Source organism: Bidens hawaiensis, unplaced genomic scaffold (genome assembly GCF_021521415.1).
Source record: "Bidens hawaiensis isolate Kalapana, Puna unplaced genomic scaffold, B.hawaiensis_p1.1 tig00001575_1, whole genome shotgun sequence".
NCBI classification, from domain to species: Eukaryota; Viridiplantae; Streptophyta; class Magnoliopsida; order Asterales; family Asteraceae; genus Bidens; species Bidens hawaiensis.
In genome coordinates, this window is record NW_027491088.1 from 2,195,500 (window position 1) to 2,259,405 (window position 63,906).

Consider the following 63,906-nt stretch of genomic DNA (forward strand, 5'->3'; position numbering starts at 1 on the left):
ATTAGGAAAAGAAATATCTTGGAAAATCATAAAGACAAAGACTTTGTGTAATGTGTAGTTTGGAATATTATTCATGGTCAAGTAGACTTGGTTTACAAGTTCAACCATGCATGTTTTATGCCATGTGATATAATGACATCAGTTTATCTGATTGATCCTACGTAGCAAGATTTGATCTGCTGAATGACAGGTTGTCAGGTTCAGATATATCATTTTCATAGCTTTGCTATTGGTGGGATTTATTAAATACGATGATGATGAGAAATATATTTTCATCTTTGATTGTTTAATGATGGCCCAAATTAATATTATGAAGGAAGCGTTCAAGAAACTGCCTTCTAGATATTATGATGCAAATAACTATGTGTCTTTCTTTCTTTTCTCACAAGAAATCTCTATAAAATATTAATTTGTATGAATTTATATAATCGATTTGACAAGTCAAGGATTTACTTTTCAACGTGGAATAACTAAGAGCACCTCCAACACAATCGTTATTTGGGGTTTGCTCAAGCCAAAAAGTGTCGACTGTTGAGCGTTGGAGGGTGAGTTTGCTTCACTTGTCTGGATGGAATCAAGTTCTGGTATGCAAATGAGCCGCGTATGACTGGTTATTTGATGTGGCGGTTTAATTTGTGTATGTTTAGCGATGTGGATGTTCTAATACCACATGCACGAGTGCGGATAATAAAGTAAACCCATAGTTGGCATAAACCGTTTACAAGTCTTGTAATTTTAAACGTTTTAAGTTTTTTTCAAGTCTACGTTTTTAGTTTTTTTTCAAAGGTTTTATTTTTTTATTTTTAAAAATTTTTATGTATGAGTCCCTTAGCTTTTAAATAAGTGTTGTTGAAGAAAAGTAAAATAGTAAAAATTTGTTGCCATCTAGGAAGCTCCTTTCCGACCCGTGCATTGAGAAAATAGTGACTTGAATTAGTAAACTTGATTTATATAAAAGTCAAGTGCTATAGTATAGTAGTTAATTAGTTGTGAAAATTAAACAAGATAAATAAACAATAAAAAAATGGTTGGTATATGTTTCTTGCAAGCCAGGTACATGCATGACCACTGTTGAGTGGTTGACAAGATTTGATAAACTTAAGTAGCTGTATGTATATATGCTTTATTAAGTATTAGACGGGTGTCCGCGCGATGCAGCGGGTGTTTAAACCTGTTAATAACGTACAAATATAAGTGTTTATGGTTCGGTTAAAACCTTGAAATCGTTTAAATCGGTCATTGGTTTGACTTCTTTTTTCTTTTTCTTTTTTACTTTCGGTTTGCTGGTCGGTTTCAAAATTTTCAAAACGTAGAGAACGGTTGGTTCGCAGTTTATATCGGCAACCGGCCATATGAAACCAGAAAAGACTATAAATTAACCTAATTGCAGTATGATTCATTTTGTAATCTTTGTTGTTATTATTTAACGTCCTAGATCTTCCATTAATATTATATTTACCATTTATGTGACTAAAATTATCATTTTTTATTTATGATCATCTCAAGTATCATATTATGTTGGTTTTTAGTTAAAATTGACGGTACATTTAAATTATCAATTATTTTAAACTAAATTTATTATTAAAGTTTAAACTGTGAAACCAAACTGGAACCAGGCCGTTAGTAACGATTCAGTTTCAACTTTCAATGGTTGAGTTTGGTTTTGGACGACAACAAATTAGTATTAATGGTTGGACTCACAAGTTTAACTTAAAAACCATCAAAACCGACACTGAACACCCCTATGTAACATATTAATTTATTTAAAATGAAAAAAATTTACAACAATATCATGTCCAAATTAAAGAGAATAAAATGCTCATTTTTATGGTGCAATTTGTTTATAAAAATATTAACGTATGAAAAGGCTATAGTCGTTTAAAAATCATGGGTGGGAAGTTAGTTTACAAGTTAAATTAAAAACATAATATGGTTAAAGATGAGGACCAAACTTGTAAGTTGAATGAATTGTGTTTAAAAGACATGTTTACCCTTACTAACACATGTATCTCATGCTTTAAGTGTGGTAAATTACTTAAAAATGAGTGTCTTAATTTGCCCTTATTTGGTGTATTATATATAGTATAGATTACTAAGATTATTAAAGATTTAGTACTTGGTGTCGGGTCAGTTTCATTAGCAAGCAATGCACATGTTGGCCATTATACAAAGTTGGTAAATAATAAATAGAGTGTGGGGACTGGGGGTGAATTCAGTCTTGTCTATATCTGGATCATGTTTTCAAGTTCTTCATAGGTGGTTATTATAAAACACCGCATTTATCGTTAGTAAAGACGATGATGGAACTTGATTAAAATGGGCAGTATGGTGCCAAAGATCGTAATTCCCTTATTTTAGTAATTATTACTTAATCATAATTAGTAAAAAAAAAAAAGACTATTTATAACTTTTTATATTTTAATAATAATTTAGAACCTAAAGGTTATAGATAATAATATTGTTCCAAGTCTTACGCCTTCTTAACAAGTGAGCTACACGTCACGGCGGGTACATAGATAATAATATTATGGTTGCCCAAAACAGTTCAACACCTCTCAAGTAGGGCTGTTCACGAGCCGAGCCGAACCGAGCGAAGGCTTGCTCGTTGCTTGGCTCGTTTACAACCGAACCGAACCGAACGGATGAAATTCGAACAGAGCGAAAACCGAAACGAGCCAAAATCGAATCGAGCATTTTTCGATCAAACATCGAGCGATTTCAAGCATTATTTATTTATTTTTCACTTCAAAATTTTCAATAAAAAACAAATTCGAAGGTTGTAAATAATATATATTATAAATAAATTAATAGTTTTTAGACAAACGTGTAATATATTGTAAATTTTTATTAAAAATAAGTTTGAAATGAGATAAATTGATCATGTAAACAAACTTCTAGTATTCTAAAACTTTGAAGCGAACAAATAAAACTATAAAATTGACGGAATACGAGAATTTTTAAGGGGTTTAGAAAATTATAAGCTTATATTTATGTGTTTTGTCTATATATTTATATATTTGTTCATATATAATTATATCTATAATAAATTAAAAATATCCGAGCCGAACCGAACTGAGCAGACCTTTGCTCGTTGCTTGGCTCGTTTACAAACCGAACCGAGCAGAGCGGCTCGTTTACAATTGAGCGAAAAAACGAGCGAGCATTTTCCGAGCAATTTCCGAGCGAGCGACGAGCGGTTTGGACGGCCCTACTCTCAAGCCCAGACTTTAGCTATTAAGAATATTGGGCTTTATTCTGGACTCTTTGGATTGGGCCTATCATTTGAACAAATTAATAAAAATGTTGACCATGTAAATTTGCTAACAACCTATTCTGGACTTCTAATATTTGATGACCAAGAGCCTGGTTTGTAACTTTGCATTGCATATTCGTTTTGGGTCAAGATGTCCAAGTATTCTTCTGAAATTACATGTAATCTTCCCAAAAAGATTCTCGGCAATGCCGACATACACGACAAAATGTCAAAATATCTAATCTAGAAGACTAGAGCTACAACTTGGCTGATAACCCCACACCAATTAACTTCTTTGGCAAATTGCCAACATCCTTTCTGAAGAGGTGACATCCAAATAAGCCCAACCCAAAGATGAATAGCCCATAAACAGAAGTATAGCCCATTAAACAAAGAGGCCCAAGCCCAGTCCAGACATTTAAATGAGCGGGAATAATCTGGGTAGAAAAAAAAGGTGATCACTGTGCAAGTCAGACACCACCGCCACACACATGCATGAAGGAGAAAGGAAGAGACCAACATGTAAAAGAGGACCCTCTGTAAGTTCGGCGGTGAAGAGAGAAATCCGTCGGTCAAGGGCACGGTCAAAGAGAAGAAGGGTAAAGAGAGGTTCTCAGAAATCTTATATAAAGAAGCTGAAGCACAAGGATAGGGGGCAGGAAAAAAATAACAAAACTTGTAATAATAATCACTCTGAAATATATCATCCTCCTTGATTGTCTTCTTTACATTCTTTCTAAATTCATAACGATCCATATACGTCATCACGATTCAACTAGGGTCTGAACATTGGCGCCATCCGTGGGACCTTCTTTATTGAAGGTTTTTGCAACTCAAGTCAGAAAGAATGGCTGGTCCTGACTCAGACGGAACACCAGCTACGCTTTTCCGAGGACCAGAAGAAGGAAGTACAATCCTCACGCCGAGAAGTGACGGAAGTACGGTGCAACTAGCCGAAAAGGAGACCAATGAAGATGGGGGGGGGGGCGTGTCAATTGAAGATGTGACCGAAAGAGAGAAGAGCCCTGAGAGGAGAATAGAAGATGGAGAGAATCTCAAAGAGGGGTGGAAGATAACCCCCGAGTTCATCCGAGCACATAGAGACAAGCTCAAGGCATGCCTGGACGAACAAGAGCGAAAAGAGAAACTCATGTCGGTTAAAGCTCGCTTGTTGTTCGAAACCCCTGATGCGGGGAAAGAAGCGATACTCAAGGAAAAAGAGTCGGGAGACCTGCTGGAATCGCTGGTGACCCTTCTGGCCGAGGCCAAGGGAAAGGAAAAAGAACCACCAGGGAGCCTTGATACACCATATCGACCCTCGGATATGTCCGACATGTCGAAGTTCACCAGACGTATCGCAGAAGCGACCTTGCCTCCGAAGCTGCGATACCCCACCAAAGTAGACAAATAAGACGGAACACAAGACCCAGAGGATCACCTGCACGCCTTCAGAGGAGCGGGTATGGTGAGCAGGTGGTCTATGCCCGCGTGGTGCCTCATGTTCCCGCAAACTCTGACCGGGGGGGGGGGGGTATGGTTCGATAGCCTGGAGCCAGGAAGCATTGACAGTTATGAAGAATTAAGAGAAAAGTTCCTGCGAAACTTCAGTTAGCAAAGGAAAGCATTAAAGAATCCCAATGAGATTTTGCACATAAGAAGAAAAGATGACGAAAAGGTGGAGCAATTTATGGAAAGGTACGTCACTGAAAGTATGAACATCAAAGGCGTCCCGGAGGTCATGAAGATTAGCGGTTTCATCAATGGAGTAAGGTTCTCTCAGCTCACGGAGAAATTGGGGGAAGATTTCCCCACCACCTTTGACCAGCTCATGGACCGGGTAAGAGCTTTTGTCAGAGGAAAATATACGGGGACGAAGCTGCGAGAATGGGAAACTAAAAGGGTTGTCCCCAAGGCGAGCAATGGGGGTAAGTTTGGGGGAGTAATGAGTCCCAGCAAGGGAAGGTTCCCTCCCGATAAGGCCCGGTTCTCCCCATACCGACCCCCAGCAACTATTTCCTACTCGCCCTCAGACCGACAAGCGAGGTTCGCGTCTAACGCCCGACCCGAAGGAATCCGATACAGACCGACATATGAGGAGAGACGTCCTCCGACGCCTGGAGACATCCTTTTGGCAGATAAGGCCAAATACCCCGCTAAGGGGGCTAGTCCATTCAAACAAGCATACAAGCCCAACCCGACGGGGTATTGTAACTATCACAAGAGTACGGGACACACCACCGAAAACTGCGTGCAATTGAAGAGGTTGTGGGAAACGACTCTCAAATCGGGACAACTCCCACCGCCTTCCCGGGAATCTCCAGCCCAAGTCAAAGAAGAAGGGGACGAAAAACCCTACGTTGACATGGTTAGGCAAAGGGAAGAGGATGGGGAAGAACATAGGATGAATGCCAAGAGGGGGAGAATGGAACTTTGGGCCGCTCACTCGGCATGGCTGAAAACACCCCTCACTTTCCCTGGAATAGACGAAGGGGAGGCCCGAGAAATGCCACTCAATATATCTGCCAGTATAGCGGGACATCGAATAGCCCGGGTGCATGTGGACGGAGGAAGCGGGGTAGAAGTAATGTACGAGCATTGCTTTGTCTGACTCCAAAGAGAAATCAGAAGCAGGCTGGAGGAAGATGTATGTCCACTGATGGGATTCTCGGGAAAGGTAGTGGAGCCCCTAGGCTCCCTCACGCTACCCCTGACGCTAAGAGATGGGGAAAGAACACGAACGGTAAACCTCAGATTTTTCGTGGTACGGGCCCCACCCTCTAAATACAATGTTATTCTGGGGAGGCCGGGTATAAAAGCTTTACGAGCCTTGCCCCCATCACGCAACAACCTAAACTGAATCTCATACCGGTCAGCTCGTCGTGGCCTTTCCAGAAATGGGGAATAGACCTGGTTGGACCCTTCCCCGAGGGGACGGGAAGAGCGAAGTTCCTAGTGGTTGCCATTGACTATTTCACGAAATGGGTTGAAGCGAAACCCCTCGTGACCATCACAGGGCAGCAAGTAAAAAGGTTTGTCTGGGAAAACATTGTTTGCCGATTCGGATTGCCTCACTCTATAGTCAGCGACAACGGCAAGGAATTCGCTGGGGGCGTGTTCAAAGATTGGTGTGAACAGTTGAGAATCAGAAAAAATATTCACGTCTGTCGCCCATCCCCAGGCAAACGGACAAGTTGAGAGGGCTAACCGGAGCATTGTTGAAGGGATCAAGAATCGCCTGGGCCGGCAGAGAAACTCATGGGTGGATGAATTACCCCATGTCTTGTGGGCTCACCGGACCATGCCAAAGACAAGCAACGGAGAGACCCCTTTCAGCCTAACGTACGGAACAGAAGCTATGATACCCGTAGAGATCGGCCTCCCAACTAGGCGGGTGGTTATGACAGAACAAGATAACGAGCAAGACCTCCGGATAAACTTAAACTTGGCAGAAGAAAGGAGAGAAATGGCAGCTCGGTGGGAGATCGAGTATAAGAAAAAGATGGAGAAGTATTATAATACCCGAGTTAGAGAGGTCAAGTTTAAAGTGGGAGATTTGGTGTTGCGAGAAAATGAGGCGAGCAGACAAGAGGACCAAGGGAAATTAGGTCCCTGATGGGAAGGACCGTACCAAGTTATTTGGGCCGGGGAAAAAGGGTCGTATAAACTGGCATACCACAAGGGGGAAGAGGTTCCACGCAGTTGGAACTTTATGCAACTTAGGAAATATTACGCTTGAACCCAACAAGGGGCCTATGGAGCGCACGATGGTATGGCCCGGATGGTTTTTTGGTAACATCTCTACAACTACGTGGCTCCTAAGAGAACTCGAGCATTTCGAAAATAACCTCTCCGTGAGGGCATCAACACATGGCAACCGGACGATAAAAGTTCTTTTTTGTAACTTTGTGTGTTGTAAAATGACATATTAAGTAATGAATCTTTTCGATAAACACCTTGATATACATGTGTAAGCAATATTTTAACACGTTCTCCCCGTGAGAACATATGAGCTCATAAAACACATCCTTTATGTCACAAAGGACATAAGGAAGGCCTCGCTGATAGGCTCAAAACCGGTTAACCAAGCAAATACAAAAAGCCATACCAAGGGAAAAGAAACCCAGATCATAACATTTCAAAACATAATACCTAATTATCATCAAGTCTTACACTGCCTCAAACGACTACAATATTAAAACAGTTTCAACCTCGGAGAGGTAGACATAAGTTACCAAAATAAAACAGTTCACAAAAGAAGGTAACCATTAAAGAGAAACATAAACCATCACGGGACTGGGGAAGAAGGATCAACCACAGAAGACAATGCTTTGATATCATCAGTCGAAATGTTGGGATCAGCAGACAACTGGTTCAAGATAGGAGGAACGTGAGTATTATAGGCGCTATAGGCTGCCTCCGCTTCAGCCTCTGCAGTACTAGAGTACGAGGGAACAGCAAGTATCGGGATCCCCTGAGCACTATGGTCATACCCATCTTTGAGCCCGTGTTGAAAGCCGAAAGAAAAAAGGGCTCGATTTAGTGTGTCACGAACTTTGTCAGTCTCACGGCAAGAGCGAGCCCTCTCATAGACCATCCCGAAACCTTCTTTCACCATCCACGCACGATCCTCACGAATGGCCTTCACCTTGTCTTGTAACTTTACAACAACCTGCTCCTGTTCAGTTCTAGTGGCCTCAACCTCCCCCTTGAGGGACTCATACTTCGCTTTTTCATGACCGAGAGAAGTTTCCAGCTAAAAAAACAAAGAGAGAGAGAGACAGATTCAGAGTTTGAAAAACCTGGCAAAAAGTAAGAGAAAGAGAAATCAAACATACCCAACGATCTTCTGCTGGTCCCCTGTAATGAAGCATTTTTCGACTCAAGATCGGCTACATGAGCACGGGAGACCGCAAGCTCAGCAGTCAGAGAAGCAATTTCATCCTTCGACACGTTCAAGGCCGTCTCCACACTGGACAACTCCAAGATCCTCTCGTCAGCCAGGACGACCTTTTGACGAAGATCTTGGATTCTTTGCTTGTCTTTCTCAGCAGCACGTTTCAACCTGGCTATTTCCTCTTGGTTCTCACGAAGAATACGATCGGCATCTATCACAGCTTGACGTGTGGCCGTCCCCAGAGCCATAGTCCGATACAAATAAGTGCCAAACTCGCCTACAAGGGAGTTAATAGACAAAGATTGTATGTGGTCATAGTCAGCCGGAGGGACAACTTCAGTCAAATAATCATGAGCCTGTTCGGGAGAATTAATGCAAGACCCTACGACAACATTCCACTTGGGGACGAATATCTCTTGACCATGAGACCTATCGGGACCGAAAGAAGCGGAATCGATAGGAAGATCATCTGACAACTGAACTTGTTTGCCTTTGGGGTCAACTTCGGGTCCTTTGGAGGAACCACCCTCTACACCTTTTTCAGTTTGAGTAACCACAGGAAAAGAGAAATCCCCTTCCAGATCAACAATTTCATGAGACTACACAGGGGCAAGGGAAGAAGTTGAAGATTTGCCCAGATAAGGACGCTTGGCATTCCGGAGCCTCTCTTTCTCGGAAGTGTTGTACTTATACATTAAGGGATTCTTCCTTTTAGGGGTATCTTCGACAATCGGGAGAGGGCCCTCATTAGGGGCAGCCACTTCTAACGATGCTGAGCTGGCCGGAGTACTCACATCCGAGCTGTAAGTTGGGGGCACAGGAAGAGTCACAAACGCGGTAGCTTTCAGAGGACCCTTCTGAAGGGTTTCCATCAGGCTCAATTATGCAAAAACAACACAAAGATGACAATGAGAAACAATAAACAGGCATATGAACAACAATAGCAATAATGCAGGGGAGAGACGCGATGAATGACCCTGGACGGGTTGACGGATCAGACCATATCTGGCTCAACCCAGCCATGTACAGCAAGGGTTTAGGAAAAGTGGCTGCCTCAGTTTTATTTTCAATCAACCGCCTGTACAGGTCTTCTTGGCTTGTAGGAGAGCCTGGAGTGGGATCATTAATAGCAGAGGAAGACAAACGACGACGATTCAGGCCAGGCGCGAAGTTCGGAGAAACGAAAAAAAAGCTATTCTTCCACTCTCGAGGGTAAAACCCAGTGGGCATGTACGAATAACAAGGAGGATTTTTGCTAGCTAGACGCCGTTCAAAGGTGAACCAGTCACCATCACACTTTAGCCGATAAAACCTACGAAACAACGACACCGTGGCCAACCCATCCAAAGCACGACAAGCCATATCGAATGTGTCACCCGTAAAAAACCCAAGGGATGTACTTGAGAAAAGGCCAGACGATAATATTTCAATAAGGCAGTCTGGAAATTAGTAAGAGGATAACGAACGTTGGCAAATTCCAGGTTTTTGGTGTAAATAGTTATGAGATCGGGACGGCTTAAAGCGGTTTCATGTGGTTCAGGAAGAACTGGTGATAGATACACAGGGATGCGATACCGAGAACATAAAATAAGCATCCTTTCTTGAGTAAGTTCAGAAGTGATAACAGACACACCCTCACGACTCATGATAAAGGGAAAATGGAAACTAACTTGGCATAAAGAAAGGTTGGAACGACAGGGAAGGAGATGGAGGGTCACCGGAGAAAGGAAGAAGAAATGCTAAGGGTGAGAAAGTGGGTGAGGGGAAATAATGAAGGAAAGACTGATTTAAATTGATTTGATAGCTTCTTGGGGAATGGTGAGGTTTTTTGCCGCCTAAATGAAGAGGCGAAAAAGAGATTGCAGACCCAAGAGATCGGTTGGCCCAAGAAAAGGAAGCAGGAAGTAAAAGATAACAAGTCCACTAACCTTATCATAAATAATAAGGTCAATGGACTGGGGGACTTAAAGAGATGACATCCAAATAAACCCAGCCCAAAGATGAATAGCCCATAAACAAAAGTATAGCCCATTAAACAAAGAGGCCCAAGCCCAGTCCAGACATTTAAATGAGCGGGAATAATCTGGGTAGAAGAAAAAGGTGATCACTGTGCAAGTCAGACACCACCGCCACACGCATGCATGAATGAGAAAGGAAGAGACCAACAGGTAAAAGAGGACCCTCTGTAAGTTCGGCGGTGAAGAGAGAAATCAGTCGGTCAAGGGCACGGTCAAAGAGAAGAAGGGTAAAGAGTGGTTCTCAGAAATCTTATATAAAGAAGCTGAAGCACAAGGATAGGGGGCAGGAAAAAATAGCAAAACTTGTAATAATAATCACTCTGAAATATATCATCCTCCTTGATTATCTTCTTTACATTCTTTCTAAATTCATAACGATCCATATACGTCATCACGATTCAACTAGGGTCTGAACACTTTCTATACCATTTGGCTTATATTATGTTAACCAACTTTGTGGATGATGTTGGGGCACAAGATAACTTGAAACATCTGTAACATGAGTTCAGATATGAGATTAGGTTTAAAAAAATTTGCATGCATGCGACAAATATGGTATTAGGCAGGGCCGGCTCCGAGAAGGGCAAATTTTTTGGACTTGTGCGGTCCAATAACCCCATCCACTATCTCGGGTAATAGGTATGTCTTTGTTATTATAGACGATTACTCACAATATATGTGGACGTTTTTATTGAAAGGTGAAGCGTTTGAAAGTTTTAAGAGGTTTAAAGCCCTAATCAAGACGAAGGCGGGTTTACCAATGAAAAATCTTCGAACCGATAGGGGAGGAGAATTCACTTCACGTGATTTCAATTGGTTCTGCGATGAAAGTGGAATTATTCGGCATTTAACCGCCCCGTACACACCGCAACAAAATGGCGTGGTAGAAAGTCAAAACATAACTTTAATGGGGATGGTGCAGAGTATTCTAAAAGCAATGCAGGTACCAAATTATATGTGGGGAGAAGCGGTCCGACATTCAACCTTTTTAATCAATCGGGTCCCAACCCGGGCCTTGGTTGATCAAACTCCATATGAACGGTTCAAGAAAAAGAAACCGATTATTGAACACGTTCGAGTATTTGGGTGCATGGCGTATGCTAAAGTTGATAGTGTACATCTAAAGAAACTTGATGATAGGTCAAGACAGCTCGTTTATCTCGGGTCGGAGACTGGTTCAAAAGCATACCGTCTCTTCGATCCGAACACCCGGAAAATTGTTGTTAGTCGAGACGTTGTGTTTGACGAAAACAAAGGGTGGAATTGGGTAAAGAAAGTCGAGAAGAATGACTACGAGCCGGGTATGTTTCTATTGTTTTGGGGGGGGGGGGGTTTGACAATGGAACTGGTCAAATCGAACCCACTATTGAAGAAACGTCTGGAAGCAACCCGGGTAGCCCAAGCTCTGAACCTGCATCGTCGGTTCAACCCGAGTCCAACGACTCAGCCGAACCAAGTCATATAGGGCCTAATTCCTAAACCCGCTCTCAAGTTCAGTCGACGAGTAATGGGTCACAGGTTCATTCAGGTGATAATGAGGCCCAAACGGGTCTAAGACGCTCAACCCGAGTCTCGATTTTACCAAGAAGATTACAAGATTATGTGTTGCATGTTGACTCTGACTATGAGCAATTGCTTCTCACTGCAAGTGGTGAACCGAGTAGCTATTTTGAGGCTAAGTCGAATCAAGAATGGGTTCGTGCTATGAATACCGAGATCGATTCGATAAACAAGAATAAAACATGGAGGTTAGTTGAACTTCCAAAGGGTGCAAAATGTATCGGGTTGAAGTGGGTTTCTAAATCAAACGAAATGCGGATGGAACGATAAATAAGTACAAAGCTCGGTTGGTTGCAAAGGGTTACGTGCAACAACCCGGGATTGACTTTGATGATGTTTTCGCTCCGGTAGCCCGAATCGAGACCGTTCGGCTGCTAATCGCATTGGCTACATCTAACGGGTGGGAAATCCACCATCTTGATGTAAAAACGGCATTTCTACATGGTGAATTGAAAGAAGTTGTGTTCGTTTCTCAACCCGAAGGATACGAGAAAAAAGGCGAGGAGGCAAAAGTTTACAAGTTGTCAAAGGCCTTGTACAGGTTAAGGCAAGCTCCCCGAGCTTGGAACACAAAGCTCGATAACATCCTACGAGACATGAAGTTTCAAAAATGTTCCAATGAACAATCGGTTTACCGAAAGACGGATGGGAAACATTTTTTGATCGTTGCCATGTATGTGGATGATTTATTTGTGACAGGTACAAGCTCGAGTATAATTTTCGATTCCAAAAAGGGTATGGCGACCAAGTTTGAGATGTCGGATCTCGGGAAGTTGACCTACTATCTCGGAATCAAAGTAGTCCAACAAAAGGACGGGATAGTAATTACACAAGAAGGATACGCCAAAAGGATTCTAAAGGAGACCGGTATGCAAAACTGTAATCCGTCTCAAGTCCCGATGGATCATGGTGTGAAATACTCAAAAACCGAGAATGAAGTCGAACTCGATGCAACCGAGTATCGAAAGGTAGTGGGTTGCTTACGGTATTTATTACACACTCGTCCGGATATGACGTACTCTGTTGGTATTGTTAGTCGATATATGCAAAGCCCACGAGAATCTCATGGTATGACAATACGGCACCTATTGAGATATTTGAAGAAAACGACGAGTTACGGGATCAAGTACGGGAAGAACGGGTCCAAAAGACTTGTAGGCTATAATGATAGTAGTCACAACATAGATGAGGATGATGGTAGAAGTACCACGGGGCACGTGTTTTATTACGGGCAATCTCCAATTACATGGTGCTCACAAAAGCAAGCGACAGTTGCACTCTCATCGTGTGAAGCCGAGTACATGGCGGCTTCAGCAGCCGCATGTCAAGCTGTATGGCTTCGAGAGTTGTTGAGCGAGTTGACTGGAGAAGCGTTGCAGAAAGTTGTGTTGAAAGTTGATAACACGTCTGCAATAGCCCTTGTGAAAAATTCGTTTTTTCACAACCGAACAAAGCATATAAAGTCTCGCTTTCATTTTATCCGAGATTGCTACAACGACGGCGAGGTCGATGTTGAGCACATTAGCGGGAAAGAGCAACGGGCTGATATCCTCACTAAAGCACTCGCAAGAATCAAGTTCACAGAGATGCGCGAGTTACTTCGAATTGAAGACCTTTCTAATCCGAATCAGAAATTAGGGGGGTGAATGTTGGATTAATTTCTATTCTGGGTCGCAAGTCGGTGAACCAGGCCTAAGAGGTTTTAACAAGTCGGTTAAAGTCTAAGGGGTATTATGAAACATTCCATATGCTTGGTGGCCAAGTTCACCTTGTTGGCCAAGTTGACCTTGTTGCCCAAGTTCACCTTGGTGGCCAAGTTGAGTGGTAACCACATATTATGCTTGGTGACCAAGTTGGGTTACTAGTATAAATAGATGTAGAAAGTTAGTGTTAGATATAACAACACAACAATCACCACCATCACTACCAAAGTTATTGTAATCAGTTTTTTGAGTTATATTTTCTGGTTATAATATAAGTCGGTTATTTATAAGTTGTGCGTTAATTATCGTTTATCATTCTTGAATCTCTAGTCTAAAAGGTTAAACATGCTAAACCAAATTGTTTTTTATTAGTTCGGCATGTCTAGTAAATTGAAATCTAACTTATTTGGTTGTAAAACTGTCAATCGCTTTATTGATTTTATAAGTTAAAGGTTAAAGATGTTGACACCACTCAAAATGCTAAAATAATAAGGTTTTAGGTTATCATATTTGATTTGGTTATGTTGTGCTAGGGTTGACCTATTAATCTTGTTAATTAACACGGGTGTGCTTCAGTAAACATGTTTAACCCGACCCATCAACCCGTTTAAAATCAGAACATAAAATATACTTCATAAGATCTACCCGCTAACCAGTCTGCGTCCCCTTTAACACAATTTATTACTACCTCTTCACAATCCCAACCCATTTACGATATGTGTAACTTGTCTGGAACTTATATCTATATCCCCCGCCTAGTTAACGTATTTGACTCATTTAGATGAATGAATTACTAGTGTCATGTTCAGGTCACACAAATATAAACATGTCCAGTTTATAATTCTATTATTATTAATCTTGGATCTGGTTTATTGTTTCATGGGGTTTTCCTCTAGTAGATTGCTCGTACCGCTCCCTATAAATTGGTTGCGGCTCCTTGTTCTAGAAAATAAGGCTCTAACAATGTAGTCTGATCATGTTATGTTTTCGTATTCCAGTCAGTTTTATCCGATAATTATGTTTCTCTCAGACCAATTAAGTTCGAATTCTTATTTTCTAAGTATTGTAATGTTTTATTTCAACAAATCGATCTTTCTGACAATATACTTGTCATGCCACAGTATCTTTGGATTAGTCAAATCCTGTTGCTAGTTGACATATGATGATTAGGAGTATATATATATATATATTATGTGACCAGTGACCCAAAGCGTCTCCATTTAACAGGTCCACAATAACAGCTACAGGGAATTCTTGGACAATACTTTTCCACCAAACAAACGTGTGATACGATACGGACATAAAGACTTTTAGCTACGGAAGTACCATTATAAATTAATAAGACATATATGATCAACATATAGAATTAATATATACATCACCTTTTGAGATACATATATAGTTATCCACGAAAAGAAAAGATGCATAATGTTTGTACTAATTATTACCTGATTCTTTCTTTGGCTGCTTTCTCATTACCATGTTTTCTTCTTCTGCAAGCAACCCTAGCAAGCGGTAGCTTGACTACCACGCCAAAAGCCCGAAATGAAACTGGAATTGGTGCCATTCTTGACCTAACGTCTAGGCCCGGCAAAGAGGCTAAAGTGGCGTTCGAGTTAGCAATTCACGATCTCAACATCAAAACCGATCAACAGTTGGTTTTATATCTTAAAAACTCTCCAAACAAGCCTGTTCGTGCGGCTGTTGCAGGTAAACAATTCTCTTCTGGTGCTACCATGATACCGGGCGGTTAATAGAAAAATATGGCTCTCATTTAATTTGTTCGGATATTTTTTTAACTTTTTAACTATTAAAACTGTAAAGGCTAAATGGTATTTGTGCTTAATTGTTTAGAATGGTTAATGAATATTTGGGTTTAATGATTAATAGGTTTAGTTTGAATTTTGAAAAGAGCTTACTTGTTTAATTGTATAATATGAGCTTAATTGACATACATTTGTTAAAATTAATTTATAATAGGTTTATAAATCTTAAATATTTATTTCTCGATGGTCGGCGTCAAAATTTTATTGGGTTGGTTTAAAATTCTCAATTAGTTTAAAATTTTCTTAAGGATCGCTCAGGATTAGATTACATATATACTACAAAAAGAAATAATAAAAAATAAAAAAATCCAATCCTACCTAGGAAATTCCATAAATAACATAGCTATTGGTAGAGTTTAAGGAGGATGAATCATGGAAAAACCTTTTCTCTAATCCTAGAGATAGAAAAACTGCTTTTAGAAAGCCACCTAATACCAATAACAAATGATAGAGACAAACAACAATAAAATAAACAAAGAGAGTAATCATAACCAATAATAAGAGAAGTGGTGGAAAAGTAACATAGTTCTTATAGATACATGTACTTATATCATCATAAAACCACATATACACATAGATACATAAAAGACAATCGAATGCAAAGTCCACCTGGAGTGTAAGAAAATCTAAACCTCTAAAACAAAACCAACACATATTTGTAATCTATCTTATCTTAAAAAGTTCTTAACCTTAATCTTACATGTCCATGAATCCTTATCCTAAACAATGTCCACAAAGAGGTAACTCTAGCAAATTTTGTCAATTCCACTCATCCCAAGTAATTTTGGGCCTGTAAAAATGAGTGCCTTTTATACAACATGCACCTTAGGTAAGTAAAAGCGACGACCACTGTGCCAAAGATGTCTCGCGCCTCAGACGCACTTTTTAAAACCAATTATATAACTTTAACTAGCGATGTCCTTCTCAATACTCAGATCATGTGAATCTCCCTCCCTTTATCTTATCCGATATACTAACCACGTCTAACTTTTTCTTAATAATCTCGATCATTATCATGTCTAACCTTGTATGCCCACACATCCACTTAACATCCTCTTCTTCGCTATCTTCATATGCAGCAAAAGAACTTATTGATGAGCACAAAGTGAAAGCCATTTTGGGAGGACATACATGGGAAGAAGCATCAACCATAGCCGAGGTTATCGGTGACACTAAACCTGATCATGGCATGCCCGTCTTTCTATCCCTAACTGATGCGATTCCACCACAAACAACCGATCAATGGGCATTTTTCATTCAAGCAGTTCCCACACAATCCACACAGATGAATGCAGTGGCTGCCATTTTACACTCAATGGACATACACCAAGTCACTCTCATATATGAAACCTCATCATCAGCATCAATCATTTCTCATCTCACTCAGGCACTTCGTGAAACAGGTTCCGAGCTAACCAATATTTTACCCCTCACATGTACTTCATGTTCCTTATATGAAGAGCTTGAGGTTGTGAAGAGGCAGCAACGTAAGGCATTTGTGATTCATACGTCTATCGAGCTTGGGGTGAGGTTGTTTCAGACAGCCAAGAAGATGGACATGATCGGAGATGGGTACATATGGATCGCAACTAATGGACTAACGGATTATTTCCATTCCGTTAATTCCACCATCATTTCTTCACTAAAAGGTATGGTTGGAGTCAAAAGTTACTTCCCAGAAAACAACCCAGAGTTTTTACATTTCAGGAAAAGATTTAGGCATAAGTTCCATTCCGATTACCCGGAAGAAGAGCAAGAGGATCCAGGGGTTTTCGCGGTGCAAGGATATAATGTCATGAAAATGTTGGAAACATCCGATGAAGTTAAACCAATTATGGGGAATACGGTAGAGATTGTTAACGTGAATGGGAAGGGATATCACAGTGTGTACTGGACAGAAGGATTGGGGTTTTCGGAGACGGTTCAAAATGAGATCAATGAAGGAACTAATTACACCCATTCAATTGATAATATTGGACAGGTTCTGTGGCCGGCACAACCATGGTATGCCACTAGAAGTCGCCGAAATCTGCTTGAAAGTTCAGGGAAAAAGTTAAAGGTCGGCATTCCTGGTCAATCTTTATTTAAGCAATTCGTGCAGGTGGATCATGAAACCGGTAACGTAGGTGGGTTCGTAATTGAGGTGTTCGATGAAATGATGAGAAAAATGAATCTATCATATGAACGAATTCCGTTTAATGGTTCATATGATGACTTGATCAAAGAAATACATTTAAAGGTCATATATTTTCACAATCCAACACTCATAAAATTAATAAAATCTTTAAATTGAGATACATATATATGTTAACTTTTATTTTTATTGTGTAGCAGCATTTCGATGCTGTAGCCGGTGATGTAACAATCCTATCGGAAATACATGAATTTGCAGATTTCACACAGCCTTACACCGAGTCGGGTTTGGAGATGATTGTACCAGTTAAATCTAGATTGTCAAACCAGCCATGGTTGTTCTTGAAGCCTTTCACTGCAAAAATGTGGTTGATAACTGCGGCAATTACTATGTACAATGGGTTTATTATTTGGTTAATTGAGAGAAACCACAATAAAGATCTTCAAGGCTCCATCATAACCCAAATAGGAATCATCCTTTGGCTTGCATTCTCCACACTCTTCACTTTGCGTGGTAACTTACACTAACTCGTAGTATTAAGCTCTTAATATGTTTTCGAAAGCGAGAACCCGTTACTTGTAAAACTCATGGGACTCTAATATCTTACTAACCAATGAAGCAGGATAAAACGCATTTTGTGCTGGCAGGAGACCCTTAAGGGTTTAAAGACACCAAGCTGACACTTTTGGCTCATTTAGATATGAATGGGTCAACTATAATGTTGGCTTTGTCTCAAATGGTCAAATATGGGAAATGTGTTAATAGGTCCACTAAATCAACATGTTGAAAGTCTTAAAGATAACCAAAAAAAATGAACAAGATATTATTTTTTAAAGTTATTATTGTTGCAATATTTTTTTTTTCTCTTTAAAAACAAAATTTTCCACTTTTATCTTCAAGGATTTAAATCCCAACCTCACATTTGTGGGGATATTCTTTTTGAAATCACAATGAAAGCATTAATTGTTTATTTTGAAATACAGTTAAAAAGAAATGGACAAAAAGATGTTTGCACGTCAACTCGACTAGATCTATACTAATAATCACTAGATCCCACTTTGATATGTTAACCACTTGACTAACCCATGATGGTAAACGGAATGAGTTGAGCTCGAGCTCACCCGGACTTGAGCTTCGCTTATTTAACTTAGAGAACTAGGCTCGTTTTAAGCTCTATTCCTAAAACTTGAGCTTGGTTCGGGCTTAGCTTGTTTACTGTTTATTTATCCGTTCATTAATTTATGTATTTATATTTATAATTATAAATTTTATATATAACCTAAATTATTAAGTTATCGTTATCGTAATTTTAAATATAATAATAGCTAGATATATAAACAATAGAGTAGCTTGTTTACGGTCACGAGTCTACTTGAGCAACTCTTTTATTAAACAAGTTTTACTTTTTATGCTTGATCTCAGGCTAAAGCTTATTTTGACTCGCCTTGTTTCAAGCTTTTAGCGAGCCTGTTTTTGTAGCTCATGAGCAACTTAGTTCTTTTTCAGTACCCGGTGCCAACTTTAGTGCTATCTTTGCTAGCTTGCCCTTTTATCTATGATCTTTTTCTTTGACAGGTGATAAGATGCATAGTAATTTGTCAAGAATGGCGGTGGTCATGTGGTTATTTGTGGCACTAATCATCACACAAAGTTACACAGCTAGCTTGGCGAGTATGCTCACAGCTCAAAGGCTTGAGCCCACGATAACGAGCGTTGATATGCTTAGAAACATGAACGCAACAGTGGGCTACTGCAATGGATCGTTTATAAATAGATATTTGAACGAAGTTTTAAGGTTTGATAATTATAGTATCAACAGCTATAACTCGACCCATGGATACGCCGAGGCCCTTAATAGTGGTGAAATCAAGGCCATATTTCTTGAAGTTCCTGCAGCTAAAGTCTTTCTAGCTCAGTACTGCAAGAGTTTTATCAAAACAGGAGAGACATTTAAAGTTGGAGGCTTCGGATTTGTAAGTCCTCGTGTTTTTATTTTCTCATAATTCATATATAATTATCCAAAATTTGGAATAAATGTTATATGAATTAGCATCCATTAAAAAAATAAAGAGTTAGTTTCATAGGGTCTATAGTTAATAGATATTCTAACACGGTGTTGTATAATTTATGCAGGCATTTTATAAGGGGTTTCCGCAACTTTCACAAGCCAACAAGGCACTAATGGATGTATCAGAAAGTGGGACACTCAAAGCACTCGAGGTAAAACATCTAATTCCGAGGAGTGTGTGGATGAAGAATCTTCACCTGATGAAGCCGGGAAGCTTAATCTCCAAAGCTTTTGGGTACTGTTTGTGTTAACTGGAGGGACATCCACGATCGCTCTTGCCATCTACATCATCATAAGCATCAGTGAATTTAAAAAGTCAAAACTAGAAGATACAAACTTAATATCAGCATTTATTAAAGATTGGCGACGTCTCATTCGACGATCATCTAGCATAGTTTTGCCAGTGTAGAAAACGCTAGGCACACTCAAAACATTCATCAGTTAGATAACAGAGAAGACGATTCATAAGTCATTAGAAGTAATTAAAGCTCCCATAGATAAAACGTTCATAATTTAATGGTATAGGAACAACAGCAACACAGTTTGTTTTTCTTGTAAATCATATTATGTACAAAGATGTTTTAATTAATTGTAAATCAGCTTACCCTTAGTTTCATTGCTTGTGAAATAATATCGTGTTGCGTATCTTTTGTAGTCGTATAACTGGTAATCTAGAATCACCATTCACCAATCTGACCCATTACACCTAATAGTTAAACGTGTCTACATAATTATCGATGGTTAAGAAGATATTTGAAATTTGATTTAGTAAGAGGCAGCATGTTGGGTCTTGAATATTTCATCATCGAAAATGACACAAGTAGACATATATAATTATATATATTATGGCTTGTAAAATAAGAATTGTTCACGACTTTGAATGAGTAATAAGACTGACCTTGATGTCTTTGAATTTTAAATTACCATTGACCATATATATCGTTACAGAATTCAAGTTTCGTGTTTTAAATAACACAGAATCAATAGTCGGATTAGACAAAAAGTTTCTGCAAAGAAAGATGAGTTATTTTCTATGAAATTCGAAGTGTTAATTCAATGTTAAAATAAGACCGGATATTTTTTTATATAGGGCTGAACTATCGCAATGCTTGTTGGTTAACAGACAGTAATAACTTAACTAATTTACGGTCAACATTTGGTTGGAACGCCATTGGTAACTTGTTGCTACCAAAGTAGGAACTCAAATATTGAAGTAGAATATTAGGGAGGTTTGAATAAAAGAAACATAAAAAATAGTTAGTAATACTAATGAAGATTAAGACCTATAAATTGATATTTTTCAGGAAATTATATATTTGACTGTTATTGTTAAATATTGACAACCAAGTAATAAATAATCGATTAAATTATCGCGCTTAATGGTTTACTCGTTTTTATAATCAAATGATAACTAAATTTTGCTATATTGAGGAAAATTCTAAAAATTGGAGCTCCATATGACAAATTCGAACCACAGGGTTGGGGTAAACCGTTTATGTGCCTAGTAATTGTAAACCGGCCCATTTTAAGTTTTTCGTTTTTACCTAGTCCACTTGTTTCAATTTGCCTGGTTGGTTCTTTTATAAGTATGTTAACTTTTGAATAAATCCGGATCGTAGGGTATAATAAACATGGTGGTGTATGTAATAGAACATAAATATTACTTTTTTCCCTTCTAATAAGTTATTTTCCGATCTTTACAGACGTCTACGGATTTTAAAGTCAAATGGTATAGCATAGTTGTAAATTGTGAAAATTAAAGAAGAAAAACAATGAAAAAAAAATGGTTGCTAGTATGTTTTAAGTTTTTTGCAAGCCACATACATACATGTTCAAAGGGGATCTCAAAAAAAAAAGAAAGTAAAGAGGTATCCCAAAAGAAAATTTGGACACATGGGCATCCTAATATATATACTTAGAGATGTCTAGTACATAAAATGGACAAGAAAAAAAATTACACTAATTTTACATTTCGTCAATAAAATTGAAAGGTAGCCCGAGCTACCTTTAAGCCCTAAGGAGATCTGCCATTGGTCCATAGTCCACCGTTGAGTGGAAGACAAGATTTGATAAACCCAAGTGCCTATACGAATATGCCTTACTTAGTATTATTTAATGTATTAAAGATTACTACTTGGTATCAGGTCGGTTTCATCAATAATTCGCATGTTCATTTATAGACTCCATTATATTCAACGGGGTAATTATGGTCCGGAAAATAATAAACGGAGCGTGAGGATGAATTTAGTCTCGTGTATTATTGGATCAAGTTTTCGAGGTCTTCGTAAGTGGTTACCTAGATTAATGAATCAAGTATCGTAGGTTGTATCCAAGTAAAATATAATGCTGCTAGCAATGTTGATGAAGAAGATGATCAGAACTTGATTAAAACCAATTTCTTTTTTAAATAATTCTATAATCATAATTAATATAGTAGCTATCTATAAATTTCAAAATTCATTTTTTTCCCATCAACTGAACTCATTTTTAGATATTTTCGCCCTTTGCTTCAATTTTAGTACTAGTACTACCTCAAGGCTATAGTTGCCCTGCCCATAGGGCTCGGTAAAGAAAGATAACCAAACACGGCCTATTCATGTTTCTCCGTTAAGTTAATATCGAACAAGTGAACGATTTATGAAAAGCTAACCAACCGAAGTTTCTTGTTCATGTTCATTCCTTTAGAAATGAGATTGTTAGTGAATGGTTCATGAACACAAAAATTGTTTTATTTGTTTTGGCCAACCGAGAATGGCCCATGCCAACGGTTGAGTCCGGCTACCATATTTGTGATGGTGTTTTCAAAACATTCATATCCATATATATAATCGGCGTAATAACACTCATGAATATTTTTGTTTTATAGTCAATAGTATTTCTTAAATATATATAATAAGATTAGAAAAGTCATTAAAAATATTAAAAACCTTTAATGAGCAAACACAAAGTACAAACAAACATCAGTGAATATAGATGCACGTAAATGGACACATTATCGAACGTTTACAAGCACAATATATTGAACGAGCAAGGTCTTTGTTCGTGTTCATTCGTTTAGTTAATTGAACGAAATCCCTTGTTCATGTTTCTTCATTTATTAAATAAACAAACCATAAAGGAACTTCCAACCGAACAATTCATGAACAGTTTGCTGAACGTTCGGTTTGTTACAGCCCTCTAAAGCCCAGACTTTAAGCATTAGCTTTTGGGCTTTATGCTTGACAATTTGGATTGGGCTTATCCTTTGGACAAATTAATAAAATATTTTTAGGATATGTAAATTTGCTACACCCTCTGAGGACTATGATGACAAAGGGTCTGGTTTGCAACTTTGCATCGTATATTCATCTTGGGCCAGGAATAAAAACTCTCATCTTAACTTTGCATTCATGCATTGTATACACATACGCATATATAGTCAAATCATTCCTTGATCACGTATAATGATAATATTCCAAAAAAAGATTATAGACCATGCCGACAAAATTGATAACTCAAGACAAAAATGTCAATATCTAATCTAGAAGACGAGCAACAATTAAAACTCATAACCCCACCTATTAACTTCTTGGAAAACTCATAACCCCACCTATTAACTTCTTGGAAAACTCCAATATCCAATCTAGAACTACCAATTTGGATTGTAATAACCAACTTTGTGGATGATGTTGGGCCACAAGATAACCTGAAACATTCATGTTTGTGTTCAAAGATAATACAGTATTGTTTTTCAACTGGCCTGTCATGAATTACAAAAATACACATACACTTTTACCTGAATCATACTCATAATCTAAACAGTTAATGCGGAAAATTATCGGATATCGGTAAAGGACCGATATATGAGATATCGGTTATCGCAGTGAGATATCAGTGAGATATCGGTAATTTAATATCATGTAAAATTCATATATATATATATATAGCAATTTTAACATTAATAACTTAGTATAGTCTCCTACCATTAACAAATTAACCTTTTGCAAATTGAAAAACACTAACAATCGTAGCAAGTAAGAATTGATTAAGACTTAAAATACTAACATTGAACACTAAAAGTTGTTAATTAAGACTTAAAACACTGATATCGGGAATATTGGTGATATATCGGTCAAATATTAGTCCAATATCGGTCAAATATCGTTGTTATTATCAGTACTAATATTCTGAACCGATATTCTTATTTATATATCGCCAAGGACCGATAACCAATATATCACTGATATATCGGTGATATCGACTGCATAGCTCATAATTAAACATTTTCTAATTTTTATAATTTGTCTTTGTCCTTGGTAAGAGAGTAATATATGTATATACTCTTTTTAGTTTTATAATTTTAATTTTCTTTACTAATAAAATTATATAAAAACTAGACGATTGAAATGTAATTGTGAATCCCAAACTAATAGGTATACCCAATGGGTAATGACTAATCAGGGTACTAAACAGGTATGTGATACGGTTTTATAATTGAATATGAGACTTGGATTACATATACCCACCCCATGCCATTCCTAGTCCAAATGGTTAAAGTTGCTAAACTAAGCCATGTTTCATTCGTTCGGCCTTACCATTTAATCGAAATCTAATTTGTTTGGCCATAAAATTGTTAAACCAAGCTTTACAAATTTTACACCACCCCGAACGTGTCATGGAAATAATCAGGCCGGGGTTATCACAATAATTTGTTTATTACGTGTTGTATTTGACGTGTTAAATTTCAGTTAAAATGGGTGTATTTACGTTGGCATGTTTAACCCTACCGTCAATCTGTTTAAAATTAGAATAAAAAAGTATATGTTACAAGGTTTACCCGCCAACTTGTTTACGTTCCATCTAACATTCGCTGCATCCTGTTTACAACCCTAGCCCATTTATGACCCATTTTACATGTTAAACAACTTATTTATAATACCCCGCCCCATTAACACCCATCAACCCATTTGATCCATTTAAATAAATATATTGCACATGTCGTGTTCATGTTATACGATTTAAAACATTTCTGCACTATGGTGATATTTTTGACACACGAATAAATAAACTAGCTAGTTATGTTCGGGTTAATCAATTCTACCCGGCTACAAACCAGATATCTTAAGGTATTAATATAAAACCGTTTTTTAGACTTGACTAGTCCGATCCTGTGGCAAGTTGATATTTGACAATTTGAACGATTAAAGCTTGAGAAATCAAAACTTGCAATTTGAAATTGCGAAATTCACATTTATGACGTTCGTAATCCATATGGTGACCGAAGCAGGGAATTTATTGGGCCATACTTTTCCACCAAACGTGTGATATAGTATTAAGGACTTATGGACTTTTACTACGGAAATATTATTATAAATATCATGATCATAAACAAATAAATAGAAATAGAATATACATTAGCTTTTGAGACACATAGGAATCCACAAAAAGTAGAATCTAAAAAGATGCATAACGTTAACTACCTGATTCTTTCTTTGTTTGCTTTCTCATTACCATGTTTTCTTCTTCTGCAAGCAACCCTGGCAACAGGAAGCTTGACTACCTGTTTAAAAGCCGGAAATGAATATGGCGTTGGTGTCATTCTTGACCAAACGTCTAGGCCGGGAAAAGAGGCCAAAGTGGCAATCGAGCTAGCAATTCAAGAATTCAACATGAAGGCGAATCAATCTTTGGTTTTATACCTTAAGAACTCTAGAAACAAGCCTGTTCATGCAACTCTTGCAGGTAAACAATTCACTTCTTTTACTAACTTTTCAGAATAAAAAGCTAGCAAATTTACAGTAAATTTACGAGCAAACAAACGTACTCTGTAAAATATCTCTTACACCATGGGTTTTGGTCATGCGCGAACTTCATTTGGAAATTGTCACAGTGTCACGTCATTTCCACAAAGAACCATATATGTTAGGCGTGGTTCCAGTTACCACACGTGTGGAAATAGACATGTCATTTAAAAAAACACTATAACTATAGTCGTTTAAAAACGTTTATGAGACAAAAAAACTGTGAAATAGTTTAAAGCGATATACGAGACAAAATTGTGGTATAGTTTAAAGAAAATAAAAATAAATGTAACTATTATTTAAGGGTTAAAGCCTTATATACCTAAGGATGGCAATGGGCAAGTAATGGTGATCCCAATCCAATACTTGCCACTCGGTTTAAAATCGTATTCTATACCCGGCCAAATACCCATCACATATCGGTCAAACATGCATGGGGTATAGGATATACCCGTTACATATTTTATAATTTTAACAACTATAATAAATTATAATATAGCTAATTTTATTCATATTGTAATCATTATAAAAAGCTTAAATGTCTGAAATAAGTAAATTTTTTTATGATATATAAATCTCATAAGACAAGTTAATACTTTATATATATTTAAATAAAAACTAGCTCTTATTTTGCTACAATATTACAACAAAATAGTAACAAATTTTTTTGTTGTTGGAAATTTGTTGCTAAGTTTTTAACAAAATTTCAAAAAAAAAAAATACATTTATCAATTATGCTAATTATTTTTGTTGGGAAACGTTATAAATATAATTATTTGTGTTATTAATAGTATTATATTTTAGTTGGAAAGTTGTAGCAATTTAGAAAATAAATAAATATATATATATATATATATATATATATATGATTTTTTAGGAACTTCAACAACATACTTTTGTAGCAATTTTATATAGCAATTTTATAGAAAAGTTTGTTGGAAATTGGATGAAAATGATTTTTCAAGTATTTGTTTTTCACACAAATTTTTATAGGAAAATGAGTTTTACACAAATATCAACAGCACCACTAGAAAATACTCATTTTCTAGTAATGTAGCATGCTATTGGTTGAATTTAGGGATGGTGAGATGGGATAAACCTTTCTTTCATTTCGGAAGATAGAGAGACCACTCGTCCGATACCTCTAAGGTATATAGAACTCGTAGTAATTAATGGCTTTTTTATAGTACACCATGCATTATAGTAAACTATTGGCAGTAAAGAACTTGAAAGTGGTTATTCAGAATCAAAGGTCTTTAACCATATGCTAAAGTTTGATTTTTAACTGATTTATGGGAGTTGAAGTTTCCAACACCGAAGATACCACCCTGGTGTAACACATTTTTGTCTTGTAGCTGGTAGCTGTTGAATTGAAGTGTTTATATGAATTCACCTTGATAGTAATTGCTATTCTAACTATCAAGGTGAACTTTAGTCACTATTTTAGATTGTGACAAACCCAAAACCTTTAGAAAATGAATGTACCTAAAGTTTTGATGATGTAAACATGCAGCAAAAGAACTTATTGACGAACACAAAGTGAAAGCCATTTTGGGAGCTCATACATGGGAAGAAGCATCTGCCATAGCCGAGGTTATCGCTGACACTAAACCTGATCATGACATACCCGTCTTTCTTTCCTTAGCCGGGACGATTCCACCACAAGCAACCGATCAATGGCCATTTTTCATTCAAGCAGTTCCCACACAATCCACACAGATGAATGCAGTGGTTGCCATTTTACACTCAATAGGCATAGGCCAAGTGACTCTCATATATGAAACCTCATCATCCGCATCAACCATTTCTCATTTCATTCAGGTATTTCGCCAAACAGGTTCTGAGCTTACCCATGTTTTACCCCTCACATCTACTTCGAGTTCTTTAGACGAAGAGCTTGAGGTTGTCAAGAGACAACAACGTAAGGTGTTTCTGATTCATACATCTTTTGAGCTTGGAGTGAGATTGTTTCAGACGGCAAAGAAGATGAACATGACCGGAGATGGGTATCTATGGATCGCAACTAATGGAATAACGGATTACTTCCATTCCGTTAATTCCAGCGTGATTTCTTCACTGAAAGGTATGGTGGGAGTCAAAAGTTACTTCCCAGAAAACACTTGGGAGTTTTCACATTTCAAAAAAAGATTTCGGCGAATGTTTCATTCCAATTACCCGGAAGAAGAGGAAGAGGAGCCTGGAGTCTTTGCCATGCAAGGATATAACGCCTTGAAAATGGTGGTAGAAAACTTCCATGAACCGAAACCAATTCTGGGGAATACGGTAGAGATTGTTAACGTGAATGGGAAGGGATATCATAGTGTGTACTGGACAGAAGGACTGGGGTTTTCGGAGACGGTTCAAAATGAGATCAATAGAGAAACTAGTTACACCCATTCGATCGATAATATTGGACATGTTCTCTGGCCGGCACAACCATGGTATGCTACTAGAAGTCGTCGGAATCTACTTGAAAGTTCTGGGAAAAAGTTGAGGGTTGGCGTTCCTGCTCATTCTTTGTTTAATCAATTCGTGCATGTATATAATGATGACGAAAAAAATAGTGAAACTGTCATCAAGGGTTTCGTAGTCGAGGTGTTTGAAGCAATGATGCTAAAAATGAATCTATTGCGTGATCGTGACTATGATCTAATTCCCTTTTACGACCGTTCGTATGATGCCTTGATGAGAGCAATAGATTCAGAGGTCAGATATTTCTTCTTCTTATTGTCATACCATCTACAAAATCAAATCCATAAATTAAAATATTCTCCTCCATAAGATATTAATTTTTATTTTAAAAGATTCTTTTTTAGGAAAACTAAGGGCTCAAAAACACTTAATTAAAAAGCAATAAATATATATATATATATATATATATATATAACAATAAAAAAAATTCTTAAATAAGAAAAAGACAAAGAAAATAACTAAAATGGCTCATTTGACCAATAGATCTGTTGGTCGACAGAGTAGATATGAATGTTCGACAAAATATGTGTGAAGGCTCTGCGGAATAGATACGTTTGCGGACCGTAAATTAAACCGTCGGACCGACTGTTTAATAAATGGTCGACGTCAAAACTAAACAGTCGGTTTTTATGTCGGATATCAACTCTATTATGGTGGATCCTTTTGTTTAGAAAGGGCTATTTAGGATATTATTTAGTTTGAAGGGATAGTCTAGGAATTTGTGTGGTCAAATAGAACATTTTGATCATTTTACATCATTTGAAAAATTGATTTCTCTATGAAATTCAAAAATCGTTTAATAACATATTCTATAACTAGTATTTAAATTTCTTTTATAAAACGTTTTTTAAAAAACCCATATCAGTTTGACTTTTATCATCTGTTAACTCGGGTGCCTGAGATTAGTATCATATGGGGAAAGATGCCTTTCAAAAAAAAAAAGAAAAAAAATGGGGGAAAGATCAAAATATGTTGACCAAACCAATTGTTATTTAACCATTATATGTTATTGACAAGCGCTACACAAAACTATTTTGAAAAAAAATGTTAAAATCTTTTAAAAAAACTGTCTAAGAAGAGTTAAAGCAATTTTAGGAAATAAAATAAAATACGAAAAAAGGTTAATTAAAATATAAAAAATGCATTATAATTTTTTTAAATTAAAACGACGTTTTATAAAATCTATCAAAACTTAATAATTCAACTTGTATCTTTTAACTTGAGATTCATATATTTATTCATTTATTTATTTATTTATTTAAATTAGGAGCATGGTTTTGATGCTGTAGCCGGCGATGTAACTATTTTAGAGGAAAGGTATGAATTTGCAAATTTCACACAACCGTACACAGAATCAGGTTTGGAGATGATCGTACCTGTTAAACCCAGCATATCAAACGAATCATGGTTGTTCTTGAAGCCTTTCAGTACAACAATGTGGTTGATAACTGCATCAATTACTATTTACAATGGGTTTGTTATTTGGTTAATTGAGAGAAACCACAATAAAGATCTTCAAGGCACCATCATAACACAAATCGTAATCGTCATTTGGCTTGCATTTTCCACACTCTTCACTTTACGTGGTAACTTACTTACACACTTGTTTACATATGAATGGATAGATTCGAATAGTGTTTTGTCTGTAACGAGTTAAATAACAGATTTAGCCAAGGCCATTTCTTTTTGTAAAGATGAAATATGAAATAAAATTCGCCTGTGGGGTTTCACATTTCATACCTATAAAATTTGAATCTGGTGGGTAAAATGTGAAAGAGGGCAACACCTAGAAATGCTCATAGGGGTGGTATTTGGTGCCTCTGGGGCTCGAGCTGGTTTAATCTCAGCTCAGTTTGAACTTTTAGTGAGCCGATCTCGTGTAGCTCGTTTTCACCCAAAATGTCCGTAGTGCCAACTCTAATGCTGTCTTTGCTTGTCATTTTACAACCTTTTCTTACAGGTGATAAGATGCATAGTAATTTGTCTAGAATGTCGGTGGTGGTGTGGCTTTTTGTGGCACTAGTTATCACAGAGAGCTACACGGCTAGCTTGACAAGTATGCTCACGGCTCAAAGGCTTGAACCAACTATAACGAGCGTTGAGATGCTTAGAAACAGAAATGCAATTGTGGGTTATTGCAATGGATCATTTGTAGACAGATATTTGCAAAACGTTCTAGGGTTTACAAATATTACTACCCAGAGTTATAACTCAACCCATGAATACGCCGAGGCCCTTAATAGTCGTAAAATAGAGGCCATCTTTCTTGAAGTTCCTGCAGCCAAAGTCTTTCTAGCTCAGTACTGCAAGAGTTTTAAGAGAACCGGAGAGACATTCAAAGTTGGAGGCTTCGGATTTGTAAGTATTTTAGTTTCAACTTTAATCAAAAGTTATCCGAATTCTGAATTTTCAAATAAATGATATGTGACCTTTTCATTCATTAAAAATACAATTTGGGCTATCTTTGACCCGTTTGAGAAAAAGTATAATACATATATGGCCTAAACTGTTTCAGTTATAAGTGAATGGATTTCAATTATCACTTCTACAGAACCAGTTTAAAATTGGAACTTTAACTAATATCTAAAAGGGGCTGCTATACAAGCATCACCCCAATAGTGTACATAGTGTGTCTGTCACATCACTTGTTCATACCGGCCATATGATGGGGTGAAATGTTCATACGAGCTTTGTGGCTTTGTCATGGGTGATAACAGTCAATTCTTTGACACTAAAAAAATCCATCTTGCACATCATTTGGCCCTCTACAACTCGCACGACCATTTTCTCCCTGTCATACGACCTGCATGGCCATTTTCTCTATGTCATACAACTCGTTTAAACCGAAAAATTGTATGGCATGTCGGTGGTGTCTGGATAGTGTTTGTTTATCTATCCCCAGTTAAAATCGGACACCATGCATTGTAAATGATTTTTGTGCTTAAGTATGTTACTGGTTTCATTTATGCCAAATCCAAATACCAGTGTATCAATCAGTTTCATGTTTCATATATTGTAATATGACATGGATTAATTAATTTGCATAAGTAAAACTTAATCAACATTTGATGACCAATAAAATAGTTTCATATATATACGGGTCTATAGACATTCTAACATGTACCGTGATTTATAATTTATACAGGCATTTTCTAGGAGTTTTGAGCATCTTTCAAATGCCAACAAGGCATTAATGAATGTAGCGGAAAGTAAGAAACTCAAAGAACTTGAGGATAAATATTTTATTTCTGAGGAGTGTGTGGATGAAGAATCTTCACCTGATAAAGCCGGAAAGCTTAACTTTCACAGTTTTTGGGTACTATTTCTGTTAACCGGAGGTACATCAACCGTTGCTCTTGTCATCTACATCATCATAAGCATCAAAGAATTAAAAAATCAAAACTAGAAGATACAAACTTAATATCAGCATTTATTAAAGATTGGCGACATCTCATTCGACGACAATCTAGCATAGTTTTGCCGGGGTAGAAAACACTAGACACACTCGAAACGTACATCAGTTAGATATCACACAGATGATGATTCATAAGTCATTAAAAGTACATTAGAGCCCCCGTATATAGATATGAATATATGCTCATAAGTTTATTGTTTAGTAGCTACAACAGTATAATTTCTTTTTCTTGTTAAGAATATTATGTACACAGATATTTTGGTTAATAATAAATCACTAAACTATTAATTTCGTTGCTTATGAAATAGTTTTGTGTTTTGTATCTTTTACAGTCGTATAACTGATTATATATATAATCTAGAAATCTAGAATCATCAATCTGGACCATTAATTACATACACCCAATAGTTAAATATAACTGTTAATTATTTGTAGTTAAGAACAGAAATGATTTAGTCAGAGGCTCACCGAAAATGACATGAGTAGACATATAATATATAAGATAACTTGTAAAGTCATAGATATTTCAATAGTTTGAATAGTTAAATATAACTGTTAATTACACGTGCTCGGCTTTATAGTCGCCGGCCGCTTCTTGTTATCGACGCGATGGTTCAGTCGAACATCACACCCTATATCTAAACGACACAACTTGGCCCTAAATACAAGTTTGTTTGTTTGCACAATAACCCCTAGACTAGCTACAGTTCCAATCTTGACTCTATATACAACTTATACATAAATACAGATTTGACCCACAACGTAGTTTAGGTGGATCGGGATTATTTTGTATAATCCAAAGACATATAGATGGTTAAAATACTATTTTTAAAATTATACTGAACTCAATCATTTTTTTATCTACCACCCTCTTAACACGTTATAATACATCAACATGTATTTGTTATCATAAAGTCAACTGAATCATTCAACTATTTCATTTATTCTTGAAAGAGATTGTATCAATTTTTAAATTATTTACTTGTCACGTATATGAATGTTGTGAAGAAGGTGCGTTGAACTTTCTGTTTTGGATTATTAATTAAGTACGTTTCAATCACAATAGATCGATAAGGATCATATATAGTTTTCTTTTTTGTATTCAATTATTGGTAGAGGTCAAAACGCTTTTAGCCCAATGGTACCAACGCGCTGAAACAATGTGTTTCCCAAGTAGTGATGGTGCAAATCCGATTATGATCGAGCAAATGGTGTAGAACATCATGAGTGAACTCTTCTTAATTAAAGACACAAAAGTGTAGGTACTGTGCGCTATGTGTTATTTGTTCATATGAAGCAATCTCTTCTAAACATATATTGATTTGTATTTGATGAATTTCTCGCATGAGATGAGACTATTGCTTTTTATTTAATTTTTAAAATAAACAAATAATTTAGTTTTTTATTATCTTTTGCAAACTCGTCATATTATGCCACAATAAACAAACACTAAAATATGTTAATAGTAGACTATCACAAGCATATCTAGTGAGATTGCTTAAACCACCGGTTGTTGCACACTTTAACAATAAACTACTCTCATTATTGTATATTTTTATATACTACTAATTGCATATTTCAACCTTTCATATATCCTATATATGGTGAATGTGAACGAAGAGTTTGAAGTATATCTAGGCGTTTAGGCGTCATAATCCTTATGATGGCGTACACACGTAGTTCGGTTAATGTATTTCTCATTATGTTTCTGTTATTGTTCTTTACTCCAAATTCTACGATTACGGTGGCATCTGTTGCAAGAAGAATTCAAATTATTACGAGCAATGCATCTGTCATAGGTGCAGTTTTGGACATGACATCTCGAGCAGGCAAAGAAGCTAGAGTTGCCATGGAAATCGCGATAGATGATTTCAATGCAAAAGCATCTCAAAACTCCACTTTGTACACAAGAAACTCTAGAGGAAATCTCATCGGATCTATCCGTGAAGGTAAGCCACTTCTTTACTACTATTGATTAACCCGCTATCCTTGTATATATTTAATCGAATTAATTAAAACAATTTTGACATAATTAATAGATATAATCCGGAACATGCCGCCATTGTATATTATCAATTTATCATCCACTCGTGTAATAGGTGGCAAAATAAAACCTCGGGTATTTGAGAAACAAGTCAAGCATAAATATAAAGGGTTAAAGAATGCAAATAATGATTTAATTGTTTCAAAAGATGTAAACTAGAAGTTTACATGTGAACTGTTGAGTTTACTTTGAAGTTTGAACAATATTGAACACTTTTAAACCGTTTGACTTTATAATAGATTCTCTTTTTATAATACTGGTTATAGGTAGATGTGTATCATTTGCAGTTTAAAAAAAATATTATCCTTTTAACTAAACTTTTATGTGGTATTTAATTTGATTAGTCTATGGGAATAAGCGTGAACAAAAGGAGAGAGCGAAACACACACCTCACCATAGGTCTGAAATATATAAACCAAAGTTTTATAAAGTCTTTTTAAATATGTCTTCTTAAAGAAAACATATTATATCAATTTTATTATTATCCTTTAAAAGTAAGATATAATTTTGAATGGCTCCATAAAAATCGTTGAAATTCGCACTCTAAGGCTATGTATAATAGAGAGGCAATATTGAGAGATGATTTTTAACACATGGCATCACGTCAGCAGGTGGTTTTCATTTTAGGATGTAGTGATTTGTAGCCTAATATTACCTCATCACATCATCTATATATATCTATACTATATAATATACATATATAACTCATAGGTAAATTAAGACACTTGTATAGTGTTTGGTATGCATGAATGAAAGACGAAATGAAATGGACCATTACGATGGAATGAAAAAAAATGTGTTTGGTTGGTCAGTGGAATGAATCACCCATTACCATGTCCGTTCCATTCCCTCTAAAGCACCTTAAATTCATTTAATTCATCATCTTTGTTTTTTTTTTCATTTCATCCTTCTTTCACACTATATCACCTCCACCACCCTCCAACCACTACTACTCATTGCCCTCTCACCACCACCACCGCCACCCGCCACCACCTTCGCCACCGGTCGCCACCACCACCCACCTCTGCTGTCACCACCTACCATTGCTGCCCACCACCGCCACCACCAACCATCGCTTCCGGTCATCACCACCACCGCCCACCACTTACCACCGCCACCACCACCATCCAGTATAACCACGACCTACCACCACCAACAATTGCTCCCGTCCATCGCTACCGCCTCCCACCACTACCATTTCTGCTCGCCGCCCACCGCCACTCACTACCATTTTTATTTTATTCCATCTTTTTATAACTTACCAAAATATAAAAACTAATAATTCATATAATTCCCACATGGTAACCAAACATGTCAATGGAATGGTAATGAGCCATTCCATTACGTCATCCATTTCATTCCCTCGTTCATTCCATTTCATCGCTCATTCCATTAACCCATTACAAATAGAATTTTAAGTAATTTATAACTTAATTAACAAATGGTACATCTTATATAGCATGTTGCAGATGGACAAAATAGTAAATTTCAATTCTTTAAAAATAGTTACAATATTGTCCTCTCAACTTTAATTAACTCTTGTAAATGTAAGTAATAATTACCACCTTAGATTTTTAACTTTTAACAATATATTCTTTTTAATTTCACATTCCACCCGCGACTTTTAAACAGTCATAATTTTCCATACGCTAATATATATTTTTTTAAGAAAACATGTACCATTTTTATTCTCTTTAATTTGAGTATGATATCGTCTTAGTGTTTTTTAGTTAAAAAATAACATTTACGTAGCGCTGTTTGCGATTCGGTTTTAACGGTTTTTTAAATAAATAATTAGTAGCGTTTTTTATCACGTAAACCGAAACAGAACCTTTAAATATTAAAAACAAACCATTATCAATGCTCCGTGTTCTCGCTGCGTCGCGCAGACACCCATCTAGTATATATATATATATGTTACACAAACATGTCAATAATATAATATTATTTTCAATTTGAAACCTGGCGACAAAAGCATGTTGCCCAACCTCCCCCAAACCTCCCCCCCCCCCCCCATCGCGCAAAAAAAATCGCCCCAAAATCAAGGGGGGGTGGTTTGGAGGGTTATAATGGGCCGATTTTGCCCTCAACATCACCCCACTACACTTGCTCTAAGGAAATGTTTGGAATGCAAGAATGACAGGGGAAATGAAATGACTCATTGTGAATAAATGAAAAAGTGGTGTTTTATTGCTCAATTGAATGGAATCAACGATTACACGTGAAATCTCATCCCATCGAAACAATTCATTCCCACCCCTTCTTTTTTTTTCATTTCATTCCTCCTTCACCTTATTCTATCAACACTACCTCCTGACAACAACAACCACCAATCCGTCACCACCTGACCACCACAACTACCCCTGCCACCACCACCTAACTATCACCACCTCCACTAGAACCACCACCGTCGACGCCACCAATACTACCATCACCACCTTACCACTAACGTTACCACCACCATCACCGCCGCCACTACCATTTTCGCCATAACCACCACAACCATTGTCATCGTCGCCGCCTGGCCACTGCCACCACCACCATTGTCGCTACCTGACCCCCACCATATCATCACCATTCCCACTAAACCACCATTGCCACCGCAACCACCGTCACCACCACCACAACGCCATCGCAGCCACCGCCCATGCCGCCTTACCGCCAATGCCACCACCATCACCCTCACCACCACCATTGTCGTCGCTAGAGCTACCACCGTCGTCCTAGTGCAATTTTTTTTTCTAATTTTGATAGAAAAAAATATTTTAAGATACGAGTATTATTATTTCTATTTCACTCATACATTATTTTTGGAAAGCAAACTACATAAACTAATAATTTATTTCATTTCCAAAGGTTAACAAACAAGACAAGTGAATGATAATGATTCTTTTCATTATCTTGTTCATTCCGTTCTTATCCCATTCCGTTCTCTCTCCATTCTATTACCTTCAACCAAACATATGTTCCATTATAAATTTAGATATGAGTTCTGTAATATCTTTTATACCATCATTAATATAATAGTTTGTGCATTTTTCCGTTTACTATTGGAGGAACCGGTTCACATTGTATGAAGAGGGAACGGTGTAATCGACAATTGTAATCAGATTGTTGTAATCAGAATTCGTTTTGTGTGTATTGATCTTGTAATTGTGAATTGCTCTTTTGGTTACCAACATTTACATATTATTAAGAACAAATACGAAGCCTTTACAAAAGCCACTATTGTATGTCCCCTAACTGGATCAAACAACAAAACAAACTAAGTACTAGTCGTTCTTGGATCAACCTCACAACTAGTTGGCAGAAACAACTAGTTGGACCGAGATCTCGGATCTTGTATGTGTCTACGATAAAACCGAAATTTGGAAGGAGGGTGAGGAGTTGAGAGAGTTTTAGAGTTAGAGAGAATATGGAATACTTGGATGTAAAATGCAAGGGTTTATTCACAAGGTTGGTTATGGAGAAATGGGATAAGTGACCCTTTATATAGGGTTCCCATTTCTCCAACAATTACATTTTGTCCTTACAAAATAAACGTACTGAGGTACGTATTACACCGACTTTTAGCGAATATAAAGACATACACAATCCTAAAACTAATATAGAATATTGGCCCTACAATCTCCCTCTAGGATTGAGTATGTCCAGGAACCTTAATCAAGTTCCTTGCTTCGTCTTTATTTCTTGAAAACTAGTACTTTTCTTGATCCAGGAGCTTGAACGAGATTGGATATTGAACATTTCTTTATTTTCCGATCTTGAAGACTTGACTTCAATCTTATTTTCTGGGAAGGATCAGCAGCATCAAATTTTAGAAACATCAGATGTGGAAGGCTCGACATCTAATTTTCCTTTTGTTGACTTTCTTGTGCCGACTTGTTTCTTTGCTTTGTCCTTCGACTGATCTTTAGACACGATTAGTTCATTTTAGGTTCAACCGCCAACTGTCACGTTCTCATTTTCTTTTAAGCGCTTCAGCATCTACAACTTTAGTCTATGCAGCCCAGGACACTTGATCTTGATTTACCTGTCCATGTACAGCTGCACAAAACTTAGAGCGAATAAGATTCTTTCACAGACCCTTTTGAGGGTCAAAGAAGAATTTTCTTTTTCAAAACATGCTCTTGGTTTGAAGTATTTGCAAGATAACTCTGAAATTTTAATTTTATATAGTCTTCTCATAAAATACCAATTTCAGTCCCTCAACTTGTAAATGATTTATTTAAGTTCCAGGTTTCCAACGAACTTTGTATGAACGACCTTGACAACAAAACGCATGATTTTGAATAGAACAAAGGTTTAATAATATATGTACGAACACATAAAAACTTAAAATCTTTTTGGAATTTTCATATATCAAATATTACGAATATATATACCTAATTTTTTGAAGTTAAAACATAAAATAAAATAAAAATATGAGTAAGGATGAAATTAATATTAGATAACAATAATATTTACATAATTTTCTAATGACTTTAATATTTTTGCGAGAAAGATCACAACATGGAATCACATTGTCTATAATGTCCTAAATCACACTTCTATTTGGATATCATTATGCCAATAACCCAAAGTCGATTGTAGATATGTTGGTCCACTTTAAACTTAACAAGTATTTTGATTTCACCGTGATACGTTAGGGTAATAATTAGGCACAATAGTTGTGTGGTCCCTTGTTAATTCAACATGTTACAAACTCCATCATACCTCGGGCATAGTTTGTGTTCATCAGTATCACCCCGAATTGACTCCGACCCCCTAATGATTGATAAAAACATTTTGAGCTTCATAGACTTTTTGCAAACTCTTCTTTCAAACAATATGTAAAGGTTGAACCATGGACTTACTAGCCTTGTTGGCTTATATATAAAGTGTTTAGGACTTACTTGTTTGCCCCACATTATGTGGTTCTAATATACCCCTTTTTGTTTGATAAAATTATCAACATTTTTGTTGTTGATTTTGAATACTTTTTGAGTATTTTGCAGTTTTTCTGCTTTTTCAATAATTTTTGATATTTTCAATATTTGAAGCTAAAGCAAGAAATAATTTTTCATTGTGACTAATCACTAACGGTCTCGTGTATGACTGACTATTAGGATTTTTGCCTTCATTAATATGACTTATTTGGAGTTGCAACCGCTTCATAAAAGTGTAACCACTAGCATAGGCAGATATTTAAGTTTATATCACTATGATACTCATTTGTTAAGCCTATCTACACATCAATCAATGATCTTGTTGACTTTTGATCTACTATTTTCATGTGCTAGGATCACCTAAGACAATTTTCTATCATTTTCCAAAGGTCGGATCAATTTCTCAAAATTTTCTTATATTTTAATTTTATCAGACTCCCCCTAAACAGGAGCTCCCTCTAAACAAGAGATTATACTTTTCAAACTTTTTCAGATTGTCTTAATTAAAATAAATAATATAAAATATTTTTGAAAAGACAAGTGACTATTTTTTTGTTTTTCTTAAAGAAAGTAAAACCTATTATACTCTTAAATCTTTTTCAGGTTTTCTTAAATTAAAGTAATAATATAAAATATTTTTGGTGAGTTAAAGTTAACTCTTTTTCTCCCTCTAAAATTGAGACATATTTGAAAAATATTTACAATTTTATATATAAAGATAGATAGATTGTTTTATTCAAAATAAAACAATGGCTTTAGTGAAAAGGTCAACAAAGCTGTTGTGAGATGGACTATCCTAAACATGCATTGTCACATCATATAACAAAGTTGAAGAGATTCAAACCGAAGCCCAATGGCTGACGCGGGATCCATCACTTGAAAGAAGTAGTTGGACGAAATGAGTTTGAGAGACGCTCGACAAGTTGTTGTTGATCCATTTGAACAAGGTTGGCATTGTTGAAGCACAAAGTATGAAACATTTCCCTTTCCTTGTAGTTCTCCCATGTCGCTTATGAAAGACTCGAATCCGCCATCTAATGGTTTAGCATCAAATAGCAAGGGTTCGTCTCCCATCATATGTTAGGTGTAACCACTATCTAAGTACCGAATACTCTTGATAGTCCTCCTTGATTGACCCTATATACACTAAGTGTTTAAATGGACATGGGTTCCCGAGACTTAGTTGTCTCGGGAAAGTCGACCATAAATCGACAAAACTTGATTTTATTTCTTGATAATAATTTATTTCTTGGCGACTCGTCGCTTGAAGAACAGTCCTTAGGAATCCAAGCACAAACTTGTTTCTTGATTTTGGCAATTTTGGACTTTTGTTTTCTGAATTTTAAAACTGTTTTTGGTGAATCCTTAGACTTTTCAGTCTTAGGATCCTTTTTGATTTTATCCTTTTTTAGTTTTCTAAAATGGTTTTCTCTTGCGTTTTACTTTATTGACTTTGGATCTCACATCCACTTCACTAGCTTCACTATCGGCTTGATCAGTCTTTGAATCTTGGCTACTAAAAGCACCTTTTGGGGACTGACTAAGCCGCCTTTGAATATCAAACTGTTTCTTGAACCAGTGCTTGCAATGTCTTGCAAGGTGAGAAGAATGACCACAAACAAAACATAACTTTCTTCTATCTTCTTTATAGAAACCGTCAGAATTATAATACATAGGTGGTGGTGAATAAGGAGATGGTTGTACTGGAACAAACATGCTGTCAGATCTATGACCCCAATTATCAAAAACATTTGTATAGAAAGAATTAACATGATCTTGTGGATAATAACCATAGTAGCTATTATCAAATTGATTGTACAGTTAAGGGTGATAATGTTGATTTTTGGATTGATAAAAATGGTTTCTATAAGGTGGCACATATTTACCAGATGTACTTGCCTTTTTCTTTTCAAAACTATTTTCATTAATTTTAGTTTCCTCAACTTTACAATCTTTTGACAAGCAGTTGGGTAGGTTAGTATTCACAGAAACTGTTTCATGCACAGTTCTATCAACAATAGTTTCATCAAAAATAGTTTCACATTCACTATCGGAAATAGAAACATCATTTTCATTTTCAATAGAGGTTCCAACATGAACATCCTCGTCACATACATCATTGTTCAAAATGTTTTTGAAAACAAAATTATTACAGACGGCCTGACAATAGATGAATCAAAAAGAAAATTTTTATCTCCAAAACCCATGTTTGTTTCCATACACCCATTTTCTTCTACACAACCTGCTACAGAAGATGAATCACTATTAGGATTAACTGAAGAATCAGCTGAAATAACATTCTTGGGAGTTGCAGGAACAAATGTCTTTGATATGGGCACATGACCAATACCATAGACCATTTCTTCCTCAGGAGGAGAATTAAAATCAAAGTGAGGAAGGCTAGTATAGTTATTGTTAAACGGTGGAGGTACAGCAGAACTATCATAGCCTATACCAGTCTTTAATCTTAATTCCATTTGTGACCCAATTAGTTTGTTCAGCTTTTTGGTGGCTAACTCAAAGTTTTCTATGGCAATCTTCTTTTGGGTTAACTCAATTTCTAATTTAACAATTTTTGCGTTTAGTTCAACTGCTTGATTTTCATGACGTTTTGCTAAATTTCTAGCAATTGAAACTTGTTCCCTAAGATCGGCCATATCATTACCATGAGTGTTAATTCTAATAGTGTAAATCTTTGCAGCCTTTTTAAGATCATCAGTCTGAACTCTAATGCTATCAATTTGTTCAAGAACTTTTAGCATTATGGTTTCTATAGTGAAGAACTTTTTCAATACATTCTTGAGAGCAAAGTTTGTGTACCTCGGGAATGAGCGAGACAGGAGTAGGAATTTCATCGGGGTTGCTTGAAGAAGTACCAGCCTGATCAGTGAAAGCCATTCCAGCGAAGTTCAGAGGATTCTTTAATTCTTCAAATTGATCCCCTTCCCAATCAGGTACAGTTGACTCAGCATTTCTAGCAACCATCGCCTTAGAACTCGACTCGAAGTTCCCACTTGTTGAGTTTCCTTGATTTATTCTTGGGATCCTTTGCTTCGAGGAGTAGTTTGGGATGATTTTCTTACCAGACTTCTCAGTACCTTCATTGTCAGACATCTCGGTGATCTTGATCTCTCCCACAGCCATTGGAGGAGTTGTGCAATCACGAGCAAAGTGACCTGACTCTCCACAGTTGTAGCACCTAAGCTTGTCTTTCTCAAAACCCAGATTCTTCCCATCTTTGAAACTATCCCTCCCGTACTTCTTCATAAAGTTTGTGGCCCGATGAACAGCCATGGACATTTGATATTTAATACCCATGTTCTTGAGGTCATACTTGTTGATCTCGGGAAGATCTCCTTGTTCAAACGATGAAGGAAGCAACTTTCCTTGTAACAACTCTCCATGACTTGACAAGAATGCATGAATCAAAGCCACATTGGAGTCATCAGTAGGTAGGGGCTTTGAAGCAGTGTAAGTACACTGGTGTGGTTGAAGTTGGTTTGATTCCTTGAGCCTTAAGTGCTTGAGTCACGGCTTGATCAACAACAGATTGAAATGAGCTTGAGTTTTCACTTGATGAAGCTTGAGACACACCATACGTGTTGAAGGTTGAGCCTTGACTTTGAGCAGTGGTGTTGACTTAACTTATGAATGCAGAGCTCACACCTGTTCCAGTTGCCATACCTGCCTTTGAGAGAGAACTTATGTGATTGTTCATCCTTAGCTTCTCATCCATCACGAATGACTTGATAATAGAGGCTAAGTCCGACAAACTCATGAGATGAAGGTTGGAAGTTCTCCTGATGGTGATAACGTTGCTGCTCCATGAGTAAGGAAGAGAGTTTAGAAGCTTGTCGTTAATCTCAATTTGCTCGAATTCAATTCTTGCACTGTTGATTTTTGCAATCAACGTTTCAAATCTTGAGATGAGACTATTAATTGATTCTCCTTGAATGTAGTTAAACATGTTAAACTATCCCTTCAACATTCCTTTACGACTGTTTCTCATTTCCAAGTTCCCTTCAAACTTGTTCACTAAGGCATCCCATAGACCTTTAGCAGTAGTGTAGTCTCTTAGTGTCAATGCAATTTCTCATGAAAGGGATACAGTTAGGATACCAAAGGCCTTTTGATCTTCAGCAAGCATTCTTCGATCATCATCATTGTAGTTAGCTACTATTTTGGGAACCTCACCATCAGTATCAGTTGTCATAGGACGGTGTGGACCTTGTTCAATAGGTCTAATAAGATTGTAATCAATGATCTTGAGATAGTTGTAAAACCTCCACTTAAACTCATCGAAATAACAGTCCCATTTCATCAACTTTGGAGGCTTAGAAGTGGTTCCGGCCTCGTTCTCAAACATCACATATTGAACAGCTTCAGCACTAGCACCAGTGGAAATTGGGTTTGCCATTTCTTAAAATCTGCCCAAAAACTAAGTTTGATTTGATCTAATGAAAGTTATCTAATTTTGAAAACTGATCCTTTTGAAAACTGAGCGATTTTGGATACCGAGCGATTTGAAAACCGAGCGATTTTGGAAACCGAGCGATTTTGAAAACCGAGCGATTTTGAAAACTGAGCGATTTTGAAAACTGATCGATTTTGAAAACTGATCGTTTTAGAAAACTGATCGATTTTAGAACTGAGCGATTTTGAAAACTGGTCGATTTTGGAAACTGATCGATTTTGGAAACTGGTCGATTTTGAAAACTGATCGATTTTGAAAACTGATCGATTTAGAAAACTGAGCGATTTTGAAAACTGAGCGATTTTGAAAACTTATCGATTTTGAAAACTGAGCGATTTTGAAAACCGATCGATTTTGGAAGCTGATCGATTTAGAAAACTGAGCGATTTTGAAAACTGATCGATTTTTGGCAAAGTAGGCGAAAATTTTAAACAAATTTAGTAAGTCACCAACCCACTTTCTTGTCACCTTTCTCAACCATATCCAAATACATGTTTAACACAACTTTTCAAGACAACCTTCACATGTAACCATACAAACACAATTTCTTGAGAATCACACACCAAACCAACCACTTTAACACATCTTGAACAACTTCTTGAGCATGAACAACTTATATATCTCAAGAACTTCAAGAACACAAGAACCCGAAACCAATTATTTTCTCCAAAATTCCGTCTTTTCACATACAAGACCAAAATCCAAGGTTGTGACCCAAGATCTACAACTAGTAGAGCTCGAAAGCTCTGATACCAATTGTATGTCCCCTAACCGGATCAAACAACAAAACAAACTAAGTACTAGTCGTTCTTGGATCAACCTCACAACTAGTTGGCGGAAACAACTAGTTGGACCGAGATCTCGGATCTTGATGTGTGTACGAGAAAACCGAAACTTGGAAGGAGGGTGAGGAGTTGAGAGAGTTTTAGAGTTAGAGAGAATATGGAATACTTGGATGTAAAATGCAAGGGTTTATTCACAAGGTTGGTTATGGAGAAATGGGATAAGTGACCCTTTATATAGGGTCCCCATATCTCCAACAATTACCTTTTGTCCTTACAAAATAAACGTACTGAGGTACGTATTACACCGACTTTTAGCGAATATAAAGACATACACAATTCTAAAACTAATATAGAATATTGGCCCTACAACTATGTATACAAAACAAAAGTTGTTTCAAAACTCTAGTTCCTAATGATATTTAAACAATTAATAAAAAATAATGCACTTTACCTCTTACTCCTCACGATGAGGAACTTTAAACTACTAGTTAAACATCACATTTATCTTCACTCCTAAATTGTCAATATCCTCAAAAATTAGTCTTTTTGTATATTGCACCTAATACGACCTTGTTCTTTTTATGTGATTAAGGTACCTTCCACAAACAATTTAAAAGATTTCGATATATTGAGGAAACATGGCTAATTATATGAAGTTTTAATGTATGTAAAGTATTTTGTTTCAATTGTTGGATCAATTGTATAACATATGATCGTGTGTTGCAACGAGGAGTTTAATTTACCACTAACTTGCAATCACACCATTAATTTGTTTCCCGTTTGCTAGTTCATACATTCTAGACTTTAAATATACAATATTCCAGGCAATAGATACATTTATCTGCTAGCTTGGATCGACATAAAGCTGGAATATGCCGAAAAACAATAGGCATCTGCAATTTAGTTGCAAGAGACTTGAAGAAAGATTATGTAGACACCATGAACACATTAATGTTTTCTTTAACTTTTATTGAACATTTGAACAAGAAACACTCAAACACACATCCCTATTGAATCTGAATCCACAATCTCCTGGTTGGTGGGCTAACTTTAGTACCAGGAAAAAGACCAGAAAACTCATTATTTAACATTAAGATGGTGAACTGGTAGGTCCATAAAAAATGTAGCGGAGATTTCTCTAATGTTTAGCATTCTCTACCTGTTTCTCTCTTTGTTTCACTATCCTATATGTAGAGATCATACTTAACGGTTTCTAGATTTCATCGAAATGCAGCCACATATCTTGTTGATACACATCAAGTGGAGGCAATTTTGGGACTACAGACCATGGAAGAAGTGCTTTCAGTTGGAGAGATCGGTAGCAAATATCAAATTCCAACCTTCTCTCTTCTTGATTCAGTTCCTCAATGGGCACTAGACCGTTTTCCCTTCCTTGTTCAAGCATCACCTTCTCAATTTGGTCAAATGAAAGCTTTTGTTGCAATTATGGAATCCTTTCAGTGGAATCGTTTTACTTTCATATACGAGGATATCGATTCAGCATCCACAAATGCCATCCATCATCTCATGGAAACCATCAAAGAATCTGGTGTACAAATGAACGATATGGTAAAGCTCTCACCTCTAGCTTCTTCTACTTCATTGCTGGAAGAACTTGAAAGGATCAATAGAGAGCAATGTAGAGTGTTTCTGGTTCATGCTTCTTTGGAAACGGGCATTCGCCTTTTTCAAAATGCAAAGATCATGGGAATGATGGAAAAGGGTTACGTGTGGATCACCACAAATTTAATTACAGATCTTCTCCATACAGTAAATTCCTCTACCTTTATCATGATGGAAGGCGTCGTGGGAATTGGGAGTTTCTTTAGCGATACCAGCTCACGGTTCAATGATTTTAGTCCAAAGTTCCAAACAAGGTTTAAACTTGAACAACCGGAAGAAGAAAGTTCCATGCCCGGGATTTTTGCAATGCAAGCCTATGACGCTACATGGATTGCAGCCATAGCATTGAGAAAAAAGAACATGAGTGGGATACTGTTATTAGATACAATTTCATCTATATCTTTAGCTGGGATCACTGGTGAAGTTCGACTTGTAGACCGGAAATCAACTGCCTCACATAGATTTCGCATTATCAATGTTATAGGAAAATACTATAGAGAAGTTGGGTTCTGGTCTGAAGGACTTGGCTTTTCTGAGGCTGTTAATGATAGAGCTAATTATGGCACATCTTTGCAAAATTTAGGTCACATTTTTTGGCCCGGAAGGCCATTGCATACCCCAAGAGGATGGACCATTCCTACTAGTGTCAATCCATTGCGAGTTGGTGTCCCTACCATGGCTGTTTTTAAAAAATTTGTGGAAGTGAAATATGATCACATGCATCATAACTTCACTTGCATTGGATAATTGAGCTTTTCAAGGAAACGGTAAAACGATTACCATATTATTTATCTTATGAATTTCATCCCTTTAACGGATCGTACGATTCCTTGGTGGAGCAAGTTTATCTCAAGGTGAGGTGAATAATATCTCTTACTCTACAATTTATTATAACATTTAGTCGTATGTTTATTATGTTTTATCATTTTAGAAATGAATAACTAATTTCCTGAACCAACTTTAGATTCTTTTAACCACTATTTTAACAAACCTTCTTTAATACACAGATTCTGCATCTAAGCTGTGATATACAGTTTTTATTTTCTTGTGGCTGTTTTCTTACAACCTTTCAAACATTGAGCAGAAATTTGATGCAGTGGTTGGTGATGTCTCGGTCATATCAAGGCGATACCAGTATGCTGAGTTTACTCATCCATACACAGAAACAGGGTTGATGATGGTCGTGCCCATCATATCATACCATGAACAATGGTTGTTTATGAAGCCCTTCACATTGGGCATGTGGGCTCTAACGATTGTGGTCTATATTTATAATGCTTTGTTTTATGGCTGATTGAGCGAAAACACAGTCGTGAACGTCAAGGCTCTGCACTATGGAAAACTTGATAAAACACTTTGTCAGTCTTGCGTTTTTGGCAAGAGTGTTAAATTGCCGTTTTATGATTCTGTTAATTCAACTAGTTTTGCGTTTGACATTATTCACAGTGATTTATGGACATCTCCCATACTTAGTACGGGTGGCCATAAATATTATATCTTATTTTTGGATGATTTTACAAATTTTCTGTGGACCTTCCCAATGTCTAATAAATCCCAAGTATTTCATACTTTCACCATCTTCCACAACTTAATCCAAACACAATTTGAACGTAAAATCAAACAATTTCAATGCGACAATGGCACCGAATATGCAAACCAGAACTTTAAAAATTTTTGCAATCATAATGGCATGCAATTTCGTTTTTCATGTCCCTACACCTCCTCCCAAAATGGTAAAGCAGAGCGCAAGATCCGCACCATTAATAACATGATCCGTACCTTACTTGCCCAAGCCTCCCTACCTCCCAACATGTGGCACCACGCACTTGAAACCGCCACCTACCTTCTTAATATTCTACCCAGCAAACTCCACAAATTTAAATCCCCAACTTCCCTCCTTTACAACTGCACCCCTAAATACGAACACCTTCGCATTTTTGGGTGTCTTTGCTATCCTCTTACCCCCTCCACCAAAATCCACAAACTCAACTTCCGATCTCACCCGTGTGTTTTCCTTGGATACCCCAATAATCATCGTGGGTACAAATGCCTTGACCTCACCTCTCATCAACTTATCATTGCTCGTCATGTACACTTTGAAGAGTCAATTTTCCCATACGCCATTCAATCTCCCAAACCTCTACCTTCTTATGATTTTCTTAATCCCACCATCAACCCTCTTGTTTGGACCTATTTACAAAACTCACATACACCAAACACCAACACTCCTAACCCCGCTGTACAACCTCCCGTTACAGGCCCATTATCATCCAGCCCAATCCATAATAGTACCCAACAATTCTCTCCCCCTCATACTTCTAACACAACCGGCCCATCCCACAGCCAAACACCTCATCACCCTTCACCCTCAACCCCTACCCAGGCCCAACATACCCATCCACATATACAACACCACACGGCCCAAACACCCCAAGGCACTTCATCTCCTACGTCCCATCCCACAACCAGTTTCCCACCACCGAACACTTCTACCACTACTCAACCTTCACCACCAAATCCTCCTCCTCCTCGTACCATGCACACTCGCTCCATGAGTGGCATCCATAAACCTAAACAACTTTTCAACCTTCACACCTCTACCATCGTTCCTCTCCCCAACAATCCTCATGTTGCCTTGACCACTCCTGAATGGCACAATGCCATGACCAATGAATTTAGTGCACTTATTAAAAACAAGACCTGGGAACTTGTACCTAGGTCCCCTGACATGAATATTATACGATGCATGTGGTTGTTTAAACATAAATTCAGGTCCGATGGCAGCTTGGAACGCTATAAAGCCCGTTTAGTGTGTGATGGTCGCAAGCAGCAGACAGGTATTGATTGTGGTGAGACATTCAGCCCGGTCGTAAAACCCTCTACCATTCGTCTCATTTTATCTCTTGCTCTATCCAAGTCTTGGCCAATTCACCAGTTGGATGTCACTAATGCCTTTCTCCATGGCAACTTGGAAGAGACAGTTTACATGCATCAACCCGTGGGTTTTCGGCACAAGGACTTTCCGGATCATGTTTGCCGACTACGAAAGTCTCTCTATGGCTTGAAACAGGCCCCCCGTGCCTGGCACCAGCGATTTACAGATTTTGTCACCACCCAAGGTTTTCAGCAATGCAAGTCAGACAACTCCTTATTCACTTATCATCACGGGTCCGAAACTGCATATCTCCTTATTTACGTGGATGACATCATTCTCACCACCTCCACCAATGCTCTCCGTATCCGTCTAATCGATACTCTATCGGGTGAATTTGCTATGAAAGATTTGGGCCCTCTCTCTTACTTCTTGGGTGTACAGGTCACTAGGACTGGTAACAAGATGTTTCTATCTCAGCAGGCTTATGTCAAGGACATCATTCATCGGGCTGCTATGGACTCGTGTAAACCAGTTGCTACCCCAGTTGATACTCAGTCCAAACTTTCTGCTGATGCTGGTCCTCCTCACGAGGACCCCGTTTCTTTTCGCAGCTTGGCTGGTGCACTACAGTATCTTACCTTTACTCGACCTGACATCTCCTATGCAGTTCAGCAGATCTGTATGCACATGCATGACCCCAGACAGGATCACTGGAACGCGTTGAAGAGGATTATTCGTTATCTTCAGGGAACCATTGACCATGGCCTTCATCTAGGTCCGGTCCCTAATCTTTCATTGGTCGCCTACACGGATGCTGACTGGGCCGGATGTCCTGACACACGCCGCTCCACGTCTGGGTATTGTGTGTATTTAGGAGATAACCTTATCTCCTGGTCCTCCAAACGCCAATCTACTATCTCTAGGTCGAGTGCTGAAGCCGAATATCGGGGCGTTGCCAATGTCGTGGCAGACATTTGCTGGTTGCGTAATCTCTTACTAGAGCTCCGGCATCCTCTCCCTCGTGCCACGCTTGTTTACTGTGATAACGTTAGTGCCATTTATCTCTCTGGCAACCCCGTCCAACATCAACGTACGAAACACATCGAGCTCGACATACATTTTGTTCGTGAACTGGTTCAACGGGGTCACATTCGAGTTCTTCATGTCCCTTCAAGACATCAGATTGCGGACATCTTCACCAAAGGGCTTCCTCGAGTTCTATTTGATGATTTTCGCTCCAGCCTCAACATCAGTCCTCCCGACGTTTCGACTGCGGGGGTGTAATAATATGTATAATTAGAATATTCTCTATAATATTCTCTATATATTTAGAAAGAGATAATTGTGTAACAAACTCTAGAAATTATCTCCTTGATTTGTGCATAGCTTGTATTATATATTCTAAAGGAAAGGGAATGAGAAGGCAAGCTTTCAATTCTTATAGTCAAGGCTCTGCACTAAATCAAGCTGGAATTCTTCTATGTTTATCCTTTACTAGACTATTTTCTCTAGATGGTAAGTACTTAAATTCTTGAACAATTAATGCTTCTAAAATGATTTCTTCCCAAGTTCATATGTAACATTACTCTCATCATTCAGGTGATCGGCTTAATAACAATTTGACAAGAATGGTAACTGCTGCATGGCTCTTTGTAGCTATAATTGTTGGCCAGTGTTTACACAGCCAGCCTCACCAGCATGCTTACGGTTAGAAGGCTGGCACCTAGAGTAGCTGATTATGAGACCCTGAAGAATGCAAATGTCGCGGTGGGGTATGGAAAAGGAGCCCATGTGGCTAATTACTTGGTGGATGTCTTGGGTTTCAAGAATGAAAACATAAGGGGCTTTACTTCTCCTGAAGATTATGCCCAGGCCCTTGAAAACAGAGAAATAGCTGCAGTTTTTCTCGAGGCTCCTTTTTCGAAACTCTTTCTAGCAAAGTATTGTAAAAGCTTTATTGTAGCAGCCACATTTGGAGAAGGGGGATTCGCATTTGTAAGATTCTTTATTATCGGCCGTGGACATATAATTTGATCTCTTTATTCATTAGTACTCATTTTAAGTAGTTAATAAGTTAGTAACTTACTAGTTGTACCTCTTGCTACAGGTACTTCCAAAAGGTTCTTTTATGGTCACTGATTTTACAAAGGCCCTGTTGAATGTATCAGAAAGTGGCATTCTTCAAAACATAGAGAAAAGAATGCTTGGTTCCGAGCAATGTGTAGACATGGAATCAGGCCATGACGAATATGGTAGGTTGGGTCTTAGTAGCTTTTGGTCACTTTTCATTTCGACGGGTGGCATGTCGACTATTGCTCTTGCGATCCATGTCTTTATTACCTTGCGGGATCATTTTAGATGCTAGAAAATATGTTGTACATCAAAGGAGATGGCTCTCCAAGAAAGTTAGCGATGTAGAAAGTTTAGAAATTTGTACTAGATCGACTTGTACATATCCTAAATATTTATGTATGTCATAGTAATGACATACTTAATTAAGTCAGTATTTTATAAATCAGTTATGGGTCAATAAAACTAGCACATCTTTTCCGAGGGTTGCGATGGTTGATTGACACCGTTTGATTGTCCCAAGCCAACAAAGTGGATGAAAAAGTTGATCACTCCAGTTTTTTTGCAAGAAATATATTGTCGTATAACGCCCCTCATAAGGCCACCTAGAGAAAAAAGAAATTTAGTAAACTGAAAAAGGTTAATTAAAAAAATTGCTAAACGGCCTTTTGCTACCTCTGGAGCGGCCGTTGTAATTGTAAGACAGATGACGTTAACATTGTCTTGACGGTCGTCAGACTGCTATAGATAACGACCGTCTTAGCCTAGTGCCAGCCCTTGTCTATCCGAACGACTGTTGTATGTACTTTCAAATGGCTGTTTGAAGACGCTGTGGTTTTAGTCTTTTAGATTCCACACGACATGTTTATGGTTGGACCCTTCAGTTATTAGTCACTTTTGCGTGATGTCTAAGGTTAATTAATTCAACTTGTTGGGTAAAAGTGTGACTAGTTTCTAATAATTAACACTAATTATATGGTCTCTTTATTTATAAGCTCTTTTTCTTCGATATGTTTACTAAAACTTAAAAAATTCTCATTTGGCACATTTGTAATCTAAAATTAGCAATCTTAAAATCATTGGATGACTAACAAGTAACAACATTCGACAGCGTCGATCTACAAAAAGGTTTTGACGTATACCTGGATAATTGAAATTTTTACTGCCTGGACCAGACCATGTACCCATCTGCCTTATTACACATTTACTCCTGTCTACAATTTTTATCAGTCCCAAATTAACAGCCTGATATTTTTTTATTTATTGTGAACATGACATCTAATGTCTAATATATATATTAGTAATCATGACACATATATATGAGTATAATAATAGTATACTTTTTACACATGGGTACCAGTGTGAGCGTGTGGATCGATGATTTAGTCAGATCCTGAAACATGTTAATTTAGTCAAATCCTGATACATGTTGACTTTTGATATTGGCACAAGTGGATATGAGATACCATGTAATATCTTAATTTCTAGAGTTTGAATGAGTTATAAGTTAGACTAAAATTAATGTCTTTGCATTCTAAGCCATTGACCATAACTCTTCAGACTATATATCAATTTATAGCTTTCGTGTGTACGTACGGTTTACGATTTTCTTAATTTATACGGCTATTGTAGATTTTCTCAAGGTCCACATGAGGGAGTTTACATGAAGCTTCATTGGAACGGTTTGTAAGCTGTGTGATGGATTATTGGCTACAAAATTGGATATCATAAACTGAAATGGTCAAATGTTCGGGCAAATATATACTACAACTTTTGGGACATATATCAATTAACAAAAAGAATATATTTTAGAGAGAATCTCACATAACTGAACATGCATTATTTTACAACTTACCTGATATTTTTTATTACATTCTCTTCTCCCTTGCTTCTTCTGCAAGCATCACCGACCACCAAAAAAGGGTTCACTAAGATCGGTGCCATTCTTGATCAAACATCTAGGCCAGGGAAAGAGGCCAAAGTGGCCATTGAAATAGCAATTCAAGATTTTAAGAATGAAACTAATAAGCCTGCTGTTTTATATCTTCAAAACTCTCTGAAGCAAACCAATACACGCGGGTCTTGCAGGTAAATCATCAATTTCCATTTTTCAAGAATTCAATAAATAACAAATATGCTTTTGTTTTTAAAAAGTTGGCAAATTGGTATTTTAAAAACTTTAGTTTATGCCAGCTAGAGAACTTATTGATGAACATAATGTGAAAGCCATTTTGGGATCTCATACATGGGAAGAAGCATCTACAATAGCCGAGGTTATCAATGAATCTGATCATGATATCCCGGTTTTTCTTTCCTTAGCTGGCACAACTCCACTGAAATCCACTGATCAATGGACACTTTTTGTTCAATCTGTACCGACACAATCCATACAGAGGAAAGCAGTGGCTGCAATTTTACGGTCCTGGAGTATACAGCAAGTTACTATCATATACGAAACCTCACATCTAGCATCCGCTTCATTAGCAGTCATCTCTTATCTTGCTCAAGAATTTTGTCAAACTGGTGGTGAGCTAACTCATATCTTACCAGTCACATCAGATTTATATTCCTTATATGCAGAGTTTGAGGCACTCAAGAAACAAAACCGTAAAGTCTTTGTAATTCATACATCTCTTGAACTAGGGGTTAGCTTGTTTCAAACAGCCAAGAAGATGAACATGACCGGAGATGGATATCTATGGATTGCAACTAATGCAATCACAGATCTTTTTCATTCCATTAGTGCCACCAAGATTTCTTCATTGAAAGGTATGATCGGCGTCAAAACTTACTTTCCAGAAAACACATCGGGTTTCCTGAATTTCAGAAAAAGATTCCGACACAAGTTCGGTCAAGATTATCCAGAAGAAGAGCAAGACGACCCGGGAATCTTTGCTGTGCAAGGATATAATGCCTTGAAATTATTAGAACAAAACTCTGATCATTTGACACCAATTCGGGCAACTACAGTAGAGATTGTTTACGTGATAGGAAAGGGATATCACAGTGTGTACTGGACAGAAGGATTAGGATTTTCAGAAACTGTTCGAGATATTAATGGAGTAACCACTTACACCAATTAAATTGACAACCTGAAACAAGCTTTGTTCCCAGTGCATCCATGGTATGCTCATAGACAGGGCCGGAATCTTGCCGAAAGTTCTGGGAATCGGATGAGGGTGGGTGTACCTGGTCAATCTTTGTTTGAGCAGTTTGTAAAAGTTGAATTTGATCCCAAGAAGAATAAAACTGTGTTCAACGGATTTGTTATTGCTGTGTTTGATGAAATGATGAGAGAGTTGACGCTACCATATGATTACTATGCATTCAATGATTCTTATGATGAATTGATGAGAGAAATACCTGCAGAGGTTATTAGCTATACTAACTGGATCATTTGGCTTGGTTCAGTGTCATTAACTTAACATGTAAATTTGGTGTTTTTTCTTTTATTTTTTTCATGCAGAGATTTGATGCGATAGCTGGGGACGTGACGATCATGTCAAGTCGGCATGAGTATGTTGATTTCACTCAGCCATACACTGAGTCAGGTTTGGAGATGATCGTACCAGTTAAATCCAGATTATCAAACAAACCATGGTTGTTCATGAAGCCTTTCACTGCAAAAATGTGGTGGTTAATAGCAGTAGTCACTCTTTATAACGGCTTTGCGATTTGGTTAATCGAAAGGACTCATAGCGAGCATCTTCGAGGGTCGGTAATAAACCAAATAGGAATCGTCATTTGGCTTGCGTTTACGACCCTCTTCACTTTGCGAGGTAAGACAACAAATTTTTACTTCTATCCAAATTTTCAAAACCATATATAAAAACTTGGGATTAATTTTTACTCATAGGGGACAGGTTACACAGCAATTTGTCACGAATGGCGGTGGTCGTGTGGCTGTTTGTAGCGTTAATTGTCACACAAAGTTACACGGCTAGCTTTGCGAGCATGCTCACGGCTCAAAGGTTAGAACCATCTATAGCTAGCGTTGAAGTGCTCAGAGACATGAATGCCACTGTGGGGTACTGCAACGGTTCGCTTGTCAATTACTACTTGAAAGATGTTTTGGGCTTTAACAGCTTCAAGGTGTTGAGCTATAACTCGACTCATAAATATGCTGAGGCTCTTAATAGTGGTGAAATCGCCGCCATCTTTCTTGAAGTTCCCGCAGCCAAAGTCTTTCTAGCTCAGTACTGCAAGAGCTTCATCCGAACTGGAGAGACATTCAAAGTTGGTGGTTTCGGATTCGTAAGTTCTCTTGATAAAAAAAAACCCTTGATGTTGTTTTACTTAAAAGGGGACAAAATCATGAAAAAATAACCATGTTTTAATATTATTACTTTTTGTAAACAATAAATACTACTTGATTTTCAATATTGTTGTGAATGGTTTTAGAGGAAAAATATTAGTGATTTCAAAGGGATCACTGAAGAATAAAAAAAATGTTATTATATCAAGATCAAGACAGAAATTCTTTGGAACATAACATATATGAAGTGTATCATATATGAGCATACCCTGTCTCATACACAATATGTTTTTGTACTTTCAGGCATTTCCTAAGAGATACTCGTGGCTTTCCGAGACAAACAAAGCCCTAACTAAGATATCAGAAAGTGGGAAAGTTAAAGAATTTGAGGAAGCTTATCTTATATCTGAGAAATGTGTGGACGACGAATCTTCTCCAAATGAAGATGCGAGTCTGAGCCTTCGCAGCTTTGCAATACTGTTTCAGTTAACAGGTGGGACATAAACGGTCGCTCTTGTCATCTATATCATCATGAGCTTTATAGAATTTAAAGAATCTAATCCAGAACTCGTGGATTTCTTCGCGTTGATGTCGGCATTTGTAAGACACCAAATACGACGTGGTCATCAAGTGTAGTTGTCAATGCAGAGAACCTGACACGATTCAGATGTGTCCGATCCATGGAGTGCAGTTCACATCAATCCTCCGTAAATACAAAAATTAAAGCTCCTAACAGTATATTATCATGTTAGGATCTGATAGTAGATTATTTTGTTCAATTCCTGTTTTATTTACATGCATGTAATTTTGTTAGGCATTTAAACTTCATTTAAATAATTTCAAAATTTTAAATTGTTTCTTTATTAGTGCAAAATGATTGCTTATTAGTTATAATACCATTCCGCCTGATTTGAGCTAAACATTAGCTAGTATTATAGTTCCAAAATTGTTATATATACTCTCTAAAAATTTACCTATTCAATATGCACTTTCTGAAAATAAAAAAAAAATAAAAAATAATAAAAAATCGTGGTTATCAACTAATTTTCACTTTACAGTCTTTTGTGACTGCCCCCGTGAATTGAGATTTGTGGCTGATTATGTAATAATCAAACTATGCTCCCATTTGGCATATTTTTAATCTAGAAATAGCTACAAATCAGCGATAGTATTGATGACATTTTACCGGTCAACCTTTAAAAAGTAACGACTTTAGACACCTATAACTAATAAAAAGTTTTACCGGTGGACAAACACATACCACATACTTTGTATACTTCCGGTCCATGTTATGATTTTGACATTAACTAGTTTCAAACTTTCTTATCCTTTTATTATTATTATTATTATTATTATTATTATTATTATTATAGAGCTCGTGTAATATATGGGTGGTTAAAAAATACAACAAAAAAAGTTAAATTTAATAATCTAAATAATAACATACCTTATTACTTCGTAATTCATAACATATAAATAATTATAAATAAAATTTTATAATTGACAAAATCTAAAAACCTTTTTGAATACAACATTTGAAGTTATATCAATAACTTTGTTAGTAATTTTATAAATGATAGTAATATTAGTTGGCATCAGAGGCGGAACCACAGGGGGGTCAGGAGGGTCCGTTGACCCTCCAGCTGGCCGGAATTGGTATTTACAGGGTAACTAAGATTGACAGGTTTTTATTAGTTTGACCCCCTAAAGTATACATGTCGGAGTAATATTAATTGATAAAAGAAAAGTAAAGAAGACATTCTGAGGTTTTTTCTGATGAACGGAGACGGCGAGAACGAGAATGAGAACTGGTTCTCTCTATTTCGTGAGGAAGAAGAAGGAATAATTAATAATATTTATTTATTGCATGTTTAATAGCCACAAGTTTATTTTATTTTTTTTAAGATTAGTCATAATTTTTATTTTATTTTTCCTTTTTAAAATTCAGTAATATGTTAACTTATTTGAATATTCCGAAGTTTTTCTATCCTTTAAAGAATATATAAAATTAACGAAATATTTTTACTAATATGTTTCATTTATTAAATTTATATGACTTTTCCTAGATTTTTTTTTTCAATCCTTTTAACAAAATATATAACTAACATTTTTTTTATTATTTAAAGACATATTATTGAGGATTTTATAGTAAAAACGATTCAAGCTAAGCTTTTCTTATAAATATTAAGATTATTAGCTATACGTGGCTTTAAACTTTTAAAGGTTGAGTTATAACATAAAAAATGTTTATGTTGTGACCCTCCAACTAAGATATTCTGGTTCCGCCACTGATTAGCATACAATTTAAATGATTTAGTTAAGGATTTAATAGTACATATAGATTATTATTATTATTGTTTGCATGGCATATAAAAAGTGTATTTCTTAGTAGTCAAAGCACAATCGACAAGACTAAAATAAACAAATTGTAATTCTTGACAATTGGATATAAATGTTGACTTTTGATCATGACACAAGTGCCTTGTCATTTCTTCCTAGTTGAATGGGTCAGTAACCTTAACGTCTTTCATTCTGAACCACTAACCATGCATACTACTCCAGACTAACAACCTTTGGGTCATATATAACTTCTGTAGATATGTGGAATGGGTCCACATCAGAGAAAGCTACAAGAAATTTCATGTATCTTTTACTACAAAGTGATCTATTATAATTGGCTACAACTTTTGAGACATATATATAAATCAATGAAAACAATATTTTTTTAGGAAAGAATCTTACTAAATGAAGATGCCTTATTTTACAACTTACATTATCTTTCTGGTTACCTTCTCTTCTCGGTTTATTCTTCAGCAAGCCTCATCGAACGCCGCAAAAGAGTTCACTAAGATTGGCGTCATACTTGATCAAACGTCTAGGCCCGGGAAAGAGGCTAAAGTGGCCATTGAAATAGCAATTCAAGATTTTAACAAAGAAACTAATCAGCCTTCTGTTTTATATCTTCAAAACTCTCGAAGCAAACCGATACATGCAGCTCTTGCAGGTAATTAAATCACTGATCACTTTTCTTTTCTTTTTTCTTTTTTTCTTTTTTTTGAGAATTCAAGAAATAACAATTAAACTTGTCTTAAGAAAGTTGGCAAATTGGCATTAAAGAACTTTGATTTAGTGCAGCTAAAGACCTTATAGATGAACATAACGTGAAAGCCATTTTGGGAGCTCATACATGGGAAGAAGCATCCGCAATAACCGAGGTTATAATTGAATCAGTTCCCAATATCCCGGTTTTTCTTTCATTGGCTGGCACAACTCCACTTCAAGCAACAGATCAGTGGCCATTTTTTCTTCAATCTGTACCTACACAATCAACACAGATGAACGCACTGGCTGCGGTTTTACAGTCATGGAGTATAAATCAAGTTACTCTCATATACGAAACGTCGCATCTAACCTCCTCATCCGCAGCAATCACCTCTTATCTCACACAGGCATTTCATAAAACAGGTGGTTCACTAACCCATATCTTACCACTCACACCAGGTTTATGTTCTTTAACCGCAGAGCTTGCGGTACTCAAGAAAAAAAAACGTAAAGTGTTCGTAATTCATACGTCTCTGGAACTTGGAGTGAGGCTGTTTCAGACGGCCAAGAAGATGGATATGACTGAAGATGGGTATCTATGGATTGCAACTAATGCAATCACAGATCTTTTACATTCCGTTAGTTCCACCAAGATATCTTCATTGAAAGGTATGATCGGGGTCAAAACCTACTTTCCCGAAAACACACCGGATTTCGTAGATTTCAGGAAAAGATTCCGACAAAAGTTCCGTCAAGATTATCCAGAAGAAGAGCAAGACGAGCTTGGAATCTTTTCTGTGCAAGGATATAACGCCGTGAGATTGTTAAAGCGCAACGTGACCCCAATTCCAGAAACTATGGTGGAGATTGTTTACGTCATAGGAAAGGGATATCACAGTGTGTACTGGACTGAAGGATTAGGATTTTCAGAAACTGTTCAAGATGATATTAACGGAGTAACCACTTACACCAATTCAATTGATAATTTGAAACAAGCTTTGTTCCCGATGCAACCGTGGTTTGCTAATAGACGGCACCGGAATCTTGCTGAAAGTTCAGAGAATCGGATGAGGGTCGGTGTTCCTGGTCATTCGCTGTTTAAGCAGTTCGTGAATGTTGAATTTGATCCCGACAAGAATCAAACTGTGTTCAGCGGATTTGTAATTGCTGTGTTTGATGAAATGATGAAACTATTGAAGCAACCATATGAATATATAGCATTTAATGGTTCTTATGATGAACTGATGATACAAATACCTTTAAAGGTAATCAATTAATCATAACATATAATATTTATCTTTGGAAAAAAAATTTAGTTTTTGTCTTTCGTTTTTTCGTTCTGGAGCAGAATTTTGATGCGGTAGCGGGTGATGTAGCCATCAGGTCGAGCCGGCTGGACTATCTGGATTTCACTCAACCATACACAGAGTCGGGTTTGGAGATGATTGTACTGGTTAGATCCAAATTATCAAACAAGCCATGGTTGTTCATGAAGCCTTTTACTGCAAAAATGTGGTGGTTGATAGCAGCAATCACTCTTTACAACGGCTTCATCGTTTGGTTAATTGAAAGGGCACACTGCGAGCATCTCCATGGCTCGATTATAAACCAAATTGGAATCGTCATCTGGCTTGCATTTACGACCCTCTTCACTTTGCGAGGTACTGGACAAATTTTTAATTCCATTTCGAAAAAGTTATTTTACTTGATGATTATTTTGACTGATAGGGGACAAGTTGCATAGCAACTTGTCAAGAATGGCGGTAGTTGTGTGGCTTTTTGTGGCCTTAGTTGTCACACAGAGCTACACAGCTAGCTTCGCGAGCATGCTCACGGCTCAAAGGTTGGAGCCAACAATTACGAGCGTCGAGGTGCTCAGAAATATGAATGCAACAGTAGGGTTGCAATGGTTCGCTTGTCAATCACTACTTGAAAGATGTTTTGGGTTTTAGTAGCTTCAAGGTCAGGAGCTATAAATCGACCCATGCATATGCCGATGCCCTTTATAGTGGTGAAATCGCAGCCATCTTTCTTGAAGTTCCTGCAGCCAAAGTCTTTCTAGCTCAGTATTGTAAGAGCTTCATCAGAACCGGAGAGACATTCAAAGTTGGAGGTTATGGATTTGTAAGTTTTCTTGATCAAAATTCGTCATAATCGGGATACAGTTTATATACTTACAGGGCATGTTTTTGTACCTTCAGGCATTTCCTAGGAAATACGCGCTTCTTAACGAGGTAAACAAAGCTCTAACGAATGTATCAGAATGGAAGCTTAAAGAATCTGAGGATGCTTATCTTACGTCTGAGAAATGTGTGGATGGTGACACTTCTCCAAACACAGACGAGAGTCTTAGCCTTCGCAGCTTCTCGATACTGTTTGAGTTAACAGGAGGGACATCAACGGTTGCTCTTGTCATCTACATAGTAACAAGCATTAGAGCATTTAGAAAATCTAATCCAGAACTCACGAATTTTTTCAAATTGGTGTCATTATTTGTAAAACACCAAATGAGGTCAACTAGTGTAGTTGTCAATGCAGAAAACTAGCTATATCATGTCAGGATCTGAAAGCAGACATGTTCATTGGCTTAAATTCTGTGTTTAGTAAAAATACAATATATAAAAACTAAGTAATTATGTTTTATTAACATGAGTATCCCATGTATGTAATTCTGGTATGGATTTAAACTTCTTTTAATTAAACTTGTTTATCTGTTAATGCAAGCATGTGATTAGTGCAACGCTTCTTGTACACCTTTCACATTAACCAAATAGATTAAAGTCGGTCAATTACACAAACATATATATGAAGTCTTTCTAAAGAGGAAAGGTCATCTGGGTGAATTGACCACAAAATGTATATTAGATTAACATAAAAGTAGTCACAAAAGCACAGCCATGCATAAACATTTTAGCCTCACAAGTGATAACTAAAACTCTGATCCAACTGTGACACTCCCTCCGTCTCATTACAAGTGTCAGTGTTTGAAAAACACAAAGTTTAAGGTGGATTGAATGATTATTTTTTTTTTTCTTACCAAATGACAATAATGTCATTGAAAAGTGGATCCATCAATATTGTTTATTAATGTTAGTTGTGTGTGTTTAAGAGTAAACTTGAAAATTGGCTAATAAATTTTGAAAGTAAACACTTGTAATGGAACAAATAAAAAATGAAATATACACTTATAATGAGACGGATGGAATAATAAAATGAAATGAAATAAAATAAAAGGCTCTACATAATCAATAAAAAGTGAAAGAAGCAACCATGCGCATCAAATTATGTGACGACAACATGACAGGCGACTTCTTGGTTTCCTGTATGCATTCCAAATACCAGCCTGCCTTGAGAAGTCCTCAACCCGGCCATTAATCAATGTAGCCCAATTTGATTGGATTGGATTGGATTTTCATTTGGTAGACCAGTAATTTTGGGCCATATTAAATTATCTTAACGGCATGTTCCGGAGTTTACTAAACAAAAGAAAAGGAAAAGGAGTTTGAGGAAGAAATAAAGGAAAAGAAATAAAATAAAGATTTTATATATACGTTCCCCACTTGAAGGGGAGAAAAATAGGGTTGACGTAGTGTTTTTAATAACTGGGAATTCAAAGTGTCCTTTTTCTCTCTTCAAGGAAGGAAAGAAATAAGGGTCATTTTCTTTTCTTCTCACTTTTTTTGTTTAAAAAACTCGGAAAAATGACTTAAGTTAATCAATTAGGTGTGCTAGGGATTATGATAATTGAAGAAATCATACAATATTAGGATAGAGCCCAATGCCCATATGATACACATATGGTTAATAAACAATAATAAAGTTAAATTTAATAGCAAATATTATAACATACCTTATGGATTCATAAGATATAAATAAATTTTGACTTACGAAAGCTCGAGCTCGGTCCTTGAGTTTATTTTTCAAGCTCGATGTCACGCACCACCAAATTACCCAATATTTTTCGTGTCATCCGGATCATTCCGGAACCCTAAAGAAGCACCAAGGGTTGCTCGAAACAATCCGGAACAAACTAGAGCAGCCCGGAAGACTCAAGAACAATCCGGAACATCCCGGAACTGCCCGGCCCTCTCCGGAACTATCCGGAACAGCCCGGTACGCTCCGGAACAGCCTAATGCACTCCGGAACTCTTCGGAACAACCCGGATGCGTATGGAACAGCCTGGTACCCTCCGGAACTCTCCGGAACAGCCTGGTACCCTCCGGAACTCTCTGGAACACCCGAAAGAACCAAGATCCTTCTAGGCCTATGAAGAAGCTTCAAGATGCAGGAAATCTCTAGAAATCCTACCTAGATATTTTGTATGGAGTAATCTAGAATAGAACTCTCTAGATCTTGTTGAATTAGTATAAATAGGTGACATGGGGTCTCGTTTGAGATCACCCAACTCTTGTAAACAACTAAGCATTGTAAGCTTAACTTCCAACAATATAAAAACTCTTGTCTTGAATACTTGCAATCAAGTCACTTCAAGAAACCAACACTACTCTTCAAGACTTTCGCTGCCCAAAAACTCGTTCAAACAAACCACATAGGCTTACTTAGACGAAGTTCTAAGGCCGCACGAGAGTCAAAAGAATAAATCCGTGACATCGAGCTCGGCTCGTTTATGATTTATTAATTAATTTATATACGTTTTTAATACTTACTGTCACACCCCCATCTAGGGCCTAAGAGTGCGACCAACAAGTTGGTATCGTGTTTGTAAATAAATCAGAGTTGCGTTATATTGCGGAAGACTTATAAAACTTTAAGGATCGAAAATGTAATTTATATATACATTCAAAAAGACGGGTGTTATAAAATAGCCGTTTAAAGTTGTTAACAAAAGATTACTTATGTTTTACAAACCACCATGTTAAACTTATACAAAAAAATCCGAGCCATCGGATATTAGTACTTTGTCATTTCCAAGCTCTAACTTTGTTCACCTGTAAAATGTAATAAAATACGTCAGCAACGAATGCTGGTGAACACGCTGACGCAAAAATATTTCTTTTACTTTATTACCCCTCGAGACTACGCATGCCTCGACCCAACGTGGCTTTGGAATAACAAAGTCAAATAACACATTATAAATATGAGCCTCTACTCTAGGTCACCTCAGCAAACACCGCAGCGTTCGACTTAGTTCAGTACCCGTAAATATACAAAACTGTCGTACTCCCTGCAGGAGAGCGTCCTACGACCAAGGGTGGTGCGATCATGCCTATACATCTCATTGTACCACCTATGTAAGGATCCAGACATAAGTATACCACAGCCTGAGGGCTAAGTTTATACCCTTTATTTATAGCGGTTTTAGGAACACATAGTTCCTTGTAAACAATTTCAAATAACAAGTTTGACTCATTTTAAAATAAGCAAAAGTTTGGGGGCGTATTCACCTTCTCGCTTTAGGATTGGCTTCACTCACCGTCCAAGGGTCGTTTCCTTGCTATCTCGCACCTATAGTACGAGTATAGCCTTCTCTTTTGGATCAGCTTCAATACACTGTCATAGGGTCTTTCCCTCTTCTTTGTTATCTCACACCTATAGTACGAGTATAACTTTTTGTTAGTCGGATACACGATCCGACTTAAGACCTTTAGTCTTATATCTCAATCCTCGATGAACCTTTAGTTCATTTTCTTTTACTTGAAAACCTTTAGTTTAAAAGTAAATTATAAACCTTTAGTTTATATTCAAAACCCGACGTTTCTTCTTCTCCAAGAAACGTAATCATTTCCTTTTATTATTTAAGAATACTCTTTATTCATTAAATAATATTTTCATAACAAAGAATATTTACATATACACTTACACACATATATACGTAATCACAATATTCAATACACAATCTTTTATTCATTTCTTTGTTATGTTTTCTTTTCTTTTCTTTTATCGAGGTATCGAGTATAACCTCGACTTAAGGCTCAAGCCTTTAATATAATATTGAATTATATTGAATTTGTTATTACGCCTAACCTTAGTGGCGTATAGAAACCCTAGGGACTTGAGCAGCACTCCAACGCCGCTTTACTTTTCTCGACACGCAAATCGAGGAACGCCAAATCTTCAACACGCGATGGCACGTACTTTGAGAACAAACACCATTCTTGATTGAGTGTTGGTGGAGGGTGGCACGCACTTCGAGGAAACGTTGTACACAAACGAGGGATCGGGGCACGCTTATCGAGGCAAATTGATTATACGAACTTGGGATTCTAGTGAGATGTTAGAGAGAGAAGAGAGAGTAGGTTTTGGTGTGCCAAGAATGAGATCCCGACCTTGCTATTTATAGACATCATCTGATGTCCCATCGCGTACCGCGCCCGGGTTCCAGGGCACCCCGTCGCGTACCGCGACGTAGCCCAGGTGAGTCACAACGTAGCCTTGCCACGTGGTGACACGTGGCAGGCACCGCTCCACGTGGCGACACGTGGTGGCAGTGTTGCCACGTGGTGACACGTGTCGGCAACCGATGCCACCGTGTGCCACGTGGCACACATGTCACACATTGTCAGACACCCCATCGCGTACCGCGATGGTCAGGAAAATCAGAATTTACATTTTAGACCCTCAACTTTGAAAATTTGGCAATTTTAGTCCATAGACTTTGAAAAGTTGATACTTTGAACTCGAAATTTTCACGTTGTTACACTTACTTGCGGGCAAGCGCAATCTGA

The 63,906-nt window shown here is 37.1% G+C and overlaps 2 protein-coding genes and 4 pseudogenes across 5 annotated transcripts; all 6 read left to right on the forward strand.

The window, feature by feature from the left end:
- Positions 1-6,551: 6,551 nt before the first annotated feature.
- LOC143586541 (uncharacterized) lies at positions 6,552-6,866 on the forward strand. Its single transcript, XM_077068070.1, has one exon. It carries the CDS (start codon positions 6,552-6,554, stop codon positions 6,864-6,866), a length of 315 nt encoding a protein of 104 aa, XP_076924185.1.
- A 7,811-nt stretch (positions 6,867-14,677) lies between these two features.
- LOC143587691 (glutamate receptor 2.2-like) lies at positions 14,678-19,924 on the forward strand (annotated as a pseudogene).
- Positions 19,925-23,920: 3,996 nt separating this feature from the next.
- LOC143586557 (glutamate receptor 2.2-like) lies at positions 23,921-31,229 on the forward strand. Its single transcript, XM_077068084.1, has 7 exons — positions 23,921-25,206; positions 26,230-26,319; positions 26,743-27,965; positions 28,208-28,220; positions 28,976-29,294; positions 29,669-30,066; positions 30,854-31,229. Exons 1-7 carry the CDS (start codon positions 24,898-24,900, stop codon positions 31,112-31,114), a joined length of 2,613 nt encoding a protein of 870 aa, XP_076924199.1. The 5' UTR covers positions 23,921-24,897; the 3' UTR covers positions 31,115-31,229.
- A 1,317-nt stretch (positions 31,230-32,546) lies between these two features.
- LOC143587703 (glutamate receptor 2.8-like) lies at positions 32,547-51,133 on the forward strand (annotated as a pseudogene). The gene is made up of 7 exons (XR_013144949.1): positions 32,547-33,072; positions 44,589-45,831; positions 46,062-46,289; positions 48,525-48,531; positions 49,297-49,367; positions 49,452-49,847; positions 49,960-51,133. The product of XR_013144949.1 is annotated as a glutamate receptor 2.8-like (transcript).
- Positions 51,134-51,463: 330 nt separating this feature from the next.
- LOC143587715 (glutamate receptor 2.8-like) lies at positions 51,464-55,057 on the forward strand (annotated as a pseudogene). The gene is made up of 5 exons (XR_013144954.1): positions 51,464-52,010; positions 52,116-53,293; positions 53,389-53,701; positions 53,779-54,176; positions 54,481-55,057. The product of XR_013144954.1 is annotated as a glutamate receptor 2.8-like (transcript).
- A 1,606-nt stretch (positions 55,058-56,663) lies between these two features.
- On the forward strand, positions 56,664-59,765 carry LOC143585705 (glutamate receptor 2.8-like; annotated as a pseudogene). Its single transcript, XR_013144580.1, has 5 exons — positions 56,664-57,181; positions 57,313-58,484; positions 58,568-58,880; positions 58,948-59,343; positions 59,421-59,765. The product of XR_013144580.1 is annotated as a glutamate receptor 2.8-like (transcript).
- Positions 59,766-63,906: the final 4,141 nt, after the last annotated feature.

Bases quoted from the DNA above. Each gene is read 5' to 3' on its own strand.
- LOC143586541 (XM_077068070.1), top strand. From the start codon at position 6,552: ATGCCAAAGACAAGCAACGGAGAGACCCCTTTCAGCCTAACGTACGGA.
- LOC143586557 (XM_077068084.1), top strand. From the start codon at position 24,898: ATGCATAACGTTAACTACCTGATTCTTTCTTTGTTTGCTTTCTCATTA. The intron at 29,295-29,668 runs GTAACTTACTTA...CTTTTCTTACAG, and splicing joins CACACTCTTCACTTTACGTG to GTGATAAGATGCATAGTAAT. The intron at 30,067-30,853 runs GTAAGTATTTTA...TAATTTATACAG, and splicing joins AAGTTGGAGGCTTCGGATTT to GCATTTTCTAGGAGTTTTGA.